The following is a 72,089-nucleotide window of genomic DNA, read 5'->3' as shown; positions in this document are numbered from 1 at the left end:
AAGAAGTATTTCATGCTCGAAGAGAAGTTGTTGTCTGGTTCTTCTAATTCAGGTGTGTTTGCTTTGTCTCCCAGGGTTGGGGGCACTGTGCGTCCTCGTTGGCTAGGGGAGCCCTCGCTTCTGTCCAGGGGTAAATGAGGATATAGGATCCTATGGAGTGGAGAGAAGAGTGTCGGGCACTACTTATGTGAGAGGTACATTGTTGGTTTTGGGGTGTGATGTGCTTCATTGCTGAGAAAAACCGTTTACAACTTGAATCGCAAGTTGCAGTACTGACAGCAATGTAAAGAGCTCTACCGGCCTGCGTGGACCAAATATATATTGTTGGCCACTTTAGATTCATCACACTACACTGTGAGCTACATGGTTAGAGTGGTGTTTCTTTGTTTATCCAGGTGAGCTTGGTTGTGTCTTGTGGCACTTATGATTATTTGTGAGTTAGATGGTGAGATGGTTAGATCTCACCATGTTTTGAAAACAGTGTGCATACAGTAGCCAGTTTGTACTACATACAGTTTTCACGGTTTGATGAACTCGGCCTTTCATCATGCAGGCCTTGTTTGCCAAGATGAGGTGACATATGGCCTCCGGTGATCCTGTGGTTATGCCCAGGGACGGCCCGGTGCGGCTTCTAAGTTACTTTGTTTATATGCCTTGGGGAAGTACTGTGGGTCCATTTTCCTTTTTGAAGTTTGACTCAATATAGTGCGCTGGTGTTTGCTGCGTCGGCGGGCTGGGATTTGGATTATGTATGCTTTTCAGGATTCCCAGCATAATATTTTGGGTAGGGATTAGACCCTAATGGCCTAATGGACCCGCTGCATGTGGGTGACATCACTGTGCGTCTATTGTACATATGTCGTTGTACATGTTGTGCATGTTTCAATTGTTATGTTGTCTGTGTTTTCCAGAACGACCATCCTGGAGCACGGTGTTCGTGTTGGGGGTGCAAACTCCCTTTAAGCAATACGCATATCAGTGTCCGGTGGCGATGAGGGAGGTAGTGAGAGGAGAGGCTCTGTGCACCCTGGACAAGGAGCTAGCTGAGCCTAGCCATGGTCCCTGGAGCTCTCCTTGCCTTCTGGCTCCCAATGCTAATGTGTCTCTCCGTTTTCTGTACTACAGGAGGGTGAACGTAATAACGGTGCCTGAGTCGTTCCCGTTGTCCAGGATGGGCCCGTCATGGCCTTCGGGATGAGGAATGCACCGGCCACGTTCCGACGGCTGATGCGTCTGGTGTTGGGTGATGTGCCTAGGGGCATTGTGTGTGTTTTGGGTGAGGTGGTGGTCGACCGTGTGGGCCCAGAGCGGGGCCTGTGTGGTGCTGATGTAGCCCATTTGGTGGGTGATTTTGTGGAGGGAGAATTTTTGTTTGTTGTTTCTGTTCTCCCTGGTATGTGGTACTAACCTCATGTTGGGTAATAGGTAATAATGTTTTGCTAACCCTGCAGGTTCGCTCTTATGGGGGGAGGTGTGACGTACATGGGTACGTGGGTTGGTCATTACCATTATTACTGTATTTATGACACCATCTGAACATCAGGTTAGTATATGTAAATATGTTATGTTTTGGATGTGATGTGTGTGTGTGTGTGCATGATAGCTAATGCTGTCTCTTTTTCTCTGTCAGGTGCCGCCTGCCCGTCCCTACACTGAAGAGTGCTGATTGCCTAATTGGTGACAGCTGATGGCAATCACCTCGAGAGGGACGGGTGGACAAATACCTGACAGCACACACACGTCCGGGCGCCTCATGGAGTCATTTGCCAGTGACCATAGAGTTGGAGGTTGCCATTGTTTACCACTGTTTGTGTGGAATAGTTATTATAACACTGTCCACTGTTGTTTGTGTGGAATAGTTATTATAACACTGTCCACTATTGTGTGGGACTGATTCACTGTGTGTTCATGTTGTTCACACCACTTACCTGGTAGGCATTGTATTTGTGTTGGTGCAGCTACCAGGTGAGTATATATATATATATATATATATATATATTGTGGCCTCTTGCCTTTTTTGCCACTGCTTGTGTGGAACTATATTGTGCTGTGCACGTGGTGTACATTTGCTGGGGGATTCCCAGACTGCCAACCGCAGGGTTTGTGGTTGTGTCCTGTGACACTAGGTCACTAGGGCTTGTGTTGGCCCTTGTGCCTTACTTTATTATATTTACTTGTTTGTTCTCCCCTTACCCTTTTCCCTATTTGTTATATGTTTGTGGGATTATTTCCCCTCTTCCCTCATCCTAATTCAGTGGAGGTTTGAATTCCTGCCACAGCTAATAAATATAATTTACCTTTTGAAAGCGCGTTTGTGTTGTTTTCCTATCTGCCGGGACCGTGCTTTAAAAGCATCTACTGAGGGGGTTGTTTTTGTTCATGTGCAGCCTGCTTCAGTTTCTATTCTATGTGGTCATTAGACCTTGGTACATGACAGTATGTGGTGGCAATAAAAGTATGGACCCCGAAGGGGACCTTGAGGGCCCACGAAATGCTCTGCTACGGCCTTGAGGACATCGCCAAAGTAGACAGAGTGGTGGACTCCAAGAGACTAGAACTGTTTTTCCCATGTGTCAAGCCAGGAGAATTGACCCGGCCTGATACCATTGATCTGCTCATTAGCACCTGTGAAGGTCGCTTGGCCCCACAAAGAATGGAGAGAGCCGGTGATCTGGTGCTATGGGACGGCCCACTTAGCAAAACTGTGAGCGGTGCGCATCCGGACCTCTTCGAAGAAGTAAAAATGACCACGCGTCATTCATTGACCCACTTTGCACGCTTCTTGGGAACAACTGTCATGAGAGAATGCAAACACCTCGCGGTGGACTTAACCAGGAGGAAAAGAAGCAGTAACTGCCGCAAGCAACAAGGAAGTCTTCGACTGGCTGAAATGGGACAGCATCGGAGCAGCCTGTGACCCCGTCTGTGGGGGATGCCGCTGCGGTAACTGTCCTCCTGGAGGAAAGGAGATGACACTGGCTGACGAGAGGGAGCTAGAGACCATCAAGGCTGACTTGACCTTCAAGGAGAAAGACTCGCACTGTGGGGACTCCCACTGGGATGCAAAGTACCCCTGGAAGGAACAACCAGCATCTCTCCCTAACAATTGCCGAGCTGTGGAGTCAACCTTCCTCAGGACAGAGAAGCGCCTTGAGAAAGATCCTTCCTGGAAAGTCGCCTATACCAGGCAAATCCACGAAATGGTGGAGAGAGGAGCTGCCGTGAAACTAACTAGGTCTATGATGGACCAATGGAAAGGAGCAGTATGGTACGTGAGTCACTTGACCGCACCGAACCCACACTCCGTCACCACTCCAGTACGCATCGTCTGGGACAGCAGCCAAGAGTACAGAGGTGTAAGCATGAACAATATCCTACTGAAAGGTCCTGATGTGCTGAACCCAATCCGAGCGGTACTCCTCAGATTCCGGGAAGGAGAACATGCAGCCATCGGTGACATCAAAAAGATGTACAACTCAGTGTGGCTGGAAGAGGAGGAAGTTCATGTACACCGCTTTCTGTGGAGAGACTCACCGCAAGACGAGATAGAAGATTACGCCGTCGTCAGGGTGAATATGGGAGACAAGCCGGCCGGATGTATTGCCCAAGTTGCTATGCACCGCATACCTCCCTCGGTTCTCCCATCTAACTGATGAAAGATCTGTCATCGTGGACAACAGCTACGTGGACGATCTCCTCGGGTCGCACAATGACTCACACAGACTGGAAGAGATCCTTAAGGGGGTCGTAGTCATCTTGAAGACAGGCGGCTTCCACCTCAAACCCTGGGTCCGATCTAGTCACAGTGGGAGGCATGGCGCCCCGGAGACCAAGCCAGAGACACTAGTTCTACCGAACCAACTCAAGGAAGAAGATAACAAGGCTTTGGGAGTCGGCTACCTTGTTCAGGAAGACAAGCTCTTCATAATGGCATCCATCAACTTTTCCCGGAAGAGGCAGAAGATGAGGATGGAAGCAGATCTAGCCGAAGAAGATATCATAGAGACAGGACTGTATGACCCGATTGGTCTCGCAACTCCACTCAAGCAGAAGGGAGTGATCCTAGTGAGAAGAGCATTCCAGGAGGCTGGAAAGATGACCAAGGACACTTGGGACCAGCCACTATCAGAGGAGCTCCGAGAGAAAGCGGTGGAGCTGTTCAAGGAATATGCTCGCCTGAGCCTCGTCACATTCCCAAGAAGTATCACGCCCAGCCGGCTGGTTGGGCAAGCCATGGGGGATCACGTTCTCAGACGGGAGCTGTGATTCCTATGGCGCAGTACTGTATCTACGGTGGGAGACGTCTGGGGGAGCAGTCGCCCGGCTAGTGGAGTCAAAAGCGAAACTGGCCCCTCTTGACCTTAGAGGTGACCCAGTAAAGGCTGAAATCTGTGGGGCGGTGTTTGCATCCCGTCTAAAAAAGTATGTACTTAAACATGGAATAATCAAAATCGAGAGATGGTTCCACTTCGTCGACAGTCAGACAGTGCTGGGTGCCATCCAGAGAGAAAGCTATGGATTCCAGACATTCTTTGCAAATTGGGTCGGAGAGATCCAGAAGGCTGGTCCCGTCACTGATTGGTGGTGGGTACCAGGAGAACACAACATTGCTGACCTGGTCACAAGAGGCCGCTGCTCCCCAGAGCTACTCTGAGAGGACTCTGCTTGGCAATGCGGCCCTGATTTCCTCGCCTACCCCGAAGAGGAATGGCCAAAGAAATCAGCCTCAGAGGTAGCTACCGCTGCGAGAGACACAGTAAGTAGGCTTCAAAGAAAGGCCTTCATAGTTGCTATCACAAGAGCGCAAGCAAAGACAATGCCTTCCCCTGCCAGCTCAGGGGAAGGAAAGATAACAGCCATGAAAGAAGAATCAGATATCACTATCTCACCAAACAGAACCTCTGACAAACTTTGGGGCGGGGCTCTCGTAGGCCAGATAAACTCAAGGAGATACAGTTCTCTTAAGACACTCTGCAGCGTCGTCGGCTTCACCCGAAGGGCACTAAAGTTCTGGGCGACAGTAAAAACCCGGAAGGCCCAGACGACGAAAGCACGTTTGCCAACCCGCACATTGCTAAAGTGGGAGGCATTAACAGTAAACGAACTGCGAAGCGCATTCAAAGAACTATGCCTGGCCGCACAGGAAGGCGCAGAATTCCCCGTGACCACACTGGACAGACTTGTGGTCCACAAAGAGGAGGACTCCAAACTCTTACTGTGCCACGGCAGAGTTCAAGCCATGGCCAAAGAATGGCCTGGGGTGCCCTTACTTCCCTACAGGGAATGGCTCAGCATCCTACTGGCAGAGGAAGCCCACAGGGCAAACCATGAGGGCATTGCAGGAACTCTCTTGCACATGAGAGACAAAGCCTGGGTTGTGCAGGGGCCAAGAGTAGCCCGAAGTACGATTGACTCGTGTATACACTGCCAAAAGAACAAGGCAAAAATGTGCCGTCAAATCATGAGCGAACTCCCCCAGGAGCGCACAGAGCCGGCTGCACCATTTGAGTATACCACATTGGACCTCTTTGGTCCCTACACGATCAAAGACTCAGTGAAAAAGAGGACAAGTAAGAAAGCCTGGGGCGTAGTTTTCTGCTGCATGGCGTCCAGAGCGATACATGCCGACATAGTGGAAGACCTCTCGACCGAAGGTTTCCTAAAAACGTTCCAACGCTTCACTGCATTGAGAGGCCATCCTAGGAAGCTCTGGTCCGATAAAGGAACTAATTTCGTGGGAGCAAAGCCAGCGCTGGAAGAACTTTACAAGTTCCTAGCGAATATCGACAATAACAAGGTACAGAAGAAAGCCGCAGAGTCTGGAACAGATTGGACTTGGGTGTTCCACCCCGCTGACTCTCCTCATAGGAATGGTGCGGCTGAAGCAGCTGTGCGAGTATTGAAAAGAGCACTAAGCAGCATAGGCGAAGAAGGGAGCCTTACGGCCCTGGAGTTCCAAACCCTCCTATACCTAGCTGCCAATCTATCAAATGAGAGGCCTATTGGCACCATTGAGGTCACCACCCCCAACACTCTCCTACTGGGACGTGCAAGGCCCCGTGGAGACCCCAGAGGTTTTGAGTCCGCTAGCTACCCCTTCGTCCGTCTGAGAGCAATCCAGATTGAAGTGGACAGGTTCTGGAAACGATGGAGCCAACTGGCGGGACCAGAACTCTTCGTCCGGAAGAAGTGGCACATTCCCGCTAGGAATGTTGCTAAAGGAGACCTGGTCTGGCTTGCGGACCAGAACGCACTCAGAGGCCAGTTTCGACTGGGCCGAGTGATAAAGACTCACCCTGACCCGAAGGGTGTCATCAGAGACGTGGAAGTAAGGGCTTGCCATAGCCTTCCCGTTACTGCCTGTCATCCCAAACGTGATCATCACGTCGGGGTGTGCCCTACCACCGTCCTCCACAGGGACGTCATGAGGTTGGTGGTACTTCTACCTTTCGAGGAACAATGACCAAAAAAGGACGTCGAAAGTCACCTGTTTCTGGCACAAAGGACGTCGAAAGTCGCCTGTTTCTGGCACAAAGGACGTCGAAAGTCGCCTGTTTCTGGCACCGAGAAGGACGTCGAAAGTCACCTGTTTCTGGCACAAAGGACGTTGAAAGTCGCCTGTTTCTGGCACAAGGAAGGACGTCGAAAGTCGCCTGTTTCTGGCAGGCTTGAGGACGTCAAGAATCATCCGTTGCCGACATAACCTGCGTAGTTTTCGCGGGAGCCGCTTGTGCTACCACCGTAAATGCGGCATAGTTTAATTCTTCGTGCCCCTGTAAAGAAATAATAATAATATAGACCGGGAACACTTTGTATAGTTTGGATAGTTTTATGAGCCTGACGTTCAGAAAACTAAGGTGGGAGGTCCAACGTTTTTCCCAATATGTTCATCATTATTATCCTTCATTATTATCATAAGTAACATTTATTGTATGCGTTTATTGCATGCATTAGTTATTATCTGGTGCCGCCTAGTGGACGCATTTTGGAACACGTATTGCGACTCTGGACAGGTAAGCTGTCTCTGCGCCGACACGTCGCGCTATTTAAATGATACTCTTAGCCCTAGGCTGTAAGGTGAAAAGCCCTGTGGGCGAACTCTGACTGGCCAACGGTACGTTGCATTGGATGCACCGTTAATATCCGCAATTATCTCTTGTTTCATATATCTAGTTACTAATTAATGCCGTTTGTTTCCTTTCCTTTGTATAGGTAAATAATCTGACTATCGACTCTGTATCGTCTACTGACGTTTGAATGAACACTGCTGACTAAACGCTGATTGCCTACTGACTAACGTCTGACTAACTGTAACCTGGCTACTGCTGACTAACGTCTGACTAACTGTAACCTGGCTACTGCTGGCTAAACGTCTGGCTACACTATCAAGTACTGGCGGTTGCTAATTGCAACCTAACTATCAACGAACTATTATCATCGTCGACTTGGTTGAACATTACCAAATGCCATATCGACCTTTACTGACATTATCCACTAATGCTTGAATGCAAGCTGCTACTAACTATCAGCTACAAGCAGGGCCGCCTCAGGGGGTGTGCGAGCAGTGCGGTCGCACAGGGCCTCGCGGGAAGGGGGGCCTCGCAAAAAAAAAAAAAAAAAAAAAAATTATTAATTTTTTTTTTATTATTATTTTTTTTTTTTTTTTTTTTTGCGAGGCCCCCCTTCCCGCGAGGCCCTTTTTCATCACAGACCTAAAATCTAGTTTTGCTTATATGCTTATATATTTCACATTAGACACGTTTGTAGAATGTGTCTGACTTGTTCCTGGGTCTGCAGTCCTGCAGCTGCAGACATACTCACTATTGGAGCTCAGCCTCTGGGGTTCTGCAGCAGCATTGGTTTCAACGAAGGGAGTGGTTTTACTTACATCATGTGTAGACAGTGTAGACGCCGGCAGCGTGAGTCGGCTGCGTTTGACATTTTCGCGCGTGCAGCTTTTGACTATGCTTAGTTATGCCCAATAGCCAAGACGAAGAAAGAGGTCGGTCATTATCACGTTAGCTAATCTATCCAGAGGAGCGCGGCGAGGCGAGTGGATGTCTTTTCAAAAGAAGCAATACGCCGAAAGGTGTCCAGTCTGCCGGAAAGTACTCGAAGAAGAAGAAGAAGAAATTACACCGTGGGGCCAAGAAAGTTTCCTTCCACGTTGATACTGCGTTATGGTGAGTGACCGTGAGTCAACATATGATTATATACCCGCCGTGGATCTGTCTTTCTCTATCTGGAGCCAAACTGGTCGACGAGCTAATACTACTAGTAGCTAACGCTAACGGTGTGTGCCTGGTGGTGAGAGCACCTGGCTGTATGCAGCTACATAGAGCCACGTGCCTGATTGAGCTAACTGTTAGCCAGACGCCATGTGTGGGCTGGCTGGCTGGCTGTCGGCCCACCACGTCCTCCCCACACCCAGTCTCCTCGGCCGGAGCCGTGGCCCCCCGTACTATACCAGGAGGGAGGGGTGGGGAGCGAAGGTGGAGGGAGGCGCGCTGAGGCCTTTCGTCAACGTGGAGACCTGTGTTGCGGCCTTTCGCCCTGCGCCCTCGTGCAGCCAGGTAACTAAGATTAATGAAAATGTCATGACATTACCCCACTCTTACTTCCTTCCCCTCCCGAATGTTTTGTTAATAACGATGTTTTTTTCCAGGCAAAACATATGCTACTTCACAACATTTGGAGATACGACATGTGCTGTGTGTGAATGGTGTAGCTTGTGTAGCTTGTGTAGCTTGTGTAGCGTTGGGCCATAGGCCAAAGCTGTGTGTGGCCTGGTGTCACAGAGTACCTGGCTAGCCTATTTAGCTGATGTCGGCCATTGGCTCCTTGCTTTGGTTTCTCTGGTATACCCTGCTCTTCTTGTTGGATTTAAGTGTTGATCTTTGTCCTTTTGAATCTGTCATACATGCTCTAGTCTCTAACACACACACACATGACAAACACACATGTTCTCTCTCTCTCTCTCTCTCTTTCTAACACACACAGTCTGCCTATGGCGGCCTTTCTCGATGGCTAGGCTGTGCTCAAGGATCTTCAGTCACAGTGCTCAGGTATTCTGCCACTGTGTACTCTCTGTTTAGGGCCAAATAGCATTTCAATTTCTTTCCAATGTGTCTCTCTCTCTCTCTCTCTTTTGATCTTTGTCCTTTTGAATCTGTCATACATGCTCTAGTCTCTCTCTAACACACACACACATGACAAACACATGTTCTCTCTCTCTCTCTCTCTGTACACTGTATATTGACTGTAGAACGGGAGCTCTCTTTCGCTCTCTCTTTTGCTATATGTTGACTGTATCATGCCCCGCCTCGGGCAGCGCTATTATTTAAGAATATGTTGACTGTATATAAAAAAAAAAAAAAAAAAAAAAAAAATATATATATATATATATATATATATATATATATATATAATTTTTTTTTTTTTTTTTTTTTACCTTTGGGGGGGGGGGGGGGGGGGGGCTCGCGTTAAATCTCGCACAGGGCCTCGCATTTCTCCCAGGCGGCCCTGGCTACAAGCTAACCGCTTGTTTAATTGACCACCTGGTGATTATTGTAACGAGTAGTAATTGGATGTTGGACATTGAAGTCCAAATAAACGAACATTCTTACAAAGTCCGAATTGTTTCACTGGTTTAATTATAAGTCATTCGCCCACACCCTTCCAAGGGGGACATCTAGTTGACTCATCGACTGAGACTGCTAGATAATTGGACAGTAATGTTTCTAAAATATTAAAATAAGTTATATTAGCTGATGGCACAAATGTCTTCTGTGCAGGGGAGAACACTCAGAATCTTTTGGAGGTTGTCTCAGCAGAACTGGGCAAGCTGAAGTTGTGGTTTGATGTTAACAACTTATCTCTGAATATAAAAAAAATCTTGTATTTTGGGAAACGGAACCTACAATTGAATAACCTGGTGGAATAAAAAATGTATAGCGTAAGCTTGGAAATAGTTAATGAGAACACATTCTTAGCCAGTGGCGGCTCTACCACTAGGGGCGCTCGGGCGCCGCCCCCCCTGCTTATATGAGAGAACAAGAAAAATAATGTTTTAGTTTTTTGTTTTATAGCCCTATAAATAATATAAACATGTTTAAAATTAAGAATATTTACTCATTTTAAGTATGTTTGTGTTTCCAATGCACAATATAACGTTATTATATAAAATAAAAAAATTCTCGTTTTCTTGAACAGGAAGTGACATCACTTTTTTTGTCTTTTTGTATTTCTCGGCCCGGGCTAGACGCAATAGCGCTCTGAGTGCGCGTCACGGTTTGATCGCTGTATCCGTCGAAGCCAATCAGTGCGTAACGCGTTGTGCGTTGAAATATGACTATTATGTTGGAATCCGGGCGCGATTTGAAGCGGTCTAGGCAGTAGCGTCAAGAATTTCTGTAGCCGCATTTCGCGGAGACGCTCTCTGATTGGCCGACGCCAGTATTTTTTTCCGTAGCAGAATTTCGCAGAGACGATCTCTGATTGGCCGAATCCAATTTCTAACGTTCCAATTCTAGCTTATTCCTAGGTTGGTAGTTGTGTTGTTGTGAGATGCAGCTGTTTGTCTTAGAGCGTGACTGCAAGTTCTTTAGACGGTTAAGCTTAGGCACTCTTTCAAAGTTGGTTAAGGTTAGAGTTTGTCTTAGAGCATGGCGATAGAACGCCAGGTAGTTTGCAGTCTGTTCGACGTGGAAAAATGGACAAAGAAATGTACTTGTGTTGTGTGGTGCTAACAAGCTAACACTTGGCTAACAAGCTATATGGCGGATGCAGTCTGGAGACAGTGGACAGTGGTCTGGAATACATCAACAGTGGATTATACACGTTTATCAAGCTCTCCTGCCCTGGACGTTTCAACTAAACAGTGAGTCTCTCTCTCTCTCTCTCTCTCTCTCTCGCTCTCTCTCTCTCGCTATACACAGCTGTCTCCGCGAAATGCGGCTACGGAAAAAAGTATTGACTGTGCTTGCTGAGACGATAATTAATAGGCTAGCGATTCAAAACGCGCTGCTGTGTTGTGAACTATAACATTAATTTAGCTGCTGCTGATGCATAATGAATGAATGGTGAGTTGTTTAAAATGACAACATACATGTGTTAATTATTTGATTTGATTGATCCGAGAGACAGAGAGAGATTGCTCCAGAGCATCTCAGAGCATTACATTTTCAACTCGACCTATTAACGTGAACTGCGACCCACAAGGCACCAGCGCCAGCGGCCGCTACTGTTCTTAGCAGTCATAATCGACCACAATTTTAGCTGGAAACCGCATGTCAACCATGTCAGGTCCAAGGTAGCAAGGAGTGTTTAAATACTGGGAAAAACTAGGCACATTAACATTCTGAACCATCAATCACTGTATACACTGTACTGCAAGCTCATTCTGCCATATCTAAATGACTGTGTGGAGGTTTTTTGTAATACCTACAAGAGCACCCCTACAGGCAATAATTACCATGCAAAAAAAGAGCAATCAGAATATTGAATAATGTAGGCTATTATGAACACACCAATGGAATTTATTTTTAATCACAGACACTGAAATTTAGGGATTTAGTGGAATTTAAAACTGCACAAATGGTGTATAAAGCAATACATCATTTACTACCAGGCAACATCCAAAATATTTTCATAGATAGAGAAGGGGGATATAACTTAAGAGGGATACTTAACTTAAAACAGCCGACTGTAACCACCACTATAAAAAGCATGTGCATATCTGTCTGTTGGGTGAAGTTGTGGAATAGTCTACCAGAGGAGTTAAAATAAAGTAAAAATACTGCTCATTTCAAACAACAAGTACAGACAATGTATTTTTGAGAAGTATGGCGTGGATGGTTAACCATGTGTTTGGAATCAAATTGATTAGATCAATTGTTAAATATTTTTTTGCTGATTGTTGTTAATTATTATAATTTTTACTTTTTTTTGTTGATAACAAAGATCAACGATAATGCACTGGGTTAGGGCATTTACAAGCTTGTAGCTCAGGCCTAACCTTTTCGGTCAACTTGTAATTTGATTTGTGTGTTGTTGTTTTTTTGTACATCTAAATGGCTAAAAATTAAGTAAATTCATTCATTCTTTCATTCATTCATTTATTCATTAGCACTCAAAGTGATTTTCTTTATTGTGTAAGAAACCTCAGAATGTTACCTTTCAAAAGAGACCAAACTCATGCATGTGCTATAAGTATAAAGTATAATAAATCGCAAATTGCTATGGTTTGCCCAATGCTTAAGTAGTTAAGGGAGATGCTGCAAGGTAAAAACCACAGCTTTATCACGCTACAGCAGCCAAGAATCCAAAAAGATGAAGAAGCAGTTTCAGCAGTGGTTCAAAGGGGTCAACCCATTTGCAAAGAAGCGGGACCTCATTAGCATCTTCACAGCAAAGGCAGCTCCCAAGGACATTGCCTCCGACCTGATGAAGGCATATGAGATTGATGAGCAATGCTATGCAACCTTCAAGGATGAGAGACTCAAGAAAGACCCACCAGCAAATAAATGACCCATGACCCAATGAAAACCAACAAGCTGAAAACATTCAGTGATATGTGTAAGTAGAGAGAAGTGAAATCAAGTGGGAGGGCCATCTTGAAAGCAGACATGTCTTTGTTTGGACGCATCATATTAATGGCACAAGAGCGTAGTCTACCTCTGAGCAGGTCCTAAATTATTATTATTATTATATGAAGGATATCCTTTGTAATCCTCTTGGTCCACACCAGATGTATTTCTGAGAAAGACAAACAAAGCTACTTTGGCCACAGCCTTGCAGAAGAATGTAGCAGTAGAGGAGAAACACCCAGGAAACTGCCACAGTGGTTGATGGAATGGACTTAGTCCAAAGGGTGAAAGGTGATCAAGTTACTTTCAGAGATGTTGCCACAACAATCCCGAGGATGGCTCTGAGCGAAGGCAGTCAGAGTAGCAGAATAGATGTGTTCGATACATACAAGGAGAACTCTATCAAGAATAGTGAAAGATGTCTACGGGGTGAAGAGACATGGTCATTTTTTGTGATCTACTTTTTCTCCCATTTTCTATTTTTTCTCCCATCCCAATTTCGTATTTTGTCCAATTCTACCCTCCCCTGTCTCGAACGCTGTTAGGCCATGCCTCCAACTGGCCGGCTGCAATGTGGACGAAGCCTTGCATCACGTGTCCCCTCCGGTACACGAGGAGGCAGCCGTCGCATCTTTTCACCTGTACAGCGCAATCTCTCAGCGGCGAGGGTCTGCGTGGGAGGGACACACCGCTCCCGTTGCTTCCTGATTCTGCTGCGCAGGCGCACCAACCAACCTGTGGGAGTCGCTGTCCACAACGTCCGATCCCCACCCACCAGCTTCCCAATTGTGTTAGTATGAACGACCAGCCAAGCTGGTAGCAATGCCGAGAGCTGGGCTCGAACCCAGCATCTCCTGCATTAGTGGCAAGCGCCTTGCCCACTGCGCCACTTAGCCGCTTAGACATGTGTCTTAGCCACTTAGACATGGTCATGAGTTGCAAGGTATCACAGCCTCACAGATGGTAAGGCAGTGGAGGAGCTTCCTGACCAAAGTCCATAACAAATCTAGTCTCATTAGCTTCATTGTCCATGAATGGGGAGGAAGCCAGAGTACAGAGCAAAGCTACAGGAGAAGATTCTATACAACTGTGAATGACATAAGTAGAAATAGAATCACATCTCAAGACAGTGAGGAGGTGTCAACTCAAATAAGAAATAAATGCACCCAGGCTATCCGCAAAACCAAGACTGGTTACTTTCAAGAGCAGTTTAGACTCAGTAGCTCAAACCCAAGCAGGTTTTGGAAAACAAACCCTCATCCTCCCAGCTGCCCACCTCCCTAGTAACTGGGGATATGGTAATTACTGGAAATGAGCGTGTTTATTAAACTTTATTAAAGCTGGGAGCCTGTTTGAGTCCATGGCACCCCCTGCCCCACCATCCAACCCCTTTCCCCTCAGCCCTACAGTGTCACCTGCCTCACCATCCAACCAAGTGCCCCTAATCCAGCCACGCATCACAGTTTTGCACTGCAGGAATTTACTGAGAAGGAGGTTTTAGAAGTACTCAGCAAACTCGACCCCAAGAAACCTCCTGGCCTTGACGGGTTAGACCCCTTTTTCTACAGAACTGCAGCCCCCATTATTGCTGAACCTATTTCCCATCTATGTAACCTGTCCCTGCAGAACTGCCCTCCGCTTTGAAAGCAGCCTTGGTACGGCCCCTGTTCAAAGGAGGAAACAATACTGACCCCAACTGCTACCGCCCAATTTCAATTTGACCCTGTATAGCAAAAGTGCTAGAGAGACTAGTTTGCAAACAACTCACAAGCTTTCTAGAAACCTACAACATACTTTCGGAAAAAACAATCTGGCTTCCGCTCAGGGCATGGATGTGAGACTGCTACGATGAAAGTCCTCAATGATGTCCTCAGCGCCCTTGACTCCAAACTCTACTGTGCTGCTGCCTTTATAGATCTGGCCAAGGCCTTTGACACTGTCGATCATGAACAGCTTTTGGAGCGGCTGAGAGACATTGGTGTCACTAATCACAGTGTAGCATGGTTCGAGAACTACCTCCCTGATTGCACTCAGTCAGTAAAATCCGACAACCTATTAACCCAGTCCCTATCCATCTCTAAGGGGGTCCCCCAAGGCTCCTTACTAGCTCCAATCCTCTTCTCCATCTATATAAACAACATAGGCCAGTTAGCTGGAAACTCCCTAATTCACCTCTATGCTGATGACACAGTCCTGTACACTTCTGGTCCCTCCCCGGATGCTGTCCTGAAAACTCTCCAGGAGAGCTTTCAAAAAATCCAAGCTGGTTTCTCCGCCCTTTGCCTGGTCCTAAACACCAGCAAGACCAAAGTTATGTGGTTCGGCCACAAGGGTACCTCCCAGACTGGCACCATTGTAGCCGCCGATGGCAAAAAGCTTGAACTGGTCACCTCTTATAAATACCTGGGAGTGTGGATCGACACCAAACTCTCCTTCTCTGAACACCTAACTAAACTGCAGGCCAAAGTCAAAGCAAGGCTTAGCTTTCTGTATAGGAACCGTTCCTCCTTCACTAGATCTGCTAAACTCACCCTGGTCCAGATGACTGTCCTGCCGCTATTTGATTTTAGCGATGTAATCTACCGCTTGGCCCGTAAAGGTGATCTAGAGTGCTTAGATATCCTATATCACGCTGCCATTCGCTTCGCTACCAATTTCCCCTACAGGACCCACCACTGCGAGCTATACTCCCTAGTAAACTGGCCCTCCCTGGAGATTAGACGCAACATCCACTGGCTGGCCTTTGTATATAAAACACTTCTAGGCCGTACTCCCCCTTACCTTACTCGCCTAGTCCACCCTTGTCCACTCCCGAATTACCACACCCGGTCAGCCACACATATCCTGGTACACGCCCCCCATGCCAACTCTTCACAAGGCCGTTCCTCCTTTCAGTATGCAGCAGCTGATAGCTGGAACACACTACAAAAAACCTTAAATATGGAAACGTTTATTTCAATTAGATTGTTTAAGGAAACTTTAACAAACTCCCTAGAGCACTCATGTAGATGTTTCTCCATGTGCTAACACCATGCTGCCACTATTGTTCTGTTGTCCGCCAGTTGTTGTTGTTCAGTTCAGTTGTTGCTCTGTATGTATGTCCTGCCTTTTTAATAATGTTCCTTTGTGTTTTATTTTTTATTTATTTAATTTTATCCCCCATCCCCTTTCCCCAAGGGGGCTTTTTACCCCCAAATAGGCCGTTATTGAAAATAAGAACTTGTTATTAATTAACCTGCCTATTCAAATAAAGGTTTGATGATGATGATGATGATGATGATGATGATGAACTCTTCAATGTGAACAAGAAGAAGCAGATGGCTGACTACTTCTCCATGCTGCGCATGCCACAAGAGAGGGATTCCAATCTGTAGTTATCTGCTCAGAAGACAGATGACTTTATCATGTCTTTAGCATTCTGTGACAAGATTGAGGCCCCATTATTCCTGAAGTGTGGCACAAGAACCTGTACAAGGCTTGTAGATATCAGGAATGTTGCTGCCACTGTTGGCATGGAGGTTTGTGGGGTTCTCATTGGGTTGCACGCATATACTGGATGTGACACTGTAAGCGATTTTGCAGGCAAAGGGAAGACAAGTGCCCTAAAACATCTGATTAACAACAGAGAAACTCAAGATACAATTACACGTCTCCTCTATGCCCCAAAAGCCTCAACCACCAAGGTCAATGAGCTCAGATATCACATTTTCTGTGCCAAAAAGGTGAAATCGAAAGTCATCAACTCCCACCATGCAAGGACAGCTTAACCCAACATGCACTGGGAGCCAACTACCAGGCTGGTATATGGAGAAGATGTTTGGAGAATGACCCACATGTGCCAAGCCCTGCTGGCAGAGGATGGACGATGGAGAAAGAAGAGGAAGAGGAACAGTTGGTGGCACACTGGATGGAAGGCCAGCCAGCACCTGAAGCTGTCCTGGATCTACTGGCCTGTAACTGAACAAAAATAATTTCACTTCCAAGATGTATGTGTCTTGCAAATGGCCTCAGCAGAATGTGAGAACCAGGCATCCACCTGAGAGAGTGTGGAAAGTTCAGTGATGGAAAATTATTATGATTATTAGGTCATAAAAGGAAATGGAAATCAACATATATAAACCAGTCTTTGATTAAATATATTCACTTTACAATCAGTTTCTTTATTGACTTTTCCTAAATAAACAAAATGGAATGATTCACTTTACTGAAATGAGGCCTTGTATTGTATTGTATGATACCGTTTTCAAAATAATCTGATAAAATGTGCTTGAACTCAGCTATCATTGTGACTAATTTCAATGTTGAGGGAGCACTGATGACAAAATACCATTAGGTTGAGTATACATCTATATTGTCCTTTATAATGGCAGATTTTCAAGTTTTTTTAGGGCAGTGATATCAAATCAAATCAAATTTATTTATAAGGCCCGACAACACACGTTAATGTCCCCATGGGCCGTACATGTCTTCTTTAAACAAGTCAAGAAGAAAACACAACAATAAGTCAAGAACAGAACAAGAACACCATAAGGTCCAACAAATTTAAAATAAATGCAAATAAATGAAAGAATGCAAGCACTCCCAGACATACCCCACGCGAAGGTAAGGAAAAACTCACTAAAACCTAACAATAGGGAAAAATGCTCCACAGGCAGTGTGGAGGAGAGAAACCTTAGAAGGGCCATATAAATGTATGATAGCACACATTTAGCTACCACTGGTGCAATGCTATTACATATGTTCTAACTCTAGAAATGTACAGGTATACAGATGTAAACTGTATACCTTACCAAAAATCACTATGAGCATTAGTCAGATGGGACCGACCAACCCTACTGGCTCATGGACTAATATACGAATCGCAGCCCAAAGTGCTCCACAGCAGTAATGTAGACATACAATAGACATAGGCAGGGCCGCCTCAGGGGGTGTGCGAGCAGTGCGGTCGCACAGGGCCTCGCGGGAAGGGGGGCCTCGCAAAAAATAAAAAATAAAAATTATTTTTAATTTAAATTTTTTTTATTATTATTATTATTATTTTTTTTTTGCGAGGCCCCCCTTCCCACGAGGCCCTTTTTCTTCACAGACCTAAAATCTAGTTTTGCTTATATGCTTATATATTTCACATTAGACACGTTTGTAGAATGTGTCTGACTTGTTCCGGGCTCTGCGGCTCTGCAGATATACTATTGGAGCTCTGCGGCTCTGCAGCAGATATACTATTGGTTTCAACGAGGGGAGGGGTTACAGGTAAGGTACAGTCGGCCGGCGTGCGTCTGACTATTTCCACGGGAGCGCGTGCAGCATTGGAGGTTATGCCAGCCAAGACGAAGAGGACGGTCGTTCCGCAGATGGACTGAAGATGAAAGTTGTTGCATGTTAGAAAGTTCAGGCTAGCCATGTCGGCTTAGCTAAAGGCAGGGACAGCTAGTTAGCTTTAGCTACGTTATCGAGTGCTAAAGTGTGGTTCAGTCGGGCTAGCCATGTCGGCTAGTAGCTTAGCTAAAGGCTAACTAGCGTTAGCTACGTTATCGAGTGCTAACGTGTGGTTCAGTCGGGCTAGCCATGTCGGCTAGTAGCTTAGCTAAAGGCTAACTAGCGTTAGCTAACTCTAGCTAACTAGCGTTAGCTACGTTATCGAGTGCTAACGTGTGGTTCAGTCAAGTCAAGTCAAGTCAAGAGTTTTATTTGTCACGGCATACAAGTATACAATGAAATGCGGGTGGTCTTGCCCGCAACAATGTGCAATACAGTAGTAACAACATATAATAGAATCCAATAAAACAACATTGTGCAATAAACAAGTAACATAGTAGGGCATATCGGTATTTGTACATAAGTTATTTACAGAGCATGAAGGACATGCTAGGTCCTGTGGTAGTGCAATACACTGTTAGCTACGGATGAGGCACTGGGTCTTTCTGTACATTGCTATTTTATACAATCTCAGGTTATGCTATACTATTTTTAAAGTGACCTTTCCTTAGTGGCCATAAGTGTGGGCGTGTGCAGCATAAGTGTGTGCTTGCTCATGTTAAAGTGGCTGCTAGTGTGTGAGTGTGTACAGTGTGTGTGTCGTGTGTGTGCTCATGTGTGCTTGTGTGTGGAGAGTTCAGTGTTCAAGGCTCTGATGGCCTGGGGGAAGAAGCTGAGCCGAAGCCTCTCTGTCCTAGTAGCTGGGGTTCGCAGGCGTCTGCCTGACCTCAGCAGCATGAACAGGCTGTTGTTGGGGTGGTGTGGGTCTTTCATTATTCTGCAGGCTCTGGATTTGCACCTCTTGTTGTATAGAACCTGCAGGGGTGGTAGTGCAATACCCGTGGTACGCTCGGCTGAGTGCACCACTCTCTGTAGGGCCTTCTTGTCCTGTGCCGTGCTGTTTCCATACCGGGCAGTGATGTTTCCAGTCAAGATGCTCTCTACAGCTGTGGAGTAGAAGGACTGGAGTATCTTCCCAGATACTCTGAACTTCCTTAACTGTCTCAGGTGGTAGAGGCGCTGCTTCGCCTTTTTTACGACTGAGTCTATGTGTGTTGACCATGTCAGATCCTCTGAGATGTGGACCCCCAGGTACTTAAAGCTGCTCACCCTGTCCACGGTAGCCCCGTTTATCCTCAGTGGTGTGTGTGTCTCCTGCTGTCCTCTCCTATAATCCACGATCAGCTCCTTGGTTTTACCAATGTTCAGGAGCAGGCTGTTGTCCTGGCACCAGCGTTCCAGTACCTCAACCTCCTCCCGGTAGGCCTTCTCGTCGTTGTCCGAGATCAGCCCCACCACCACTGTGTCGTCCGCAAACTTCACTATGGAGTTGGAGCTAAACTTGGCCACACAGTCGTGTGTGTATAGTGAGTACAGCAGGGGGCTCAGAACACAGCCCTGGGGGGACCCGATGCTCAGGGTGATGGTGTTGGAGGTCTGACCCCCCACCCTGACCGCCTGGGGCCTTTCGCTCAGAAAGTCCAGTATCCAGGCGCTCAGAGCGGAGCTTAGACCCAGCTCGATCAGCTTGTCCACCAGTCTGGTGGGGACTATGGTGTTGAACGCTGAGCTGTAGTCAATGAACAACAGTCTCACATAGACCCCCTTCTGGCGGTCAAGGTGAGAGAGGGTGCTGTGCAGTACTTGGGAGACCGCATCGTCAGTGGACCTGTTTGGCCTGTATGCAAATTGCATGGGGTCCATATCACTGGGGAGGGAGGCACAAATGTGATCCTTGACCAGCCTCTCGAAACATTTCATGGCCACAGAGGTGAGTGCCACCGGTCTGTAGTCATTGAGACATGTTGGGGAGGGTTTCTTTGGTACAGGGATGATGGTAGACATCTTGAAGCAGGCAGGGACCACTGACTCCGCCAGGGATTGATTAAATATGGCGGTGAACACAGGGGCTAGCTGGTTGGCACAGGACTTAAGTATACGTCCTGTTATACCATCTGGGCCAGCAGCTTTTCTGGTGTTCACCTGCATAAATGTGTTCCGACAACGAGAGAGCGTCCCCGCCCCCCCGCGGTTGCCCCCCCCTCCACAACAGCCGGCGCGCCAGTGACGTCACTAGCCGTTGAGCTAGCGGCGCCACTGTCTACACCAAACCGAGCGTAGAAAGAGTTGAGTTTGTCCGCGAGAGAGGCGTTGTCGCTCCCCATTGAGGGGGCGCTGACTTTGTAGTCAGTTATTGTACTCAGTCCCCGCCATAAGCCTCTTGTGTCGTTTTGTGCCATTTGTGTCTCCAGTTTATTAGCATATGTCCTTTTTGCAAGTTTTACAGCCTTGCGCAGAGTATAGACTGAAGCCTTGTACTCTTCCATGTTTCCTGACTCTCTGCCCAGGTTGTAGGCAGTGGTGCGGGATTTCAGAGCTGCTCTGATAGTACTGTCCACCCACGGTTTCTGGTTTGGGAACACCCGTACCTTCTTTGTGGGTACAATACTATCAGCCAGTGTTGTGATGAAGCAGACAACGCTGTCGGCGAACTTGCTGACGTCACTGGCGCTTCCTTGAAACATATTCCAGTCAACATCCTCGAGCGCGTCCTGAAGCGTGGCCTCTGATTGGCCAGCCCATTTTTCGCCAGAAAGATGGATGGAATTGCTGGGCGGTAAGCTGATCTTTTTAACCTCAGTCTGATTCCTCTTCGTTTCCCTCTGTGTCTCTTCCTGCCGGCTCCTTTGTCCTTGTCCCGCCTGATCTCCGGTGGCCACTCTAGGCATAAAGTGTCTCTAAACTCCTCTTTTAGTCGGGAGTTTAGGTCCATAAGTGTCGTCCCCGCCAGTGATGTTTTCATAAAAAAAGTAGTAAAAACAAACATAATAACTAAAAGTGTGGACAATCGTTGCTGAGCGAAACCAACGGCGACTGACCTGGGTCGGGCTAGCCATGTCGGCTAGTAGCTTAGCTAAAGGCTAACTAGCGTTAGCTACGTTATCGAGTGCTAACGTGTGGCAGATAAACTAGGACTCCCAAGTTCATCCCAACGGGGTGACAATATCATGGATGCTGGTGAACTTTTTCATCTCCACGGTAGGAAAATGCGTCGACGTCGTCTCCTTCCAACTTTGCCATTGATTCTGCGTTAGGGTGAGTTTTTCATGCAATCTATTCAGTTCCTGCCGTGGTCTCTGTCTCTCTGTCTCTCTGTCTCTCTCTCTTCTGTTGTGCTGCACCCGCCGTGGTGTGTCTCTGTCTCTCTGTCTCTCTGTCTCTCTCTCTTCTGTTGTGCTGCACCCGCCGTGGTGTGTCTCTCTCTCTCTCTCTCTCTCTCTCTCTCTCTCTCTCTCTCTCTCTCACTCTCTCTCTCTCTCTCTCTCTCTCTCTCTCTCCTCTCTCTCTCAATTCAATTCAAATGGGCTTTATTGACATGGGAAACATACGTTTACATTGCCAAAGCCAAACAAAACAAAGCAATCAAACAGATAAAACAAAATAAATCAGTACATTACAGAAGGAATTTCTTGTACAGTCTTTATGGTGGTTGTATTCCGTTGGATGTCCTTTTCTTGTCACAGCAGCTCACAAATCTGGCTGCTATGTTTGCACATTCTTGTATTTCTCCTAGTAGGTATGGGAGTTTTGAGTTATTGTCCATGTTTTCAAAGTCTCTTTGGGTGTTTGCAATTTGTGGGAAGTATATGTCTCTGATGTCTTGGTATAGTGGGCAGGTTGTTAAGAAGTGGAGCTCGGTTTCCACCTCATCTTGTGTGCAGTGGGTGCATAGTCTGTCTTCGCTTGGGAGCCAGGTCTGCCTATGGCGGCCTTTCTCGATGGCTAGGCTGTGCTCGCTGAGTCTGTACCTAGTCAAGGATCTTCTTAGTATTGGGTCAGTCACAGTGCTCAGGTATTCTGCCACTGTGTACTCTCTGTTTAGGGCCAAATAGCATTTCAATTTGCTCTGGTTTTGGGTTGTTTCTTTCCAATGTGTGTGTCTCTCTCTCTCTCTCTCTCTCTCTCTCTCTCTCTCTCTCTCTCTCTCTCTCTCTCTCTCTCTCTCTCTCTCTCTGGCCTTGCTCTGGTGGAGGGTGTGCCACTGTGTGTGTGCCATCATGTTAACGTTAGCCTCAGTTAAACCTTGCGACGCCTCGTTAGATGAAGCTGTGTTCTGAGGTGTCCTGTGTTCTGAGCTGTGTTCTGAGCTGTGTGCTGAGCAGACCACGTGAGCGGATCGGCGCGGCCGAGAAATCCGCTCTTCGCTCTTTAAAGCTTGGTCCGCTCCGCTAATCACTCATGTTGACCCCGCCCCCAAGTCGCTCTCCGCTCGCTCCCCGCTCACCTTGAATCGAGCGCTCCCCGCTCCCCGCGCCAGATCGCTCGGCAGTTTTTTTTCTTCTTTTTTTGGAGCATGGTGTAAATGAGCTCAAACTACAACAGTCTACACCCCCTGGGCCCCTTAACAATTGTTTGTATTGAGCCGCATTGTAATTGTAGCCATTCTGCAATGTTAAATAACGTTGTTTATCCATTCACTATCTCTATTAAGCGATGATAGGCTAGCCGAGCCACAATGCTATGGTCGCTGCCATTAACGTTAGCATGTAAGCTAACGTCAACAACAATGGCGTCGATACTTTTTCAACTGGAGTGAGTGTGGGCGTCTCTACAGTGACAAAGCCTGAACGAACAGCCTATCACAGGTTCACCCTTCTCATTGGTTGAAAATGGCCTTCATGTTTGTACATCGCCATCTGTTGCTTTGGCATTGTACTGCATGTATATATTACATCAGTGTTAAACCACTGTGAGCGGCCTGGAGTGGATTGGAGCGGAGGAGAACTCTCGCTCCGGACGTCGCGCCGACTCATTTTAGAACCCACTCCTCGCTCACGTCAAAACCGGCCGCTCCGCGCCCCGCGCCGCTCACGCTCCGATCCGCTCACATGCACTGGTGCTGAGCTGTGTTCTGTGCTGTGTTCTGCATGTGTTCTGTGTTCTGAGCTGTGTTCTGAGATGTGTTCTGAGCTGTGTTCTGTGTTCTGAGCTGTGTTCTGAGCTGTGTGCTGAGCTGTGTTCTGTGCTGTGTTCTGCATGCACACTAAAAACAGATGGGTCAATTCTATAACCCAATTTCTTGGTTAATCGTGTTGGGTTAAAATTATGGGTTAATTCTCTGAGCATAACCATTATTTGGGTTATTGAGATTTAATTTTGACCCAATTTTGACCCAATTTGTGAGTTATAATAATTATGGGTAAATTTTCTGAGACATAACCCATGTGTTGGGTCAGAGAGCTGGGTGTTTCCGCCGGGAGCTGCAAAGCTACACCCCTCCCCCACTGGGAACTATATGTTCCAGTCAGTCAGACGGTCATGTTCACAGTCAACACGGTCCCACGTTCACAGTCAACACGATCCAACAAACCCTCTTCACGATCACGGAAAAGATCAAGGTAAGATCTCGTTTCGTTAGCACAGTATTTATATCTCAACCCATCCATTGTACATATTGCGTCGTGTTAACCATGCACTGTGAACGTTGTGGAACTAAATTAGCTAGCTCTTCACAGCTATCTGTCGCGTCATCAGCTAGCTAGCTAGCTAGCTATCCACCGCAAGTTGCAACTTAGCTACTCATTTCTATAATCGGTTCATCTCTAACCTTGTAAAAATATGTGGTAACCTCTATTAATAAATAAGCCACACGACACGACACGACACATACATCATTACCGTTCAAGCATGCTACCGAAAGTGACCAAGTCTATGAGTATTACAAAGGTTCTGGCTAGTAGCTAGGCCTAGTTAACCAGTACTAGTAACGTTACTGTTATTGCTAATTTTACCGTGTTTTGGGTTGTAATGATACCAGATTAACTGGAGACTATCTATAGCTGTGTAACGTTATATGATTGATATCTTTATTAACCATATGTGTGTAATAAAGCTGTTGTCCTCTCAATGCAGTGACATAGCTGGTTCGCTAGCTAGCTACATACTGAGATTTAGCGCCATTTTGCGCCATTTTGAGGTCTACATTTCCATCATCTCTCTAATGTCCCGCGATTCGGGCATCAATTTACAACATCCTATACTAAATTAAGCAGTAGACTGCGGAAGCCAGACATGTGGTGAGGCTTTTTACACCTGAAATCAGTGCTAAATATTCTAGGCTGCTATGTCAGCAAGTATACTTGGCCTATCGTTCACACGTGGCTGAGTACTTGGGCACGCATGAGGCATTAATTAATTGCAGATGTGTTCATTTCCACATTGCTTTCTCTTTTGTTTCAGGCCAGTCTTGATGGACAGCTTTGTCGCACAAAAGCTTATTGAGTGGCAATTGCCAGAGCTCACAGACAGTTTTAAAAGTGAGAATTTTTACTTTCTTGACCATGAAAATGTTTCCATGACAAAGCAGTATTGTATAGGGTTTCAACACACATGCAGGCACACACACATTATTCTGTTCTTCATCTTGGTTCTCTGGTCCTGCCAGCCTGGTCCTGTGTTGGAGTTAGCTGCCACTGGATGGCACTGAAATTACTGTAAAAGTATTTTTGTTTTCTGTCTTTGTCTTTCAGATCAAGATATCGATGAGGAGGCGTTTCACCTTTTAGATGGCGAAACAATCCGGAACCTCATCCCCAAAATAGGCCCCAGGCTCAAGTTTTCAAACATTACAGAGAATTTGTAAGTGATCACTAAGTGTTCTAACATCAAGGCAGATGGCGTATACATGCTTTAAATGCAAAAGGCTAATTCCTGGTGATGCCAAGTCTCTCTTTTCACATTTACGATTAGCACACAATATAATACAAGACTGATGCAGAGGGCTTCCAAGGTTCTTTAAATCATTCTTACTTATTACAGAGGGCTTGTTTCCCATATCACAAAAGCCACAATCAAAGCTGGTGATACGATAGTTTAGCTTATCTAGTGAGATAAGCTTTTGTTCTATGAGTGCATTTAACACAAGTTTAAATTCGTATGGCCCTACCCCTTCGAGGATGTCATGCATTATGTCCAGTGCCATATTGTCCATAACATGATAAAAAGACAGACTGTTGAGGACACTGTCTCTTTTAAGGCCTGTCTGAGAGGGGTTGTCTGTCCGTAAATCCTCTGCGTGAGTATTCACATCTCGGGACAGCGTATCGTCTACCTGTGTCTGTACTTTCAAGACATCTCTGTGTATTTTGCATAAACGGCACACATGGTTCCCCGAAAAACTCTCTATGTAACCAAGTATTGTGTTCAATCCTAAATTGTCTCCCACTACCTGAACAACGGCGAATTTGACAACGCCTTGGAAGCTAGGCGTGTTAACAGTTATGCCATCCCTCTCAAGACACTTTAGTTCTTCCACAATAGGGCGCAACACTGCATCAATGCCATATGTTTTTGCATCATCTGATTTATAGACTGCCAACAAGAAGTGTGACTGCAAATTGGATAGGATGTCTGGTGGCAAACTCTTCAAGATAAAATATATAAATCCTAACTTGTGAACCCCAGTCTTTGACCCAAGGGGGTTCACAGTTTCACAATCATCATTGTATAACAGCAATGGGATTGACACCTCTTTCAAAAAGAGTGGAGGATTTTTACAGAAATCTCCATCGAATATATCCTGAAGAGCATCACTCTCTCTCTGTTGCCATTCCATCATGGCCTGTAAAACACCAGGAAGCTCCAGTATCTTGACCAGAAGACGCTTTAGTGGAATACGCTGAAAGGTATCAGTCAGAGCAACTTGTCGAACGGTGCCAGTGGCAGAGTCTCTCCGCTGTACAAAGGTTTGGTTATCGGAGAAACACTCCTCAATTGGCTGGATGAAGTTCCCAGAGTTAGTAAAATACCTAATCTGTTTATAGTCTGTCTCCAGACCCTCGAAAGGGTTAGCTGCATCTAAAAAGTCCTGCCTGAGCTCCTCTACCTGTGGGTTTTGATCATGCCCAAACTGACTGAAAAGCGACATGGTCTTTGTTTGTAGTCTGCTCACTAAATCTCCAATTAAACTTGAGGTTTGCTGAACCACAACATTTATATTTGTAAAGGTCTGGGAAGATTTTGATCTAAGATGAGCTATAAAATGGGCTACTCTCTCTGTGATTTCCTCTTGCTCTAGTTCGTCCCATTCATCATCATTATCTTCATCTTCCTCCATGGCTTATCGACATCAGATAATGCAGTGCTACAGTTTCATGTGTGGGTCTGTGTTAAGCCACAACACAGAAATTGGTCCAGGGTATGCTACCTTTCTGGCTCATTTTGAAGGCTATAATGAAATTCAAAGTGGTCTCACAGGAATCCCCCTTTTCGCTGAATTGTATGTACCGGCCAGGGTCACTGTTAAGGGTACAACATACAGACCAGGCATGACAGTGTTTATGTCCTATGACCAAGATGGAGAGCCTCAGTTTGGGCTTATTAAAGCCATTTTGGTTTTAGAGCCATCTGTAAAGCTAGTTGTTCAGAGGTGGGAGACAATGGGGTTTGAGAAGCATTTCTTTGCTTACAGTGTGATCCAAACCAAAGATGTGTTGGCTATCGATGTGAAAGAGCTGCTTGATCATCACCCACTACATGCAGTCTAGTCATACAGAGATGTTGACACTTTATTCATCTCTCTGCGCTATAGACGTTTTTAGACTGTGAATGGCCATCTGAATGGCCACTGCCACTTGTAAATAGTGAGGAAAAAAATCCGGAAAGAAACACTGCCTTGATTTACTAGAAACACAGTGATAGCCTACAGTATATATTCCGAACATATTTTGAATTGTTAGTCTTTAGTTTCATGCTGTGGACTGCCTTACTCTGCTACAACTCTTCGATGACTGAGATACATTGTTGGACTGCTGGGATGGGGAAACTCCTTGGACTACTGAGATGACATTAATTGTTGTAAGTAAGAATGTGTTTAATTAAAATAGTTCTACAACTAAACACTAACCACTTTAAACCCTATGACAAAATAAATCTTCACCAGTATTTAAATTGTTCCATGTGTGTAGGCTATTGGCCATCTTGGGTGTCAATCGGTTAAATGGAAAACGACACTGCTGACTGCAAATATATTTTGTATCTGTACACAACAACTCACTTTAACCTAAAATGCCTCTAAGCTGATAACCTTTCTTTGCTGCAAAAGGCTTCGAATGCTGAGCCACCTGCAACAAGCTTTGTTGCTACCATATCCCCCATGGAGGAATCTGCAGCTTCTGGATCAAGCCAGGAGGTCTCCACCGTAGAGGAATCGAGGGCAGCAGACCAGATTGTGATTCTACGACCGGTTCCACTATTTGTAAGTTGTTCAAGAAGCATGGATGGATCTGGAAGCACTTGGAGCCAGTACATATCTCAGAACTTCAATACTTAAACTAACTGATCTATACTCTTGTCAGTATTTAGACCGTGGCTATGTAAGTTTTCTTCCTCCAGCCGAGTTCATAGAGAAATGGAACATTTGATGAGTAGTAATATTAGTAAAAAATAAGGAGTCATTTTTCTCTCGCATCACATACAGGACACCCAATGTTAACCCGTTGAGTAACAAGTTTTTCTACAACTCAAGTTCAGACCTATGTTGCTCTATTTCAGTAGCACTGAAAGTGAGTTTTCTTTATTGTATCAGAAACTTCAGAATGTAATCTTTCAAAAGAGACCAGGATCATGCATGTGCTATAAGTATAAAGTATAGTATTTTGTGTTGTGTTTGTAAATAGCTGTTTAAAAAAAATGTATGGCATTTTACAATACAACACTTTCCATTCCTGCACGAAAATCAATCAGATCCAATTTGATTGTACTCCAGGTACAGGGTTGATGCATTTTATCCCCCCCCCCTCCCTGCTCTTTGTTTCAGGTACAGGACTTTTTCCATAATTTAAGCATAACATTGCAAAGGGTGACAGAGTTCTATCTTGTCTTATCGTTTCCAGGACATATGGTGCATCACAGGCCGGAAGGGAATGAAGAATGGCAAACCTTTCTACTATCCAAGTTTCAAGTTTCAAGTTTCTTTAATAGTTGTCATACAGAAGTACAGAATACTTTCATACAAAATGCTTCTTACTGTTACACTCCAGAGACTGTGCTAGACAAGATAGTATCAAATAACATAGTATAGCATGTAATTTAGAAGTAGAAAATGAGGTCACAGTGTTCAGTATAGACATATGTACAATGTTCGATGCAGAATAGACGTAACTGAGTTACCATATAATATACAATACTATGCAGTGTACTAATGTACAGTACTATATAGTGCAGAGCAGAAATGGGATGAGGTACAATTTAGGTACAATTTACAGTAAGGTGTACGAGTTGTAGTGCAATCCTTCATCAATAAATATAAAGTGTGGGGAGTGGGTGCTACAGTGTGTTTGTTTAAAGTGAGTGTGTGCTATAAAGTGTGTGGAGTGGGTGCTACAGTGTGTTTGTTTAAAGTGAGTGTGTGCGTGTGGATGTGTGTGCTATGTGCGTTTGATGGTTGTTGTTGTGTAGTGTTCATTGTTCGTTTAGCAGCCTGATGGCCTGGGGATAGAAGCTTCTTCTGAGTCTTTCTGTGCTCGCCTTGAGACTCCGGTATCGCTTGCCTGACCGCAGCAGTTCAAAGAAGCAGTTGTTCCAGCTACTGGATTCATTGAAGAAAGGCTTCGGAATGTCCGAAAGAGGCGGGGTTCTGGGTCCAGACAGCGAATGCCTGAAGCCAACAAGCCACCCAGGGCATATACCAGGTAATACCTGGGGTCGGCAAAAAGGGCCATGTTTTCCTGTGTCCCCAGGGGGTAACTATATTCTTCACCAGGGGGAGCTTACTGCACATGAATCCTCAAGGGGGGCTCCATGGAGCAAAAATGGCTGATTCCTGACTTTACCTCGTTTAATATACCTTGTTGAACCCCTCACCAAAACATGCAACAATGCTGGGCAATAGCACCTCCCTCTGGTCAGCCGGGGCGCCTGACTGGAGGGAAAGGATCTGATTGTAATAATGTGCTAAGTCCTACTGGTGAAAATGGGTTACGAAATTGGAGATCATTTTTAGATAGTTAATTTACAATGTGTTGTATATATGTTTCTATAGAATCGACCCTGCCAGAAGAAAGGGCCCAGCAGCAAACGGAGTGGCTGAAACATAACCTGGAGCCCTTCACTCAAGTTCAGGAGTACATGAAGGACACCGTCCTCTACAGAGCCAAGTGGATTTGGGGAAATCACTCCAAGGACATAGAAGAGGTCATTACGGAGTACCCTCGCCTCACCAGCCCAGGCATGGTATGGATCTATGTAACATATTGCATCTACAAGGTTTTGTACTGCTTTACTGCCCTGTTGGAACACTCCCCCAGATATTGATAAATCAAAACACATATATACTAAGGCTGTCAAAGTTAACGCGGTATTAACACGTTATCGCCCGATTCTATTAACGCCACTATTTTTTTTAACTCACGATTAACTTTTAAGATTTTTTTTTACTATCCTATTATACTCAGGTGTATTATTGATGCTCTCATTGATACTATGTTTGTTTCTGAAATGTGTGTGTGTGTGTGTGTGTGTGTGTGTGTGTGAGATATAGAGAGAGAGAGGGGGGTGAGAGAGAAGGGAAGGGGCAAGAGAGAAAGAGAGCTGGGAGAGTGTGTGTGAGAGAGAGAGAGGGGGGGGTGTGCGATTACTCAGCCCTTGTGTGGGTGAATGTAACAAGTTCCTAACATTTTCTTTCCCCTATTATTTCATGTACACTTTATTAATTGGTTTAATGAATTTTCTTTCTTTTAAGTTATTTTGTGCATCACTCTGTTTTGAATTTGATGCAAATTTGCAATGCATGAGGGTCATCCTTTTGTGTTAAATGACTGCATAACGAAAGCATTTGTTGCATGTTGATAAGAGAGTATTAAAACTTGGAACTTGAAAAAGATCCGTTTAAGGTAGAAAACATTGTGATTAATCGCGAGTTAACTATGGACAATCATGCGATTAATCGTGTTAAATATTTTAATCGATTGACAGCACTAATATATACATATAGAAATACGGGACTTAGCGTCTACCCATCTCCCTCCTCCTCCATCTCTTCCCCCACCTTCCCTCCTGCTACTTCACCTATTCCACCTCCTCCTCATTTGTACGTTTTGCGTTACGTACGGCTGTCCTTAAGAATGCTACATGCTTGGACTCTGGTCCCTCAATATTATATATAACGTGCTGGAGAAACTCCCATGCATGAACACACTGCCTGGGGTACTTTATGTCAAATACATAAAATGCTTTAAAACACGTATCAACTGCCCCGAGCATTGTGCTTTCAGGGTGTGCCCGACCTGCAAAGATCACGAATGCCTGAGCACAACATGTGTGTGCGATTACTCAGCCCTTGTGTGGGTGAATGTAACAAGTTCCTAACGTTTTCTTTCCCCTATTATTTCATTGTTTTAATGAATTTTCTTTCTTTTAAGTTATTTTGTGCATCACTCTGTTTTGAATTTGATGCAAATTTGCAATGCATGAGGGTCATCCTTTTGTGTTAAATGACTGCATAACGAAAGCATTTGTTGACTCACATGTTGATAAGAGAGTATTAAAACTTGGAACTTGAAAAAGATCCGGTTAAGGTAGATTTTTTTTTATTAATTTGTGATTAATCGCGAGTTAACTATGGACAATCATGCGATTAATCGTGTTAAATATTTTAATCAGTTTGACATGAAAGCACTTTTTGATGTCCACACGCCGTGACATGTATATGCAACAAGTGTAATAAATGTTGAAGTTAAATGTATTCTACGCCTTGGTCTGTTCTTTTCATTGATTTCAGCACATTTAGACTGTTATACCTTTCAATCAAGCATCTGTGCCAACCTAATGTAGTGTACTAACTATAGCAGTTGTGTTAATAGGCCCTTTTCACAGCAGCCATCTTGACACAGCAGGGTAAACCTACATCCTGTGAACCAGACTGACACATGTGTAACTAATCATGTTGCTGTGTCCATCTGTTGGTCAATCGTTGTCAATCTGGCTCACAAGATGGCTGCTGTGAATAGGGTCTATTTGACCCTTTTGATGTAACCCAAGATTCAATCAAAGCAACTATTTTGACCCTTAAAATGGGTCGTTTGTATAACCCAATACGGGGTCAAATCAACTAGGAGGTTGGGTTATTTTGACCCTTAAAATGGGTCGTTTGTATAACCCAATATGGGGTCAAATCAACTTAGAAGTTGGGTTATTTTGACCCTTAAAATGGGTCGTTGGTATAACCCAATATGGGGTCAAATCAACTTGGAAGTTGGGTTATTTTTACCCTTAAAATGGGTCGTTGGTATAACCCAATATGGGGTCAAAGCAACTTGGAAGTTGGGTTATTTTGACCCTTAAAATGGGTCGTTGGTATAACCCAATATGGGGTCAAAGCAACTTGGAAGTTGGGTTATTTTGACCCTTAAAATGGGTCGTTGGTATAACCCAATATGGGGTCAAATCAACTTGGAGGTTGGGTTATTTTGACCCTTAAAATGGGTTGTTAGTATTCGTTTATTTGACCCAAGTTATGGGTCAAATGAAATAACCAATAATATTGGGTCAAATTAACCCACACACTGGTCGGGCCCTTTTTGACCAGTGAATTGGGTCAAAAATAACCCAAATTGGGTCAAATTTGACCAATCTGTTTTTAGTGTGTGTGTTCTGTGTTCTGAGGTGTTCTGTGTTCTGAGCTGTGTGCTGAGCTGTGTTCTGTGCTGTGTTCTGCATGTGTTCTGTGTTCTGAGCTGTGTTCTGATATGTGTTCTGAGCTGTGTTCTGTGTTCTGAGCTGTGTTCTGAGCTGTGTTCTGTGCTGTGTTCTGAGATGTGTTCTGTGTTCTGAGCTGTGTTCTAAGCTGTGTTGTGTTCTGAGCTGTGTTCTGAGCTTATATAGTGCTTTTACTAACTATATTATATTTCTCTCTCCTCTGGTCAGGGGCATTGCCGGGTCTGTGCAGCGATAACACTGTATATTGACTGTAGAACGGGAGCTCTTGTAGTAGCCAATTACTTTGATTTCTCACACTAGTAGTTAACTTGTATGACTTATAAAGTATACATGATCAGGGCTGAAGAGAGAGAGACGCCGGGCAGATCAGATGAATAGGAGGAGATATAGTTTATTTCATCACAAGATTAAACCAAAAGTCCTAACAGGTTAAAGTATTGAAGCATATTTATACTCTTCCAGTCCTGGCATGTTATATTTATAGGCGGGTTATTTCTCATTGGTAGACTTTCACTGTATCGGAGTGACTGGTCAAGTTTTGGTGCAAGCTAGGTGTGTCTAATAATTTCTATTATTGCCAAATCTTTATAAACTGCGTTTCATTCTGGCTCTGGTCTTTCCACATCTGCAGACTCCAATCCAGTTTGCGCTGGAGTCTATGAGGTTAATTTCAGGTCATGACGAGTTTAGATCCAAAGAACACTAGAAAACATTCCTTGCACCCCTCCTGGTCCATTCTGACAGTTTGCTCAGAGAATATAAATGTCGATGACATGGGATATGTTTTGTAATGACCTGTATCCATAAAGGTGTAATCTATTTATATACAGGATGTGCATTATATGGCAGTCTGTCACCACACTCTCTCTCGCTCTCTCGCTCTCTCTCTCTCTTGCTATATGTTGACTGTATCATGCCCAGCCTCGGGCAGCGCTATTATTTAAGAATATGTTGACTGTATGAAGAAAAAAAATTATAATATTAAATAATTTTTTAATATACATTTTTATTATAATTTTTTTTACCTTAAGGGGGGGGGGGGGGTGGGGGGGGGGGGGCTCACGTTTAAATCTTGCACAGGGCCTCGCATTTCTCCCAGGCGGCCCTGGACATAGGCATACCATTGGCATGACATTTGCATAAAATGTTATGCAATGAAATAGGGCAATAGTGCAGTGCAATAAGATAGCTCTCATATATAGTACAATAATCATAGAGTGGGTGTAATGAGTCTAAGTGGTTAAAAGGTGGTATTAACACTTTCTATGCCACTCACGAGTTTTCTCGGAATTATTAATATCTCGTTGAAAGCCACTCACGAGATTTCTCGGAATATATATATATATATTTTTTTTAGCGATCTGAAATCACATTGCATCACGCAAGCCTACCCTAGTCTACCGGAGAGCCGCCGGCGATCAGATGTGGAAAAAAGCGCCCCCTATCGTCTCCCAGATGACATAAGGGATTTTGGAATGGACTCAATGAAAATGGATGGGGAAAAAAATCCTGTACTCCACAATTTCCAGTCCACTGATGCAGCCGGGGTTATCAGAGTTCATTCTGGAGCCTCTGAGCCCCGCGGAATCATGTGTTCTACTGTACACACGTTGGATCTATACACTTATCGATTTTTTTGAATGGTGATCAGGAATTGGAATATACCAGTTGGATACCATCTGATGTCAGGTAAGGAATCTATGTTATCAGTGTTAGGATAATCAGACTCATTTTGATGAAGATATAAGCTGTTTTGTGAAATGTCCTCTATCGGTTTCACTGTAAAAATCCAAGAGGAAATGAACACAGCAATTATCCGTGCGCGGCTCGAATGGGCGTGCGTGTACGTATAATATTGATCATCTAGCGTTTATTTGAAAACGATTCATAAATAGGCCGACAAATATCAACGTTCTGGAATATTCCAGTAAAAGACGATTATCATAGAATGGACTGTTTTTTACCTCAAAACGGGTGCTTTTCAAAATGCTCTCAAACGGAAATGAAGTGATAAAAAACCAATCTGCCTTGACAGCACTGACTGGAAAAGGATTCTTTGATAAGCGACGGGCAGATTAGACACATAGCCATAATTTAAAACATAGATTAGGCGATATTAACGATAACATTAAAGTGGATGGTGGCATTCAAGCGCTAACTCTGGCGCCACCTGGTGGCACTGAAAGTGTTAAAAGGCAACTTAAGAGGTAGGTTTTTAGCGTACTTTTGAAAATATTTAGTAATCTAGCCTCCCTAATGTCCATAAGTAGGGTGTTCCATAGCTTTGGTGCATATTTCGCAAAGCCTGCATTATCGATTATTGATGTTTGTTCATGTACATTACAGTGAAATCCATGGTTCTGTATGAGCCCCTGAGAATGTGCTTCCTACAGTAAAAAATTGTTAAAGAGGAATAAAGTCCCAACACTATACACATATACAATATACAATATACATACTAAAGTACAACCTAAGTACAATGAAAGTACAATGAAGTAAAAAAAAAATGCAGACAATGAGGTACAAAAATGCAACAAAAAAAATAAGCTAAATGGGGTATTGCAAATCTCTTTTTATAATAGATCATTGAGCATCCTGATGGCCTGGTGATAGAAGCTCCTCCTATCCTTCTCTCTGTACTGGCCATGAGACTCCGGTAGAGCTTGCCTGACCGCAGCAGTGCAAAGAGGCAGTTGTTTGGGTGACTAGAGTCTTTGACTATTCACTTAGCCTTGGCCCTGCAACGCTTGGTGTAAATGTCCTGGAGAGTGGGAAGCCCATCTCCAATTGTGCGTTCGGCTAATCCAGCCACTCTCTGCAGTCTGCTGCGGTCATGTGCAGTGCTATTCCCAAATAGCAAGAGGTGATGTTACCAGTCAGGATGCTCTCTATTGTGCATGAGTAGAAGTTCTTAAGGCGCCTAAGGAAGTAGAGGCGCTGCCGTGCCTTCTTCACTACACTGTCTGTCTGTGGTCCATATCAAGTCCTCGGATATGTTGACTCCGAGGCACTTGAAACTGTTCACTCTCTCGACTGGTACCCTGTAGATGCTGAGGAGGCTTTAGTCCTAGCCCCCAACCTCCTAAAATCCACAATCAGTTCTTTGGTTTTGCTAACGTTCAGGGAGAGGCTGTTCTCCCGGCACCACAGCACCAGGTTATCTACGTCTCCCAGGTAGGCCCTCTCGTCGTTTGCAGAGATCAGGCCCACTGGAAGGGCACCAATAGGGCACATCCTCTCATTTTCGCCACTCAAAAGGGCATTTTAGCGCAATGTTTTCAACCATGGGGGCACATGGTCAAGTTTAGACCATTGAAAGGGCACCAATGGGCACGTCCTCTCGTTTTCACGACTCAAAAGGGCACTTTAGGGTGATGTTTTTCAACTGTGGGGGCACATGGTCAAGTTTAACCATTGGAGGGGCACCAATAGGGCACGTCCTCTAATTTTCTCCACTCAAAAGGGCACTTTTGCGTGACGATTTTCAACTGTGGGGGCACATGGTCAAGTCAAGTCAAGTCAAGTCAAGAGTTTTAATTGTCACGGCATACAGGTATACAATGAAATGCGGGTGGTCTTGCCCGCAACGATGTGCAATACAGTGGTACAACATATAATAGAATCAAAAAATGAAAAAAAACAACATTGTGCAGTAAACAGGTAACAGGTAACATGGAGTGACATCTCGGTGTCTGTACATAGTTATTTACAGAGCATATGGGACATGCTAGTTAGCTTTGGTAGTGCAATACACTGTTCCTGTTATTCTACTTTAAAGTGTCCTTTCCTTTGGCCATAAGTGTGCGTGTGTGCGACATGAGTGTGTGCCCGCTCATGTTAAAGTGTTAAGTGGCTGCTTGTGTGTGAGCGTGCACAGCGTGCGTGTCGTGTGTGTGTTCATGTGTGCTTGTGTGTGGATAGTTCAATGTTCTGAGCACTCAATGTTCATTGTTCATGGCTCTGATGGCCTGGGGGAAGAAGCGCACCACTCTCTGTAGGGCCTTCTTGTCCTGTGCCGTGCTGTTTCCATACCAGGCAGTGATGTTTCCGGTCAGGATGCTCTCTACAGCTCCTGAGTAGAAGGACTGGAGTATCTTCCCCGATACTCTGAACTTCCTTAACTGTCTCAGGTGGTAGAGGCGCTGTTTCGCCTTCTTTACTACTGTGTCTATGTGTGTTGACCATGTCAGGTCCTCTGAGATGTGGACCCCCAGGTACTTAAAGCTGCTCACCCTGTCCACGGTAGCCCCGTTAATCATCAGTGGTGTGTGCGTCTACTGCTGTCCTCTCCTATAATCCACGATCAGCTCCTTGGTTTTACCAATGTTCAGGAGCAGGCTGTTGTCCTGGCACCAGCGTTCCAGTACCTCAACCTCCTCCCGGTAGGCCTTCTCGTCGTTGTCCGAGATCAGCCCCACCACCACCGTGTCGTCTGCGAACTTCACTATGGAGTTGGAGCTGAACTTGGCCACACAATCGTGTGTGTAGAGTGAGTACAGCAGGGGGCTCAGAACACAGCCCTGGGGGGACCCGATGCTCAGGGTGATGGTGTTGGAGGTCTGACCCCCCACCCTGACCGCCTGGGGTCTTTCGCTCAGAAAGTCCAGTACCCAGGCGCTCAGGGCGGAGCTCAGACCTAGCTCGATCAGCTTGTCCACCAGTCTGGTGGGGACTATGGTGTTGAACGCTGAGCTGTAGTCAATGAACAACAGTCTCACATAGCCCCCCTTCTGACGGTCAAGGTGCGAGAGGGTGCTGTGCAGTACCTGGGAGACCGCGTCGTCGGTGGACCTGTTTGTCCTGTATGCAAATTGCATAGGGTCCATATCACTGGGGAGGGAGGCACAAATGTGGTCCTTGACCAGCCTCTCGAAACATTTCATGACCACAGAGGTGAGTGCCACCGGTCTGTAGTCATTTGGACATGTTGGGGAGGGTTTCTTCGGTACAGGGATGATGGTAGACATCTTGAAGCAGGCAGGGACCACTGACTCCGCCAGGGATTGATTAAATATGGCGGTGAACACTGGGGCCAGCTGGTTGGCACAGGACTTGAGTATGCGTCCTGTTATGCCATCTGGGCCAGCAGCCTTCCTGGTGTTCACCTGCATAAATGCTCTTCTCACACTGTGTTCCGACAACGAGAGAGCGTCCCCGCCCCCCCGCGGTTGCCCCCCCCCCTCCACAACAGCCGGCGTGCCAGTGACATCACTAGCCGGAGAGCCAGCAGCGCCACTGTCTACACCAAACCGAGCGTAGAAGATGTTGAGCTTGTCCGCGAGGGAGGCGTCGTCGCTCCCCATTGAGGGGGCGCTGACTTTATAGTCAGTTATTGTCTTCAGTCCCTGCCATAATCCTCTTGTGTCGTTTTGTGCCATTTGCATCCAGACCTCCGCGCAGCAGACGCCCAGACGCGCATCCAGACCTCCGCGCAGCAGACGCGCTCTTCACTCCAGACGCGCATCGCTTCCTAATACTCTACGGGAGGATGCGTCTCTCCGAGCCAGGCGCGCTCTTCCGCGCAGACGCGCATCCAGACCTCCGCGCAGCAGACGCGCTCTTCACTCCAGACGCGCATCGCTTCCTAATACTCTACGGGAGGATGCGTCTCTCCGAGCCGGCGCGCTCTTCCGCGCAGACGCGCTCTTCACTCCTGACGCGCATTCAGACGCACTCCAGATGCGTCCTCCGTACCGGCGCGTACTCCAAGCAGACGCGCACCACTCAGACCTCCGCGCCAGATGCGCCCTCCGTACCGGCGCGTACTCCAAGCAGTCGCGCACCACTCAGACCTCCGCGCCAGATGCGCCCTTCGTACCGGCGCGTACTCCAAGCAGTCGCGCACCACTCAGACCTCCGCTTGGACAACCCGTTCCCCGTGGCGACGCGCTCGCCCCGTTTTGATCCTACTCTCTTTACGCACAGCGCCTGGGTGGGTTTTTATGACTGTCTTTGATCCTATTCGTTTTTCGTGTGTTTATTGACACTGAAGATATCCTGCTTTTTTGTCAGACAGTCACTCACCCAGCATCAGCTTTTTGGACTGTTCATTGGGATAATATTTTGCCTTAACATCGCTCACTGTGTGTATACACACCGAAGATATTATTCACTTGGATTTGTATTTTGGGACTTCGCTCACAGTGTTTATATACACCGAAGATTCTGTCACTTGGATTACTCTGTTTTTGGGACAAGTCACCTCTTCTGTCACCTGCTCTGTTTCCCAATATTACTCTGAGCTAACCCGCTCCCTTTCTCCCTCTCGGTCCCGTTTACCCACCTCGGAGATCTGCCGAGAGAAGTCTGGAGAGCGGCTCTGATGTACCCACCTGCTTCCCCAGACTAACCATCCCGGGAGAAGCTGCAGAGCAGCAACATTCATTAATGCTTTTATCCCAGGCGTTGTCTGGTTTCTCTGTCCCAGTATGCAGCTCCAGCCCTCGCCCTGTTCCAAGGCCTACCCTGTTTTTGTCTAGTCCTTCCAGTCCTCCCTCTCCCCAGCCCGCCTCCGCGGGCCTCTGTCCCTGTTTCCCCACTCTAGTCCTCCAGTCCTCCCTCTCCCCAGCCCGCCTCCGCGGGTCTCTGTCCCTGTTTTCCCCACTCTAGTCCTCCTAGTCCTCCCTGTCCCCAGCCCGCCTCCGCGGGCCTCTGTCCCTGTCTCTCCTCTCTAGTCCCCCTAGTCCTCCCTGTCCAGTCCTCCTAGTCCTCCCTGTTTCCTTCCTTGTCCCTTGCCCCGGCCCTGTTCCGTTAGCCCTTCCGTTAGCCTTCCCTTAGCCTTCCCCTTAGCCAGCTCGCCTCTTAAAGGCACTGTACCTTTCCCTTCTTGTTATCCAGTAATTTGTGTTCTCCCTTAAAGGGACAGTGCCGTTTTTCTTTGTTCTTCAATAAATGCCCAGAGCCTGGTTTAGCTTTAGAATGGAGTAGGTCGCATGTGACACAGCTGCTCACCCGTTATTTTTTTTTTCGTTTTAAAAACATATTTTTATACCATTAATGCGTTTAAAACTTGACGCATATATCAACTGAGACTATCAACTAACTATATTGACCAAAAGAATCGAGATGTCACCAAAGAAAGCCCCAAAGAAAGACCCAAAACCAGTCGAAGAGGTCCCGCCGCGGGACCCAGGATTCGTACAGCGGACAGCAGAAAATATTGACTTGACAGAGGCCGCTTCAAGTTCAACCCCATCAAAGACCTCCGCAGATACCGAACATATCATCCGGAAAATGGAGGAAATGGGGAAGACAATGGAGAAGAGAATGGAGGAAATGATCCTCCAATCACAACTGTCGGAGAAGATAATAACTCAAAAAGTAGACGCTATTAAAGAATCTATTGAAGGCAAAATTGATGCGCTGAGAGCGGACGCCGACGCACAGAATAAACGCACCGAGGCTCTGGAGAAAGTAGTGGAAGCCCACGAAATCAATTTCACTCACATCTACAAGGAAGTAGAGGCTAACACAGTTAACCTAACTGCTGAGATGAAGGGGAACTACAATGAAATCAAGACGGAGCTCAGCGAAATAACGTTGGAGCTCACGCGAATCAATAAAGAACAGAAAGCCAAAATATTCGAGATGGAATATCAAAAACGCAGGCTGAATATTCGTATTGTCGGTCTGGACGAATCAGTGAGATGTGAAAACCCTGAAGAGTTTGCCACAGAATTACAGAAAATCTTGGGAACAGGAATCCTTCCTAAAATACCAGAGGTGGATGAGTGCTTCAGATTGGGTCCCCGCTCCATTGGCAATAACGCTAAGCCCAGAGTGATATTAGTTATACTGCGCCAAGTCAGAATAAAAGAAATGATTATGCGTGAAACTCGCAGGATGAAAGGCAATCTGAAACACATGGAGGTACCAATACACTGCTTTGAAGATTATTGTCGTGATGTAGTGGAACTGCGTGCCAAGTTCAAGACGGTGATGTCTCAACTATACCTGGGGAAATACAGACCCCTACTAATATACCCTGCAATACTTCGCGTCGTCGACAAACAAGGAGCAAAGGTTCTCCTCAACTCGCCTGAAGAGGCAGCCAAATTCCTGTCTGAACAGGAGCAGAATAGTGTATAAATGGCCTTTTAAATCTCAGTTATGCAAGGTCACCATATAGTACAACCTTTAATAACCGAGGATTTGGGACAGAGAGACCTACGTGCTCAGAGTTTTTGAATGCTTTCCCCGACGTGTATATTATTGCGGACATATTGGATTTAAGGAACACTCCAGAACATACTGGAACATTCAGACAATGTAAAAATGACATATTGGAATAATCTAGAACATCGAAGCATTCTTTGATATATGGAGCATTCTGGAATATCAGCAATACGTGGTCATTCATTCTACCAGAAGCCCCTCGGGGGAATAATCAACAGCTATCTAGATGCAGAACCACAGAGCCATCATAGCCGGCCGGCTGAAAGATCACTCTACACAACGATCATCGCCCACCCCGGTCGGGGGAAATGCTGCATATACGTATTTAAAAATTGTTTTTTATTAATGGGAAATAATTTCACTAATTCTCCAATTAATACTTTAGATGTTTAAGCATAGCAATGCTCTTTTAAGATCTAAGTTAATGTTCTCTTCCTTTTACTTTTTTTTTTTTTTTTTTTTTTTTTCATCCGCTCTCTCTGATTTATTGAGGCTCTCTCTTCAGTTCAATACCTTCATATTATTCATGGGTTACTATAAATTACTATAAATTATTACAAGTTCATATAAAATGTAAGTGATTAAGGCATGACAATTGAAGCTTATTTTTGGTCTTTATTTTTAGTGTATCTCATTTAAATTTTTATTTATTTATTTTTTACGGGTAAGTGGCCAAGCCACAGTCGACATTCTACTTATGGTAGAATTTAGAGTGTTAGATCCTATGGTATACATAGGAATGTTAAGGATAATTGGATCATTCTGGGATATCCGGTGGTGCAAGGGAGAGAGTCATACGCAAAGGTTGTGTTCATGGAACACAATCCTGTACGACTCTCGGTGGGAGGGAAGGGTAGGGGATTTTTATTTGTATATATGTATGTTTTTAAGCTCGGCTCTCAACGGGACCTCACTAGTGGGATGTATATCTATTATTGCCTCGCACTCTAGAAGCATTACCAAAAATTACAATGCAACATGTATAGACTATGGCTAGTTTGAATATAATGATATGGAACACCGGGGGAATAAATAACCAACTCAAACGCAAAAACGTGCTCACACTGATGAAAAAAGAACATGTGGACATTGCTCTGCTAAGCGAAACACACATTCTAGGGAAAGACATAGGTAAATTAGCGGACAACATATACCATAATATCAGTCACTCCTCTATTGGTACGAGAACTCGGGGTGTAGCAATAGTCGTTAAACGTAAGTTGAATATTGTACTAAAGGGAGTATGGTCTGATGTAGAAGGTCGGATAACTATAGCTAAGATTGAACATAAGAACAGGAAAATAGCGTTGATAGCGGTATACGCCCCAAATTTGTACGAAGAAGATTTCTTCACTACACTAACCAATGCAATGTTAGACATTCCCGATTACTCATTTATAATAGGAGCGGATTTTAATGCCATCTGGAACCCAAGGATAGACAAATCTTACCTCGCCTTTTCCAGCGAACAAAAGAATTCATCGAAGGCATTAAAGGATTGGTCAAAGATTACAGGTGTAAAGGATTTATGGCGGTTACTTAATCCCACGACCCGAAAGTACTCTTGTCGATCTGCGAGACATAAGACACTATCCAGAATAGATTATGTCTTTGCATCACAGAGACTATTTGATAATTATGAAGTGGAAATGATACCCAACGCACTATCAGATCACTGTTATTTACTCCTTAAAGGTACATTTGGTATACTATCCTCCCGAGCCCCAAGATGGCGATTTAACTCGTTGCTGCTTAACAACAAGGAATTCATTACACAACTCAAAGAAGCTCTTATAGTATTCCAACGGGAGAATGCAAACTCGGTGCAAGACCCCAGAATAATATGGATGTCGGTAAAGGGAATGATCAAAGACTTCACGGATAGCTTTTCCTCCAAAATGCGCAAGAATCAAAGCACAAAACTGGATGAGCTGGAAACGCTTTACTCAACGTTATTTAATTCTCTGAAATACAACAACTCAACTCGACTAGAAAATCAAGTTAACGTACTAAAAATAGAGATCAATGACATATACAGACAACAATCGGAAATACAAATACGCAGCACAAGACAACAGCAGTACTCCCATGGTTCCAAACCCAGCCACCTATTAGCCATGCGATTAAGAATTAATGCAACATTTGCAGATATAACTACCATTAGAGCACAACAAGTACTTGTAACAGATCCTGTAAAAATAAACGATACATTCAAAGTATTCTACTCCGATTTATATAAATCAGAAATGACCTTCGATCAAAACAAAATGGACACATTTCTTAATCAAATTATTCTCCCTAAACTTTCAGAGGATGACGCTAAACAGTTAGAAATACCGATCACACTAGAGGAACTCAAGAAGGCCATAACCGCAATGAAAAGTGGTAAGGCTCCAGGACGAGACGGTTTCCCATCAGAAATGTACCTTTCTTGTTGGGACATAATTGGCCCCTTATTACTAAATATGATCTTATACTCAGTCAAGGAGGGGAACTTCCATAAAATTGACAATATTGCACTCATAACAGTCCTCCTTAAAAAAGACAAAGACCCCAACGAGTGCGGTAGTTATAGACCTGTAAGCCTCCTCGGAACAGATATCAAACTGTACTCTAAGGTATTAGCCATCAGATTACAAAAGCATATGACGTCTTTAGTTCACCCGGACCAAACTGGCTTCATAGGAGGCCGCCTGATCACTGAGAACATAAGACGTATACTGCATGTACTTGATGCCGACAAGGAGGACACTATACCTAAGGCGATGCTGTCCCTGGATGCTATGAAGGCCTTTGACAGGCTGGAATGGTCGTATCTGTGGGCAGTGCTAGAAAGGATGGGGTTAGGAAAAGGATTCATCGATATGATTAAAGTATTATACAAAGACCCATCGGCCATGATTACAACAGGCACAATCATCTCTGAAATATTTCCGGTATCACGCTCTGCCAGACAGGGTTGTCCTCTTAGTCCCGGACTGTTCAATCTATCATTAGAGCCTTTAGCACAATATATAAGACAATCCCAATCCATAGAACCTATCGTAATCAAGGGCACACAACAAAAAATTTGTTTATATGCGGACGATGTAATATTGTTCATGAAAAACCCCAACACCACATTGCCTCATCTGCTCAAGTTGATTGAGGACTTTGGTGATTTATCGGGATTTAAGATAAATTGGCCGAAGTCGGCTTTCCTTCCACTTAACACCCCTGCAAAAAAAGATACAACCCTCCCAGGACAGATACCGATGGTAAAACATTTCAGATGCTTGGGAGTGGAAATATTCCCTACCATAAGACAAACGGTGAAGCACAACTACACAAAAATCCAAAACAAAATCAAAGACGACCTTGATAGATGGGCAAAACTTAAGAACACAGTACAAGCACGGATATCAATAGTTAAGATGGATGTACTACCTAAAATCAACTTCTTCTGTTCAATGCTACCGTTACCCCCTCCAGAGGGTTACTGGAAAAGATTACACTCCTCCACATACAAATTTATTTGGAATAACAAACCACCACGTATAAAAAGATCCACCGCACAGAGAAATAAAGCAGATGGTGGCATGGCATTTCCAGATTTTTTCCTATATTTTAAGGCGTACTCATTAAGTCCATTGACAACATGGTTTGACTCCCAAGCATTAGCATCTTGGAGAAAAATAGAAGAAAACATAGTAGCCCCACATAGACTGAAGGACATAGCATACACTAAACTACCAATCAAGCACTGTGAACGAAAATTTGGCCCCATAATTACTCATGCGATCCGGATATGGCGTGAATCACAAAAAAAAAATCCTAACCCACAAGAATGGCACAATCATACTCCCTTATTCAATAACAATGCTCTCTTAATTGGAAAACGACCTATAAGATTCCCTATATGGGAAGAGCAAGGCATACACTCATTAGGGGATGTTTTTAACAAACAGGGTTTTTGTAGTGATAAAGAAATACGCAAAAAATTTAATCTCACCAAGTCCACATGGCTTTTTCACAAACAGTTAGAGCTATGTTTGAAGTCTCACGGTGTTCCATTAGACAGACCAATTGAACACCACAGATACCACAAATTCTTCTACTCAAGAGAGACATCGAGAGGTTTTGTTTCAGAATTTTATCATCAATTACTAACGTCCTCGTATGAAACCCTCCAACTTGACTCTGTCTGGAGGAGGGATATACCAGACCTGGAAAATGACTTTGATTGGCAAGGAGCCTGGGCAAATGTCCGACTTACATCAAGGAACCCGGATCATCAACAAATCAATCTTAACTATATTCACAGGACATACTTGACTCCTATAAGACTGTGCCGAATGGGGCTCAAACAAGATTCCAAATGCACCCAATGTACAAATGGGGACGAAGGGACATTTATGCACATGTATTGGGACTGCTCACCAGTTAAGGCATTCTGGAAAGATGTGACCCAACAAATATCAAAACTCGTATCTTGGAATATACCTGTACACCCATCGGTATTGCTGTTGAACGATGTTTTTGAGTTTGCAGTGAATCCACAGCTAAAGAGATTGGTTTTATCGGGTATCACAGTAGCCAAAAAGCTGATCGCATCACGCTGGTTTCAACCGGAAAAAATGTGCCGTAAAGTTTGGTTTCTTAGATATCTCGATGTAATTTACCATGAAATATCTACAGCAAGAATTCTGGGTCTCAATGAATCCAAAATGTCAATGTGGTTAGAAGTGGTGGAGAGAATAAAAGCTAGCTTATAATGGTAGTGTCTGGTTAGGTGCGAGGGATAGTGGAGGTACTTCTCAAGGTGGGGTCCGGGAGGGGGGGGTTCGAGCTGAGCATATGTGTGTAGGTTTTTTTTTTAGATAACAGGTATTATGGGTATATCTTATATAAAACAACTAACCAAAAGGTGATCTCATTGGATGTGCCCTGACAATTAATGCTTGTATATCTTATCGTGTGTTGTCATGTTTGTTTATATGTTTGTTTAAAAAAGAATAAAAAAAAATAAAAATAAAAATAAAATACAAATAAATGCCCAGTTCTTGGCTTACTCTCATACCTGTCTTGTGTTGTGCGATTGGGGTCGGTTACAAACCATAACAGGTACGAGAGTTCAGAGCTGCTCTAATAGTGCTATCCACCCACGGTTTCTGGTTTGGGAAAATCCGCACCGTTTTTAACCATTGGAGGGGCACCAATAGGGCACGTCCTCTAATTTCCACCACTCAAAAGGGCACTTTAGCGAGAAATTTTTTAACCACAGGGCCCCCCCCCCTGAGTCCGCCAGTGCACTATAGCATGCCAAGGGTATGTGCTCCAATTGAGCACCCATTCTAGTTCAGTCATCCAGTAGTGTGTGAGTGTGCATGTATGTGTGTGTGTGTGTGTGTGTGTGTGTGTGTGTGTGTGTGTGTGTGTGTGTGTGTGTGTGTGTGTGTGTGTGTGTGTGTGTGTGTGTGTGTGTGTGTGTGTGTGTGTGTGTGTGTGTGCGTGCGTGCGTGCGTGCGTGCGTGCACATGTGTGTCTGTTGTATTTGTCTTGTCATGCTTTTTTTATCCTCTCTAATGGTGTCTGGGAAACTCTCCATTGTGTTCTGTGAGGAAACCCTCCATGGTTTCATTGTCCTCCCCATTACACCATGCTCCCATTTCCCGCTAAGGGATAGTAGAAAGCGGGGAGGGTATTCAGTGTTCGAGTTATGTGGGGGCCAATGAGGGCTCACCCCCATAGATAGAGTCTGAGACCCGATAGTCAACAACACCTGTGGGGGTCTCTCAAAAAATTTATATAATTTTTTTTTATATATATTTTTTTTCAATGTACGAATTAGTATTATTTATGCTACCTAAATAAATTGTTAATATATAATATTTTTCTTTTTAAAATAACCGAGTAATTAATGTTGTGGAATAGGCTGCATTTCACCTCCAAGCCGCAGTTGAACTTCTCTGCTCACATCGCAGCGACAACCAGAACCTGCAGATTCCTCCTGAGCAACGTCAGAAGGATACGCCCCTTCCTGACAAAAGAAGCCACCCAACTCCTCGTCCAATCAACAGTCATCTCCCGCCTCGACTACTGCAACGCACTGCTAGCTGGCCTCCCGGCCACTGCCACCAAGCCTCTTCAACTCATTCAAAACGCAGCGGCCCGCCTGATCTCAAACCTACCGAAGTCGGCCCATGTCACCCCACTTCTTAGGGACCTGCACTGGCTCCCCATTGCTGCACGTATCCGCTTCAAGGCCCTCGACCTAGCATACCGTGCGGCAAAGGGAACCGCTCCCGCCTACCTCCGGTCAATGGTCTCTAACTACACACCCTCAAGACCCCTACGCTCTGCATCTTCTGGCCGCCTCAGACCTACTCCTATCCAAGCTCCCGGAGGGTCATCAAAGAGAAGCCGCCTATTCTCAGTCCTTGCCCCACAATGGTGGAATGAACTACCCATCCCAGTTAGGACAGCCGAATCCCGTCCAATCTTTCGCCGTCGACTAAAGACTCACTTCTTCAACCATTATCTGAAGTGATTAATAAAAAAATTAAAAATAAATCTAACCCTGACTAACCTTACTGTCATGCACTTGTCCTAATAAACTAACCTACACTGTAACACGCAACACTTTGATGAACATTGTTACTCAGCTGATAGAGTTGTACCCTTCTTGCTGTCTTGTCGTACAGAACTTGTAAGTCGCTTTGGATAAAAGCGTCAGCTAAATGACTAAATGTAAATGTAAATGTATGCGTCGCCCATGAGCGTGTCTACTAATGCTACTCTAACCCATTTGGTGAAGAAGAAGCAGCAAGCTGCATAACGTGATGTAAACAGGAGGCTGCCCAATGCCCATGGTCCTCATGTCCTGCAACTGCGACTCAAGTAAAAAGTACTTAACCCGCCACAAGGCGCAGCAGCTAGCAGCGCTACTGAAGTTGACACTGCTAGTAGTGTTAGCTCTGCTCCTGTTAATGTTACTGCGGCTGCCACTGCCAGACCCGAGTCTCCACTAGACCTGGACTGCGCTGCTGCTCAACCACCACAATGCTGGGGACCGAGTTAGTGGACCTTTTGGAAAACTAAATACAGCTGGTTATTTGCGAAAGAGGTAAATGGAGGTAAATGCTGCTGTTACAACTATTTATTTTCCATTCGTTTTTTATTTATAAGTGCAGAGACAAATAAATGTTCATTAAGTTAATAAAATTGGTCTAATTTTTCAAATTAAATTGTTGTATTTTATCAGATGCAAAATGCAAATAAGTAAATATGGCATTATATGAGTAAGAGGCAGGGGGCAAAATTAGAGCCCGCCAAGCGCCATTGGCGGTCAGTTTTTACGTTTGGCAAGTGACACTGAGAGGTCTGCCCGCCGTGTGGCGGCTACCAAATAGTCATGTAAAAATTTAAAATCTGTGGTGTGTTTTGGTTTTATGACAGTCGCAGTTTTTGGCAACCCCGTCTCTCACGGCGTGTCATCTCGTTGGCTTGTTTACCAACGTGACATCCACTACACGCTCTTCTTCTGCTCTATAGGGAGCTCAGCTAACGTTACGCCCACCTAGCTAACGCCGAGTAGTCAACGTTAGCGAAATGTAATAACGTTAAATAACATTAATCACTGATACAGTATGTGGAACCATATTAAAGGAGTAAGCCGGCCGGTAAAAAGACAACTCACCGCGGAAGAAGTGGCAGCGAGAGCGAGCCAGTGGCTCGCTCGTTAGCTCACGTTAGCTCTATATGTCCCAGTAAACTAAATAGTTCACTGAGGCATTGTCTTAAGTAACGTTATCTAGCGGGCTAGCAGTAGCTACAGATAGCTCCTGATATCAATGTCTTATAACATTGATTCAATGCGTATTCTAGCTGAGGGCATGCTGAATGTGATTTGACCAAAGCACAGTAACGTTATACCAATAGGGTCCAGCTGCAGCGCCGGAGAATCCTTGCATGTGTAGCACCTGTGTCACCTACTTGTAACAGCTGTTTGCCACAGGCACAGTTCTAGGTACGAAACGAGGAGAGGAGTAAATATGCACAATATAAGAACAATGACCAGAGACAGAGTTATAATAATAACAACCGGAATTTATTAAATGCGCGCTAGCTAGACATACAGACATATAGACATATAGTAGTTCAAGGTGGTAGTTGTTTGAAGTATCCCTTTTAGGTTCTTTCTATAACCTCTCCTTTAAGGAGGGTTAGTTCGATATCAAGTCCTAGATTGATTAAATCAACACATTAGGGTTGGTTCAGACGTCTCTGAGGTTATCTCTAGCTAAGCTAGATTCAAGGTTGGATATTAAACGTATCCTTTCATCATCAGTAAACTCTATTTCAGTTTATCATTTCACCAGGTAAGTGTTTAAACATATACATTTAAACCTTTAAATGTGCAGGAACGCAAGTACCTTAACAGGTGAAATGCTCCTTTAAAGTCTTCCTTGGAAGGTGTAACACAACAAAAGTACCATTTGGAATATTCTAGGTTAGGGGAATGCAATTACCTTTTTAGGTGAAATTACCCTTTAAACCGTCTTTCTTTACAGGAAAATCATCAGTGATTCAACCATAATCGATGTCATCAATACTCTAGGTCATAGGTGTCAAACTCATGGCCCGCGGGCCAAATGCGGCCCGCCACGTCATTTAATGTGGCCCCCAAGAGCTATAAAAAAAAAAAAAAAAAAAAAAAAAGCAATGTTTTTTTTTTTTTTTTTTTAAACATTAATCTTGGGTTAAAAATTAGCGGCGTTAAACTAATTGTGGGTTAATGCGTTAATAAAGCTTTAACTTTGACAGCCTTAGTTATTACACATTCTTACACATACATGTACTCAGGGCCGCCTCAGGGGGTGTGCGAGCAGTGCGGTCGCACAGGGCCTCGCGGGAAGGGGGGCCTCACAAAAAAAAAAATAAAGATTATTTATTTTTATTTTATTTTTTTTGCGAGGCCCCCCTTCCCGCGAGGCCCTTTTTCATCACAGACCTAAAATCTAGTTTTGCTTATATGCTTATATATTTCACATTAGACACGTTTGTAGAATGTGTCTGACTTGTTCCTGGCTCTGAGGCTCTGCAGGCAGCTCTGATGCTCTGCAGGCAGCGGAATTGGTTTCAATGAGGGGAGGGGTTACAGGTAAGGTAGCGTCTGTTGAGTTCATTGTGTGTGTCTGTGTGCGTGCCGGGGGGGGGGGGGGGGGGCGTGAACCGACTCATTGCCAGACGTGAGCGATTCGACTCACGCTCACGGCAATGAATCGGCTCTAATGAACGAGTCGCTCATGACCGACCCATCACTAGCGTCTGACTATTTCGCGCGTGCAGCATTGGAGGTTATGCCAGCCAAGATGAAGAGGACATCGTTCGGCAGATGGACTGAAGATGAAAGTTGTTGCATGTTAGACAGTTCAGTCAGGCTAGCCATCCCGGCTAAAGACAGGGACAGCTAGTTAGCTTTAGCTACGTTATAATATTGAGTGCTAACGTGTGGTTCAGTCGGGATATAGCCATGATGATGTCGGCTAGTAGCTAGCTTAGCTAAAGGCTAACTAGCGTTAGCTAACCTAGAGACAGCGCGTGCAGCATTGTTATGCCAAGATGAAGAGGATGGTCGTTCGGCAGATGAACTTCGTCAACTCCATGCGGTTGTCTCCATCCTCTTGGACGTTTGGTGAGTTTTTAATGCACTCTATTCTATTCCCGCCGTGGATATCTCTCTCTCTCTCTCTCTCTCTCTCTCTCTCTCTCTCTCTCTCTCTCTCTCTCTCTCTCTCTCTCTCTCTCTCTCTCTCTCTCTCTCGGGAGCCAACCGGGCCGACTAGCTGTTGTAGTACTAGTAGCTAACGGTGTGTGGCCTGGACTTGTTGCCGGCACCGCTATGGTAAACACCACTCTGTAGTGGGACGTGTATTGCCTTCTTTTTCCCTTCTCTCTTCGTATGAGAAGAGGAAAACACAGCGGCTGTCTGAAGTGTTGGCCTGTATTGCTTTTCTCACGTTGTACAGTTTTTCAGTGGTAGCCGCATAGCTTGCTTCTGCGTTAGCTAATGGTTAGCGATAGCCGGGTTGAGCTAACTGTTAGCCAGTTAGCTGTTTAGCTACGACGTTAGCTGCCGGCTGCGCTCGGCTGGGAACGTTAGTTTGATGCTATCAGTTAGCCTAGAGTTAGCTGTTAGCTTGTGCTACGACCATTGACATTAGCCGTGAGAATAGCAGGGGGCCCTGGCACTCTGACTACGACATCATCTTTGACAGAAGATGTAGTCGGGCCTGCACCATGACAAGGCTCCGGCCATAGCTTCTTTTTGTCCCGCCAGCGAGAGGCCTTTCGTCAACGTGGAGACCTGTGTTGCGGCCTTTCGCCCTGCGTTCCTTGGTGCAGGTAAGATGTCCATTGGACATTACCCCACTCTTCCTTCCTTCCCCTCCCGAATGTTTTGTTAATAACGATGTTTTTTTTCAGGCAAAACATATGTTACTTCACAACATTTGGAGATACGACATGTGCTGTGTGTGAATTGTCTTGGTCGTTTGTGTAGCTTGGGTAGCGTTGGCCAAAGCTGTGTGTGGCCTGGTGTCAGTACCTGGCTACTCTATTTGCAGTTAGCCTATTTAGCTGATGTCGGCCCTTGGCTCCTTGCTACTTTGTTTTCTCTGGTATAGACCCTCTTCTCTTTGGATTTAAGTGTTGATTTTTGTCCTTTTGGATCTATGTATATTCATGTTGCCTTTGTGAAGTTATCTTTTCCTTCTGTTTTGTTCTTCCATTAAAAGTTGAATATCCTTTAGGGGCTCATCTTTGCTTATCTCTCTCTCATACATGCTCTCTCTCTAACACACACACACACGACACACAGACATGCTCTCTCTCTCTAACACACAAACACACATGCTCTCTCTCTCTCTCTCTCTCTCTCTCTCTCTCTCTCTCTTTCTAACACACACAGTCTGCCTATGGCGGCCTTTCTCGATGGCTAGGCTGTGCTCGCTGAGTCTGTACCTAGTCAAGGATCTTCAGTCACAGTGCTCAGGTATTCTGCCACTGTGTACTCTCTGTTTAGGGCCAAATAGCATTTCAATTTCTTTCCAATGTGTCTCTCTCTCTCTGTACACTGTATATTGACTGTAGAACGGGAGCTCTCTCTCGCTCTCTCTCTTGCTATATGTTGACTGTATCATGCCCAGCCTCGGGCAGCGCTATTATTTAAGAATATGTTGACTGTATGAAAAAAAAATAAAAAATTATTAGAGCTGGGCCGTTAACGGCGTTAACGTGCTGCGTTAACGCGAGACTAGTATCGCGCGATAATATAATTGACGCCGCTAATCTTTTTCTCAACGTTGGGTCTGTATTGTCCTTAAATACTTGCCGTCGTTCACAGCTATGGTGCCCGGAAGTGATTGCACGTATGTACCGGAGCTGTAGTCAGAATAATGTGTTAAACTAAAGTAACTTTAGTGGTCCGGTAATCATTGTTATACAGGTGAGGTTAAGAAGTCCTCAGGATATAACACAATTCGGCGATGAGGACGTCTGAATCTGCGCAATGCAAGAAAGAAGAAGTCCGTTGAGAGCTTTGTTTACATTATTAACGTTAGCTTAGCGAGTTAGCATGTTAGCTCACGTTACTCGGGCGGCACTTGAAAACATCTACAAGAGGAGGAAATCCACTTTACACACTAAAGGAAGGATCGACTGGACTATCGTGAGTGTTTACAACAGAAATGGCTTGGGTTATTGGAAATATTGGACCGTTTGATGACAATGTGGAGCCATATGAAATGAAAATGGGAGACCCTGATGTTAGCATGTTAGCTCACGTTACTCGGGCGGCACTTGAAAACATCTACAAGAGGAGGAAATCCACTTTACACACTAAAGGAAGGATCGACTGGACTATCGTGAGTGTTTACAACAGAAATGGCTTGGGTTATTGGAAATATTGGACCGTTTGATGACAATGTGGATCAATATGAAATTAAAATGGGAGACCCTGATGTAAACAAGACAAACGTCTTTCTCTGGTCTGCATCTCCTTAACAATTGTGTGTATTGAGCTGTACTCCGACTGTAGTAGCTGTTCAGTGTTCTCTTGGAGGTGGACCTGAGACTGTAGTAGCTGTTCAGTGTTCTCTTGGATGTGGACCTGAGACTGTAGCTGTTCAGTGTTCTCTTGGATGTGGACCTGAGACAGTAGATGTTCAGTGTTCTCTTGGATGTGGACCTGAGACTGTAGTAGCTGTTCAGTGTTCTCTTGGATGTGGACATGTGACTGTAGCTGTTCAGTGTTCTCTTGGATGTGGACCTGAGACAGTAGCTGTCCAGTGTTCTCTTGGATGTGGACCTGAGACTGTAGTAGCTGTTCAGTGTTCTCTTGGATGTGGACCTGAGACAGTAGCTGTCCAGTGTTCTCTTGGATGTGGACCTGAGACTGTAGTAGCTGTTCAGTGTTCTCTTGGATGTGGACCTGAGACTGTAGCTGTTCAGTGTTCTCTTGGATGTGGACCTGAGACAGTAGCTGTTCAGTGTTCTCTTGGATGTGGACCTGATACTGTAGTAGCTGCTCAGTGTTCTCTTGGATGTGGACCTGAGACTGTAGTAGCTGTTCAGTGTTCTCTTGGATGTGGACCTGAGACTGTAGTAGCTGTTCAGTGTTCTCTTGGATGTGGACCTGAGACTGTAGTAGCTATTCAGTGTTTTCTTGGAGGTGGACCTGAGACTGTAGTAGCTGTTCAGTGTTCTCTTGGATGTGGACCTGAGACTGTAGTAGCTGTTCAGTGTTCTCTTGGAGGTGGACCTGAGACTCTAGTAGCTGTTCAGTGTTCTCTTGGATGTGGACCTGAGACTGTAGTAGCTGTTCAGTGTTCTCTTCATTCATGGAACCGTTACACTGAGCTTGCACTGAATTTGTTGAGAAACCTGCTTCTGCAGCAGTCTGTGTGTGAGCAACCAGTCAGCAGCATTGTGAATTTAGAGATTCACTAAAAGACACATTGAGAGACAGGGTTGTGTGTGGATTAAGAAATGAAGGTGCACAGAAGAAACTACTGACAGAGAGTGATTTGACACTGGAGAGAGCTGTCAATATCAGTGTAACAATGTTAATGGCATCAAAGGAAGGGCACAGAAAATTACGATAAATCTGGTTTTAAAAGAAACACTGGAAATTACAAAAAGAAGAGACATGTTCATGCTGTTGAACAAGGAGATAGAACAGCTAGTGACTCCTCAGATGAAGAGGAGAGGATAAATCTCCTCCTCTGGTCATTATTTGGGTAGAACACACATTTTGAATGCATTTGGCAGATTTTTTTTTTTGTTTTTGCCATTTTAATCTAGATTAATCTAGATCAATTCCAGGATTGCAGGTAGATTAATCTAGATTAAAACATGTGGGTGGGGGGGGGGTGGGGGGGGGCTCGCGTTTAAATCTCGCACAGGGCCTCGCATTTCTCCCAGGCGGCCCTGCATGTACTGTATGTTGAACATCTGAGGTATTGATGAAGTAACAAAGGAAAAAAGCCAAAAGCACTTACTCCTCAGACATTCTTTGACAATTTTACAGCCCAAAATACAAAAAAGATCCAGGCGGAATAGGTGACAAAGGGTTGAAGAAATATTGTCTGAACTGTCAGATGCAAACTGGCTGTGTGACATAACCGAGCATCTCGCTCAATTGAATAAGAAGCTGTAGGGACGCAAACAAGTCCCACCCAAAACTTGACCAATATAGTTGTGAACTGAGACAACCCTTATTTTGTTATTTTTTAGTACAGTTAGCTGTGTGTTCATGCAGACACATAATAGCAATTTCATTACCAATTGAAAATGGTGGACCCTGATGTAAACAAGTCGAAAGTCTTTCTCTGGTCTGCATCCCCTTAACAATTGTGTGTATTGAGCTGTACTGTACTCATTCTGCAATCTGTTAATTAAAGTTAATTAAACTATCTTCCATTAGTTGGATGTATGGCCTCTGCAAGGTTGTGTGCAGCCATTTGTTTTTGTAACATCTGCTACATCTGTCCCACGTGTTCTTTGCAGCTCAGTTGTTAGTTCTGCCCCTCTTGACTGTGACAAAAAGGTTTTGAACAAACTTAATGTCATAGCTTGTATTTGATGATCTTCTTCTTTGTTATTTACTTGAATGGTTTGATCATTGATTAATGGAGTAATATGGGGTTCTGATAAACAAAAAATATTTGTTAAAATAACATAAGCTAACATATATTTTTACATCTATGCAAATGCATATGCAATATGTATAACTTTAATAAGTAATAAATACAGAAACAACATGTTTAACAATATGTAAATGAGTAGCTACATTTATTTTACATTACATTAACATTTATACGGTCTTTGGCCCTTTGAGGGCAACCATAATGCTGATGTGGCCCTCTGTGAAAATGAGTTTGACACCCCTGCTCTAGGTTATCGGAATGCGAATACCATTTTAGGTGAAGTTACCCTTTAACCTTCTTTCCTTACATGAGAACCATCAGTGGTTTGAGTAGCAAATTAAATCAAATACAAAAATACAATATCAAAGTAACAAAAGGTGAACTGGGCCGAAGCCTTGGAATGTCCTTGTGCTCTTGTTCAATCAGTTAAAGTTCTTATAGTTCAAGTTCTTATGGTTCAAGTTCTTATGGTTCAAGTTCTTATAGTTCAAGTTCTTATAGTTCAAGTTCTTTCAGTTCAAGTTCTTTGAGTTCAATCCTACCAGACTGTTGAAGCAACGGGGATTGTGCAACAGGGGTATTCGAATCAGGCTTGGGTTAGCCTTGAGCTATATCAGAGGTTCATGGGCACACGTGGGGATGGATGGACTCCTGGGACTGCTCCCAGAGTAGAATGGAGTGCTGGGGTATCCTATAAAACCTGGCCTGCGTGTTCGCAGGCATTCGGAAAATAAAAGCTTATTTACCATTTTTATCAAATCACCATCTTTTCATCTAATTTCAGAATGAATAATCAACCAGGCTACCGTTAGCTATGCTAAGTTACAGCAGGCCGTCTCATCACTGCACGTGGGAATGTACACCTGTCCTATGCTAAGTTAGGCTAAAGTGCGTTAGCATTTGGGACATTCTCCACGTTCATATTAAACTCTCAAAACATTCAAAACGTATATAAATCTTGTTCCTATCATAACAGCATATCAATACAATTATAAGTACTTCTGAAATGGTTCCTTCCCAGTTGTTTCCATTTAACCATATTGAGCTTGGGCAGTTTGCTCAGAATGAAGCTAAGCTAACGTTATTAGCATTGTAGCATGAAGCTAACACTCGATAATTGAATAGCACACAATATTGATTTAACACACCAAAACCGCAGCTACAGCTACTTTACTGCAACGCTTCTTCGGTTTTGCAACTGGGGGAATCTTCTATAACTGTTTGATAACTGGTGTTATCATACTATTATCTATTTCGGCAGCAGCAACCTAGATGCTGTCACTCTTTCTCCGTGGGTCTGAGTGTCTGCTCCGCGCAGCGCGAGACTGTAGCGTGAGACGCTACGTGAGCATTTTGACTTGTTGCATGGTGGCGATGTCTCGCAAATAATACAACTACAAGTATGATTATATAATATATATATTTTATTAAAAAAAGAAATATGCTTGGCGGGTAGATTCTTCCCATCTACCCGCCACTGGCCGGTGAGTCAAAAAGTTTATTTCGCTCCCTGGTATGAGGTGAGTAAGAAAATGAACAAATGTTGATAGTTAAGAATGAGACTGAATAATGACATCACACAATAGTCTACAATTGTCATTACTCATTAGTAGACTAGAGAAATAGTAGAAAATTATAATTCAGGGGGCCCCCATAGCTCTCAGGTGATAACTCGAACCCTGAGGGTATTTGTACTGATACAGGTACCAAACGGGCTTGGTACAAAAAATGCACTGGTTTGACACACACACACACACACACACACACACACACACACACACACACACACACACACACACACACACACACACACACACACACACACACACACACACACACACACACCACACACCACACACACACACACACACACACCACACACACACACACACACACACGCACACACACACACACACACACACACACACACACACACACACACACACACACACACACACACACACACACACACACACACACACACACACACACACACACACACACACACAGACACACACACACACACACACAGACATACAGACAGGCAGAAAGACAGACAGACAGACAGACAGACAGACAGACAGACAGACAGACAGACAGACAGACAGACAGACAGACAGACAGACAGACAGACAGACAGACAGACAGACAGACAGACAGACAGACAGACAGACATACAGACAGACAGACAGACAGACAGACAGACAGACAGACAGACAGACAGACAGACAGACAGACAGACAGACAGACAGACAGACAGACAGGAGCTGGAGACACAGGGAAGGGACAACACAAGAGACACTGGGGAATTAGCTAGAAGGCACAGCATGGCCATGACAGGTACTATATATTACATTTGATACAGTGCTTCTCCACTTTTTTAGGTTCATGACCCCTAAAAACACGTTAACTCCTTAACCGTTAACGAACCTCCAACCGAGTCTAGAAGAAATTATGAACCTTGACACCAAAGAATGACTTTTACGCGTCTTCCACGTTGGAAGAAACAATAGTTTCTGTGCAAAACAACAGTTGCTATGTGTTGATATGTGAAAACTCCCTTGGACCCCCTCAAGGACCCAGTTGGGATTCCCTGGACCACAGGTTGAAACACGTTGTTAGGAAGCAACCCCCTAGACTCACCAGGGCTTTATTGTCATCATGGGAAATGTCACGCTTCCTTTTAAAGACTGCAGGCGTCAGCCAGGCACACACAGGAACACACACATAACTGCACACCATGTGCATGCCACACACACACACACACACACACACACACACACACACACACACACACACACACACACACACACACATACACACACACACACACACACACACACACACACACACACACACACACACACACACACACACACACACACACACACACACACACACACACACACACACACACACACACACACACACACACACACACACACAAACATAAACAAAGGCATTGGCCAGAGTAGAGACAGTGAAACTAAAGTTCTTCTTTGGAAATGGCCATATTGTTTGAGTGAGTCACGATTCTCCAGAACTTGACAGGAAAGATAGAGCGAGAGAGATATAGAGATCCTTCAATGTGGTAATTTGGAGGGAGTCACAATTCTGCAGATTTTAAGTAAAGTGTTTATTTTGGAATGATATGGTTGGTGGTCAAATTCCTACACACACGCACGCACGCACGCACACACACACACACACACACACACACACACGCACGCACGCACGCACGCACGCACGCACGCACGCACGCACACACACACACACACACACACACACACACACACACACACACACACACACACACACACACACACACACACACACACACACACACACACACACACACACACACACACACTGATCTGATAACTTTCCTTTGTCCTCTGTGATTGTTTCGGAGACAGTGTTTCCTTTGATATCTCTAGTTTCATTATACCATATTGGCCTGAATATACTTGACAACCCTCTTTTTCAAGATTTTTTTTTGGAAGAGCAAATATTTCTTTTTTATAAAGAAAATTATTGCATTTGAAAATAATGATAATAAAACACATTGTTTTATTCATTGTAGGCAAGGTACACTCGACGCATCGATGATCAATGTGGCACTGGTGCGCGAGGGGAGACTACGAGTTGGGAACCCGATGGCACTCCGGGGCCAGGATGAGACCTCCTCATGGTGGCCAGGGTGAGACCTCCTCATGGGGGCCAGGGTGAGACCTCCTCACGGGGGCCAGGGTGAGACCTCCTCACTGGGGCCAGGGTGAGACCTCCTCATGGGGGCCAGGGTGAGACATCTGGAATGGTTTGGTTTCAGTTTGACAGGCAAAACTATATCAAAACATGCGTTTACAAACTCTCAAACACACTCAAGTCTTTATCCAGTCGTATGCTCAATACTTCACAAACATGCATTTTCGCAAAAGTTTGTACTAAAACAAACAGAAATGTTTTGCGCGTAGCGTGCCTGTACAAGTGCATGCGTTTGTACTTTTCCTGGACAGTATGTTTGTACTTTGCCTGTATGTTTGTACTTTGCTTGTAAGTTTGTACATGCATTAATTTGAAATCCAACCTCCCAGCTCGTTCGCTGGAGTAGTGAATGAGTGGGAGCAGAACTTTTTTGGAGTCTACTGTATGTTCACCATGGAGGCAAAAAACCACAGGTGAGTAATTGATGTACAAATTATAATTTCTGGGTGAAGTACTCCTTTTATATAAAAAATGTACCCAAGTATCAAAAATACTTGTTATATAATCGTTTCCCCGAATAATCTTTTTGTACAAAGGAAAGGAAAGGAAAAGAAAGGAAAGGAATTTTCCCCCCAAGTACATCTTACAAGGAATGTACTCTCTGCATTTAACCCACCCTAACTATGTTAGGAGCAGTGTGCATCTGCAGTGCACCTGGGGACCTCCTAATGCCATGGTCAAGGACCATGGCAGGAGTATGTATTTTTGTTTCTTTTTTCTACTTTTTCTCCCCATTTTTCTATTTTTCTCCCGTCCCCAATTTCATATTGTCCAATTCTACCCTCAACTGTCTCAAACGTTGTTAGGCCATGCCTCCCACAAGCCGGCTGCAATGTGGACAAAGCCTTGCATCACGTGTCCCCTCCGGTACTCGAGGAGGCAGCTGACGCATCTTTTCACCTGCACAGCGCAATCTCTCAGCGGCAAGGGTCTGCATGGGAGGGACACGCCTCCCTTGTCGCTTCCTGATTCTACTGCGCAGGCGCACCAACCGACCTGTAGGAGTCACTGTCCACAAGGTCCGATCCCCACCCACCAGCTTCCCACCCCCTAATACTGCCAATTGTATTAGTATGAACGATCAGCCAAGCTGGTAGCAATGTCGAGAGCTGGGCTCGAACCCAGCATATGCTGCGTTGGTTGCGAGCGCCTTGCCCACTGCGCCACCTAGCCGCCCGGCAGGAGTATGTATTTAATGTGTCCTTTATACCAAAAAACATTCCATGTTTTATGCATTAACCACTTTCTGACGGGCCGTTGCACATTTTACAGCCATCTGTCGGCATCACGCTGTTATTTTCTCTCAACCAACACATTTGTTGAAACCTAAAATGGCCGCTGTTTGATTGACACACCGCTTTACGCTCTCTCATTGACGGTACACAGTGTGAGAAGAGCATTTATGCAGGTGAACACCAGGAAGGCTGCTGGCCCAAATGGTATAACAGGACGCATACTTAAGTCCTGTGCCAACCAGCTTGCCCCGGTGTTCACCGCCATATTTAATCAATCCCTGGCGGAGTCAGTGGTCCCTGCCTGCTTCAAGATGTCTACCATCATCCCTGTACCGAAGAAACCCTCCCCAACATGTCCAAATGACTACAGACCGGTGGCACTCACCTCTGTGGTCATGAAATGTTTTGAGAGGCTGGTCAAGGACCACATTTGTGCCTCCCTCCGCAGTGATATGGACCCTATGCAATTTGCATACAGGACAAACAGGTCCACTGACGACGCGGTCTCCCAGGTACTGCACAGCACCCTCTCCCACCTTGACCGTCAGAAGGGGGGGTATGTGAGACTGTTATTCTTTGACTACAGCTCAGCGTTCAACACCATAGTCCCCACCAGACTGGTGGACAAGCTGATAGAGCTGGGTCTGAGCTCCGCCCTGAGCGCCTGGGTACTGGACTTTCTGAGTGAAAGACCCCAGGCGGTCAGGGTGGGGGGTCAGACCTCCAACACCATCACCCTGAGCATCGGGTCCCCCCAGGGCTGTGTTCTAAGCCCCCTGCTGTACTCACTCTCCACACACGACTGTGTGGCCAAGTTCAGCTCCAACTCCATAGTGAAGTTCGCAGACGACACAGTGGTGGTGGGGCTGATCTCGGACAATGACGAGAAGGCCTACCGGGAGGAGGTTGAGGTACTGGAACGCTGGTGCCAGGACAACAGCCTGCTCCTGAACATTGGTAAAACCAAGGAGCTGATCGTGGATTATAGGAGAGGACAGCAGGAGACACACACACCACTGATGATTAACGGGGCTACCGTGGACAGGGTGAGCAGCTTTAAGTACCTGGGGGTCCACATCTCAGAGGATCTGACATGGTCAACACACATAGACACAGTAGTAAAGAAGGCGAAACAGTGCCTCTACCACCTGAGACAGTTAAGGAAGTTCAGAGTATCGGGGAAGATACTCCAGTCCTTCTACTCAGGAGCTGTAGAGAGCATCTTGACTGGAAACATCACTGCCTGGTATGGAAACAGCACGGCACAAGACAAGAAGGCCCTACAGAGAGTGGTGCGCTCAGCCGAGCGTACCACGGGTATTGCACTACCTCCCCTGCAGGTTCTATACAACAAGAGGTGCAAATCCAGAGCCTGCAGGATAATGAAAGACCCTCACCACCCCAATAACAGCCTGTTCCAGCTGCTGAGGTCAGGCAGACGCCTGCGAACCCCAGCTACTAGGACAGAGCGGCTTAGGCTCAGCTTCTTCCCCCAGGCCATCAGAGCCCTGAACAATGAACATTGAGTGCCACAGAACACTGAACTACCCACACACAAGCACACATGAACACACACACGACACGCACGCTGTGCACGCTCACACACTAGCAGCCACTTAACACTTTAACATGAGCGGGCACACACTCATGCCGCACACACGCACACTTATGGCCAAAAGGAAAGGCCACTTTAAATTAGAATAACAGGAACAGTGTATTGCACTACCAAAGCTACCTAGCATGTCCTATATGCTCTGTAAATAACTATGTACAGATACCGAGATGTCACACCATGTTACCTGTTACCTGTTTATTGCACAATGTTGTTTTTTATTGGATTCTATTATATGTTGTACCACTGTATTGCACATCGTTGCGGACCACCCGCATTTCATTGTATACTTGTATGCCGTGACAATTAAAACTCTTGACTCTTGACTCTTGACTCTACATGCTTCCAATCTCGGGTTATAAGACCAAACAGCCAACGAGCGTCAGTTTTGAAAAAGTTACCACCTAGCGGCTGGGTCGCGCAGCGGACATTGCACTCATCACCAACGCAAGAGACACCGGGTTCGACTCCGGCTGTCGGCGTTGCCTCCGGCTTCGGCCATTCATCATACTAACTCAATTTGGCAGAGTTAGCAGGTGGAAGTCGATGGGTGGTAATCTGGACGTTGTGGACAGTGACTCCTACAGGTCGGTTGGGGATGCCTGCACAGCAGAGACAGGAAATGGCGGGGGTAGTGTGAGCCTCCCACACGTTACACCTTGCCAATGAGAGTCCGCGCTGGCAGGTGAAAAGATGCCAGGCTGCCTCCTCGTGTATCTGTAACGGTCCCCCCGGTCCTGCTCCACAACTCCCACCTGTCCATGGACATTTCCCACACCTGAACTACGTCTCTCAACCACAAGGTGGCCTAGTTCAGTGTATTCATCTTTGTTGTCTTGTACTTATTAATGTCCTGTCTGTCATCACTAATCTGTTGTGTGTTCATCTGTTGTCGGTGCTGTGCACCATTGTCTAATTTAGTTTTGTCTCCCTTGTGTTGTATCTATGTCGGACAAGTGACCACGTCCGGTTGAGAGTGGTCACAGATGGCCAACTCTGTGTCCTGCAGCCATGCCCTCATCTCTGGTCCTACGTCGAAAAGACCAGCTTCTGAGGGCGGGCTGTAGAGGGGGCAGCCGGTGATTATATGCTCGGCAGTCAGGCTCGCCACACTTGCATGCCGCACTGTCCATGAGGCCCCACTTCTTCATGGAAGACTTGAAGCGCTCTACTCCAGTGCGTAGACAGTTCAGCGAGGTCCATAGATGGCGTGGCAAATCATCTCCTTCTACACCACCTCCTGGGTCCTGGATGTATCGCTGGATACGGGAGGGCCCAGCCAACTCCCATGATCGTTTCCAGGATGCTGCCAGCCAGGCGTTTCTGGACAAGTCCTCAGATATAGACTGTAGCATTTCTTGTGCTGCCTTGTTGTAGGGATGGCGTGAGTTTAGCCTGCCTGGTGGTGCCGGTGTTGTTGTGGCTTTGTGCAGGATGTGCCAGTCATACTTCTGGGCTTTTCTTGCCAGGGTGAGGGTAGCCGCATCACGTCAGAGACTGGCTGGGCCGATTCCAGCTAGGACTGGCAGGTAGGACACAGGGGTGGGTTTCAGGCAACCAGTTACTATCCGGAGGGCGCTGTTGATGACATTATCTACCTTGTTGACGTGGGGACTTCTGCTCCAGACAGGGGTGCAGTATTCTGCTACGGGCAGGACCAGGGCTTGTGTGGATATGCGCAGGGTCTGGGCGGAAGCTCCCCAAATAGAACCCGCTAGGCGGCGGATGAGCGAGACCCTTGCTGTTGTTTTGGCCTTCACTTCATCTAGGTGTTGCTTGTAGGAGAGTGTCCGATCCAAGCGTACGCCGAGGTACTTAGGGAACTCCAGGCGGTGGTTGCCCACATGCACATCCAGTTCCCTCCTTGCTTCCCGATTAAAGAGGTGGTAAGCTGCAGACACTGTTTTGCCCATGCTGAGCTGAAGATGCCACTTCTGGAGGTAGTTTGCCAGAATGTCCATATCTTGGTTGAGGCCATCTTCCATCACCTTCCATGTTGGGCCTCGAAGCATGATGGCCAAGTCGTCCGCATAGCCATACTTAGTAGATGTTGTTAATGGCAGGTCATGAATGTAGATGTTAAACAACATTGGAGAAAGGACGGAGCCTTGCGGGACACCGTTCTTCAGCCTTCGGAGCCTGCTGGTCTGGCCATCGCTGGTCTGTAGGATGAAGCTCCGGTTGGATATCATCTCCATGATAAACCTCACCATGTGCCGGTCCTGAACTGACCAGTCACCGCTGATGGCGAAGATTATTGACAACCGGTGTAGCCAAGGAGTGTCTGCTCCGAAAGCTATCCCAGACAGGCGCTGGGAGTGGGGGAAGGTGACATAAGAAGATGAAGAAGTCCATTGTTTTGACTAGAGAAATGAATGACAGCGAATGGCCATTTTGGATAATCATGCAGAATTCTTACTGGTACACACATTACAAAAACCATTGTAAAACATTCATTTTCCGTGGGATTCTTATCAACTTTGGACCTATACTACATACTGTAAGACTTCAGGCTACTTCAGAGTACACAAAACTTTTACTTCAGTGTGTTCAAACCTCTGTTACTATCTATTTCATTAGGACTCAAAGTGATTATTGTGTAAGAAACTTCAGAATGTTACCTTTCAAAAGAGACCAGACACACATGCATGTGCTATAAGTATAAAGTATAATAAATAGCTAATTACTTTGGGTATGCAAAAATAAAAATAGCCCCATTTGCCCGATGCTTAAGAGGTTAAAGCGATAGTTCTGTTTTTTTGGAAAAAGCTAGTTAGCCACAAACAAGCTCTTGTCTATACAAGCTGACTGAAGCTCACTGGAATCTACTACACCGTGCAAAACAATGTTTCAATGAGTTTCAGTCAGCTTGTACAGCTTGTCCTCGTTGACTCTGCATTGGTTTGTGGCTAACTATCTGGAGCAAGTTTGAGGAATAGCATGGATTGTGCTGAGAAATAATGGAGCGACATCACAGATTTATGTGGTCTTGGGGTTTCTGGTTTTGACGTACATTTACTCTGGGTTGCCAGGATGTGCAGGAATAGTTAAGCGTAGTGTATGAAGAGGATACGATGGTTTCTCAATCTAATCTGGCAACACATTCCCCTTTACAAAGGGGATAAACAAAGTTGTCTCACTGTACAACTTAATTCCAATATTTTTTGGTAAATGGGATATTACTGTATACTGTATGTGTGGACATCATGTCATCTCTACCGTGGCTTGTTGCACAAATCTTACAAATTACTATAGGTTTTCCAATTCACTGTCAGTAATTCATTATGCACCACTGTCTAGGCTACTGTCACCTGAATTGTGCATGCAAGGTATTTGTTTAGTATCATAACATTATTTGGCCATTTTTAACTTAATAACTGTGAAAATAATAACGTAAAAATCACACATGTGGAAATACGTATATGGGAAATGTCAGCTTCATTAAATGTGCGATTTTCCCAGGTATTTTCCTGCTTTTGGTGTGGTTGCTTTTGCACCTGAAATGAACTGTATCAGAGTTAGTTTGTACAATAAGGTCTTGTTTTGGTGCTGCACCCGAGTGTGATTGCTGTGTTCGCACCTGCCCAAACGAACCACACCAAGATGGTAAACGAACCAGGTTTCGATTCAACCAAACTAAACAAGGCAGGTGTGAAAGCGCCATAACTTAATACAGGTTTTACTTGTGCCATAATATGAATGCTTCAATGAAGCTGAAGAGTTGAATAATTTACTTTAGACTTTAATAGACTTACTTTAATAGACTTTAATAGAACTTCAATATAACTTAAGAGTTTACTAATTGTTTTGCAGAAAGGCTCCTGATACCCTTTTTTGATTGAGAAAGCAAATTGTGCACTAGATATTACTGGCATCAAAGAAAACACCAGAGGGATCCTTTGTGTTATATAACCTGAGCAAGGAACTCCCCTCTCCCATAGGCTGTACCCCTATGTAGTATGGAACTCCCTCTCTTGTAGGCTGTACCCCTATGTAGTATGGAACTCCCTTTCCAATAAGCTGTACCCCTATGTAGAATGGAATTCCCCTCTCTCATAGGCTGTACCCCTATGTAGTATGGAATTCCCCTCTCTCATAGGCTGTACCCCTATGTAGTATGGAATTCCCCTCTCTCATAGGCTGTACCCCTATGTAGTATGGAATTCCCCTCTCTCATAGGCTGTACCCCTATGTAGTATTGAATAGTAGGGAATATATTGGTTAACCAGGTGCTTTTTATTATTATTATGAACCACAATACATTTACACTGTAAACAGGGAACAAGAATACTTATTGATTTAATTATGTCATTATTATGTCCTTGTAGTAGTAGGCAGTGGTGCCGGACGCAGGGGGTCCCAGGGGCCATTGGACCCGCCCCCCCCCCCCCCCCCCCCCCCCACACACACACACAAAATGTATACAAAGACCAGTTGGAGTGTAGAAGACAAGGAACAAACAAACAAACATACTAAGACAAAAGGGAAATGACAATACATGAGGAGGAAAAACTAAGAACAAGAACAATAAAACAAAATAAAAATACATCTACACACAAGGAGGATAACACACACAGGACCAGACAGCATACTAGAAACAGTACCCTACCATACCTCCTCCCCAATAACGCTGGAAATCCCCCATACCCCTTTTCCACATCCCCCTGGACTGACAGTACACAGCTACCAATACCAGCCCTGTGGGAGATAAAAACTTGTGTCTTCTCATAAGGACATGTGTCTTTGTCTCCTCCCTTTTGTAAACTCCATTTCCTGGTGGGACTCCCCTCCCCTCCTGTATATAAGTGACCCCTGAACCGGGGGTTTGATCTCACATTTCTCTACTATTCTGTATGTATTGATCATCTGAGTTAATAAATCGTATTAACCGGATCCATTTGACTGAGTAAGTTATTCATATAATCTCCACAGCCCCTATGCATAGACAAATCTCCTTGTTGTATTACAAATTACGTAATGAGGCCCTTGATATGCCCTCTGCCCATCATCCAAAATCTTAGAATTCTCCTGTTTGGCACCATGTATCTCAGAAACAACTCTCCGAACTCAAGATGTCCACCATAAACAAATACCATTGTGGTATGTAACTTCAGCAAGTGTTGTTACTGGCAGTGCTGATGATGCAGAGCGCGGGAACGCGTTGACCTCTGTGCCTGGAGTTCAGAGGACAGAATGAGCAGTTGAGGGAATGATTTGGTGAAAACTTGGCTACTGTGGGGTGAAATGTGTTCTCATGACACAATTGTAGTGTGTTACAAAGGGTCAGATTAAACCGAATATATATATTTATTACTTGAGATATATTGTATAGTATTTGTATATCGTCTGATATCCCTTGTATATTCTTTGTACATATACACGGAATATCCCTTTACCTAGTACAGGCCAGACCATAATATTCGTTCTCCTATTGGACAGCGACCCCCTAGGCGCCACGGCCATACCCCCAATGTCTAGTTCAAAGTCACCGCTAAGACATGTCTCAACATGCCCAGATTTGCGCAGTAATACGAGACAGAAATAAGGCTGGTACTAGATTATTCACCTTACGTATAAATACGGTGCAGGTGGATACAGCAGTATGTTACCCCAATAAGTTGAAGCCTTCACCACGATACAACGTGCTGTGAAGTGGGCCCGTTTTGCCCCGAAATAGAGCCTTGAGACTGCGTGCAAATTGTTAGCTGAAGTGTCAGAGTTTAACGCTGTATCGTCGAGTTCGACCTATTCTATTATTAAGTAATAGTCTATTATGTATAGTGTATAGTGCGGCTACCGTTCTACAGTGACCAGCATTACCAACGTTTCATCGTACCGAGCTAGTGTGCTTATCCAGGCTGGGCGGCCTAAACTTGTGCCGTCATCCGAGGAGCCCTAGACGAGAACCGTGTGGATATGTACACTGGATAACCTACACCGACGACTACAGAGCCCTTTTCGGCTGGATTATATTGCTTTGGTCCTGTGGCTGCTGGAGCAGAGAATGGTCTACCCCCACTACCGTGTGGGATTTACCCTGTGAGGAGCACCGTCGAGCCCGCCTCTAGGACTCTGAGGCTGGCTAGCTTTCAGCCATGCGGCAGTGCATACCGGAGAATAGCTGTTGCTTTGTCTACGGATCAAGGGATTATTGCACCGTCTCCTGTACCTGGAGTGTCCTTATTCCTCGTTGATCCAGACTTTTGCTACCGACAAATCCTCCCCCCTGCTGGCTTACAACCGGAGGGAACCCCCCTAGTATCTCCAGCTGACCTACGAGTGTACCTTATATAATTCTTATGCTACAGGTGGTATTAATTATCCCCTTCGTAATATGCTCATGGACTTACGCTCTTGACCTATTCATGCACATTCTTCGCCTTACAAGCGCAACTCTAATTCTTAATAAATGTAAGATAATCTTGGTGCTCTTCTAATAAATATTACAAACAGTACTTTCCTTGTTAAGCCGTGTTATTGTGTGGGTGTTCATCTCATATACATGTGTACTGTATGGCCAGTAGTAATGTACATAACTCAGTAGTGGTTTAATGATACCATACTTATTCAATACAGTCAGGGAATTGTACCCCTCAGTTACAATTGGTCCTTCGAGCCGGACGGTAATTAGCGTAATATTAATATAATATTAATATTGACATGGCCAACGATGAACACTCCACAAACGGTTCTCCTAAGCTAGATCGCCCGCAGCGCAGACGGCAGCCACCTCCTTACCTAGAGGACTACGCTGCCAGTCTACTACCTAGCTTTATACAGACGTTAAACGCGGAAAGGGCGGATAGTAAAAGTATGTCAAACCCTACCGACCAGGCGACCCTGCCAGTAGAGACCCTAGTGGGTTCTAACGTAACTGACCAAGCTCACGGGGGGGACCAGGAGGGACATGACATGACTTTACCCCCCGACAACGTCAACGGGATAGTCCCCGGAGAGCTCCAGGATAAAGAAAGCGCTCCAGGGACGGAACCCGACCCACTACCAGAAGAGACGCGCACCCAGGAGATGGACCTCCTCGGAGCGCGACAGGAGAACGGATCTCCAACGAGCACTGCCAGAAGCCGATCACCTCCATCAGTGTCTTCCCCCAGCGAGGCGGACAAGATGCTGGCGCAGGCATTTTTCGCCACCCTGGCAGCCTCCACTGAACGCGATCGACTCCAAGCACAGACGCTTAGCGAGCGCGAACATTCTTCCATGGAACAAGAGCGCCTCCGAGCGCAACACCAAAGTGAGCGCGAACACTCTACCATGGAAAGAGACCGCCTGCAGGCTCAACAACTGAGTGAGCGCGAACAATCTGCAGACCAAAGAGAACGCTTCCACGCGCAGCTCCAAGCGCAAGCCCTTAGTGAACGCGAACACTCTGCGACCCAGCGAGAGCGCTTCCAGGCGCAGCAAAGGAGTGAAGACGACCGCATACGCCTGGAGACCAGACGCCTCCAGACGGAAGAGAATATTGAAAGAGACCGCGCCGAAGCCCAGCGCGCCGCCGCCGATGCACAGCGCGAAGCCGCCAATGCACAGCGCGACGCAGCCCAAGCCCAGCGCGAAGCAGAGCGCGACCTCGCTCACATTAAGCGCAAAGCCGAGCGCGACCGATTACAAGCGCAGATAATGGAGCAACTGATTGCCAGGGCGACCCCCCCTCCCTCCGCACGGAGCTCCAGGGCCTCATCAAGACAAGGGTCTAGGGCACCCTCCCCTACCCGATCAAGCGACCCGGAGCCCGGCCAACAGAAAGAGCCTATACACGTCTCCGAACCCCCTCCCCGACCGGTCCATGCGAGACCTAGCAACAGGGAAGAACCGGCCTACGCCGCCGAGAGACTAAATAGACGATTACAGGATCTAGAAGACCTAGCAGAGGAAGAAGAAGAGGAAGAGGAGGAAGGTCAAGCCCACCAGCAGCATCGTACTCCACAGGACCAGGAGGTCCAGTACAGCCCAGACTTTACCCCCGAGGCCCTGCGTTACAGACCCCCGACTCAACTCAAGGGTGAGTTTGACGCACGACCAGCCCCGAGGAACAGCACCTGGGTACCCGGGCCTTGGTACCCACCAGGTACCAGCCCACAACGACACGGAAGGGGAGACTCGCCTAGGAGGCCTCTCCCCCAACGCTCACCGATGTGCCAGCCATCCATGGCATCGTACCTTGGCACACCGACGTTCCCGGATTTCACACACGAGGACAGAGCACAGTACACAGAGCTACGAATGTGCTTAGAGACAATGATGTCCGATGTCCCCGATGAAACGTACAAGTATGCTATCCTACTCAAGCACCTGAAGGTGCCCAGAGCGCATAATATAGCGCTGGCATATTCCAACTCAAGTACCCCATACACCGCGGCTCTAGTAGCCCTCGACCAACGTTATGGACGCATATGGGACTACGTAATACAAGAGATAAGGAATATTGACCGTCTACCCCCAGCCACAGACAATCGCTCATTGGATGACCTCTCTATCAAGGTACAATCCCTGGTAGGGATGCTGGGGGCACAAAAGGAAAAGGGTAGGCACAAACTGTACGCGAACTCTAATGTAGAAAGAATATTAGAGAAGCTTCCGCCCGCCCGACAAGAGCGCTTCAGGCGGCAAAGAGACCACCGTGATCCCAACGGTCCCGAGCCATCCCTCCTAGACCTGGCCGACTTCCTGGCGAGAGAAGTCAGCAGCCTACGACTGGATACGTTCGTGCGGAGTGTACCAAGCTCCAGAGAGGGACCTAGGAGATCAAACGATAACCGCAGGCTGGTGACCGTCATGCACCAAGCCGAATCAGTACCGCGTAACAAGAACCACAGCACCCCCTCGACGAAAGAGAAGTGGAAGATTGTATGCCAGTACTGCGAGAAAGAACACTGGCTGTCACACTGTGACACGTTCAAGAAGATGACCGCCGACGAGGTGAGTCAATGGATAAAGTCCAACCGCCGCTGTTACCGCTGTGCACGCAGTCACATGGCAGCCGAGTGCCGCTTAAAGAAGAGGTGTAGTCGGTGTGACGCAGCCCACTTGGACGTTTTACATGACAGTAACAGAAGAAAACCCGCACCCTCAAGCAGCACCAAAGCAAGCGTTATGTACATTGACCCCGCCAGCAGCGGGGGCGCCCGGGTGCTCTTGAAGGTGGTCCGCGTAACATTGAGCTACGAGGACAAGGTCATGGACACCTACGCCGTCCTTGACGACGGGTCAGAAAAGACCCTCCTCCTCGCATCCGCTGCGGCCCAGCTAGGGCTGCGGGGGAGCGAAGAAACGATGACGATTCGGACTATAAGAAGAGACCTGAAGACGATCAAGGGTGAGAACGTCTCCTTCACTATCGCAGCAAGCGGGCAGCCAGAGAGACGGTATAGGATCACTAACGCTTTCACCAGCCAAGACATAGGCCTGTCGCGGTACACCTACCCCATCGCCAAGCTGATGGACAAATACGTGCACCTGCGTCAACTACCTATACCGCTCATAGACGGCGCCACCCCGACCCTGCTCATAGGATCCGACCACGCACACCTCATCGTCCCGATGGACCGGGTCCACACTGGGCCCAGAGGCTGTCCAGCAGCAGTCGAGACCCGCCTAGGATGGACACTACAAGGCCCCCTCTCCAGGTCTCCCAACCGAACAGCAGCCACTCGCTGCCTCCACTCCAGAGTGACAGAAGAAGACACCGCCCTCTTACAGCACGTCGAGAGGCTATGGACACTAGAGACAATGCCCTTTAAGAACGAAAAGAAACACATTTGTTCCAAGGAAGACATTTACGCCATAGCCCTCCTCGAGCAGGGGACAAAGAGAGTCAAAGTCAACGGAGTGATGAGATACGCAACTCCACTCCTGAGGCGAGAGGGTATGCCTACCTTCCACGCCCCAAAAGAAGCGACGGAGCGGTATCTACTGAACACAGAGCGGCGCCTAGCCAGAGACCCCGCTCAAGCTACTGTGTACCGCGCTGAGATTGACAAGCTAATCACAGCGGGACACATAAAGAGAATTGACATTAAAGAGGCCGATCAGACGACCGAATCATGGTACGTGCCCCACCACAAGGTCCACCACAACGGCAAGGATCGTATTGTGTTTAACTGCAGCTACCAGATCGGATCACAAAATCTGAATAAAGAGCTCTTGCCCGGCCCAACACTCGGCCCCTCTCTACTAGGCGTGTTGCTACGTTTCCGCCAGAACAAGGTGGCCATCAGCGGCGACATCAAAGGGATGTTCCTGCAGGTGCGACTAGTGGAAGAGGACAAGCCCCTGCTGCGGTTCTTATGGAGAGAGAGGATCGGGGATGAGCAACCATCCATCTATCAATGGGAAGTCCTCCCTTTCGGAACCACATGCAGCCCATGCTGTGCTACGTTCGCACTGCAAAAACATGTCGCAGAGGACCCAGCAGCTGATGAGGAGGTCCGACAAAGTGTAGAAAAGAGTTTCTACGTGGACAACTGTCTGCAAAGCGTCTCGACGCCAGAAGAGGCCGAGGCCCTCCTACTCAAGCTCCGCGCCTCCCTGATCAAAGGCGGCTTTGATCTCCGGCAGTGGGCCAGCAGCGACCCTCAAGTATTGCGCAGCCTCTCCCCAGAGGACAAGGCAGCAAGCAGCGAGACCTGGATGGCGACCATCCCAGGTGAAGCCCAAGAAATGACATTGGGACTGGTCTGGCGTTTCAAAACAGACTCGCTCCATTATAGACACACACCCCTGACCAAGGAGCAGGGAAGGTCGATTTCACTACCGACCACAAGACGGAGTGTATACAGAACACTCGCCAGACAATATGACCCGTTGGGATGTATTCTACCTTACACCACCAGGGCAAAGATGATTGTACGAGCGCTATGGGACAAGGACCAGGGCTGGGACGACCCCATACCCGACCACCTTGCCTCCACATGGAGAGAGTGGGAGACAGAACTCAGCTCGCTCTCAGGTGTCAACATACGCTGCAGCTACTTCCCACCCACAGTGCGGCTGGAGACGTGTCAGATGGACCTGCACGTCTTCAGCGACGCCTCCGAAGTAGCCTACGGTTCGGTGGCCTACTTGCGGGCCCGAGAGGAGGGAGGAGAAATACATACTGCCTTCATCCTGGCTCGCTCAAGAATAGCCCCCCGCAAGCAACAATCGATCCCGCGTCTAGAGCTCTGCGCAGCCCTAGTAGGAGCGCAACTCGCCACGTTAATCCAACGTGAACTCACCATCCCGGTGAAAAGAACAATCCTGTGGTCAGACTCCATGACCGTACTGGATCCAGTCCGATTCGTGTAGATACAAGGTCTTCGTGGGAGTCAGAATCACA

Source organism: Notolepis coatsorum, assembly GCF_963971535.1.
Source record: "Notolepis coatsorum genome assembly, chromosome: 10".
Lineage (NCBI taxonomy): Eukaryota > Metazoa > Chordata > Actinopteri > Aulopiformes > Paralepididae > Notolepis > Notolepis coatsorum.
The sequence above is the reverse complement of the archived record's forward strand: the minus strand, read 5'-3'. Positions refer to the sequence as shown.